A 72,089-nucleotide genomic window follows, 5' to 3' on the forward strand; every position below is an offset into this window, starting at 1 on the left:
TCTTTCATTAATTTGTAGTTGACATCTGTATCCTGCTTCTTTTGTTCAGCAGGTTAGTTTTTCACCTGTAAGTACAGCTCATTCTGTTTTTCTCGTGGGGCTTATACCCTGAGTAGTTTTCCATTTTCCAGAATACAGGGCACTAGTTAAATGCAAGGCTCAAGATGGTGTCAGTTATGCCAAGTTACAACATTCTGCACTGGTTTTAGTGCATGAATCAACTCCTTGATTCCTGGTCATCCTTTTAAAAGTCATCTTCCTCATCTACATTTTGCAGATCCTTGTATTGGGAATGCATAACCATTGATTTAATAGATTGGATTTGGCTTTGGATATAACACATCAAACAGTTTATTATGCAGGGGCCAATAGAAATGGCAAGTAGGAGGAAAATCAGGAGTCCTGCCAGAGTTAAGAGTAGGGTGGTCAGCCATGGGGTGGTGATGGACAAATTTTCATATCAACTCTGTTGATATCTTTCATTTTTCCTATCAGCTAGGTGCCTTCTGAACTGAATAAGACTGTCCCTAATAACTCCTGAATGGTTGGTGTAAAAGCAACAAGATTCACCAAGGGCTAGGCACAGACCTCCCTGTTTTAAGAATAGGAGGTCTAGACCTCACTGTTTCTGTAAGATCATCTCAGCCAGGGAGTTTAGAGGCTCCTCTAACCAAGTTCAAGTGGGTCCAGATCACATTATATTTCCTGCCTTAGTATCTGGTAATTTTGGTCTCCCACTATGAGGTCTGTGATTCCTAGTGTTGCAGAACTGGCTACTCCTAATCCCAAAAGGTCAGGAATTAGGACTGGGGCTCTCTTTTTTCTTGTGAGGTTGAGTACCTCCACATGCTACCTCTATCCTTCTCCAGAATACCAGTATACCTGGGTAAGAACATAAGTAAAGATAAAGAGTTCAGAGTTAGGTCCAGTGAAAACAGCCAGACAAGTGCAGGGGGTGAGGCCATTTGTGCAGGCAAACCAAGTTCCCAGCAGGGAGACTAAAAGTTGGTTGAAGGGGTAAGAGACATTTTGTACATACACAGTTGAATTACAATGGGGATGCAAATTGAGGAGCGCTTCAAGGGGCAATTTACAGACTGAATAAAAAGTCCAGAGCCTGAATGTTTCCCAAAGTAAGGGACTTAGGTCCCTGACCCCACCAGCATGAAGAACCAGAATCAAGGTTTGAGGTGTTTACAGTCTGGGTTCCATTGTTGGCCCCAACAATTTTGTTCTCAAAAAGTCCCACTTAAGAGGGGAGGCTCAGAATTTAAGCATAATCAACGGTCTTGGGTAATGCTGGGGGATGAGCTATTAAGTAGTTTAAATATCAGTTCCAGAGTTTGGAAGACAGGGCTTTCAGGTTGTAATTGTGCTGGGCCATGAAGAGGTCATTTGGGGACAGATGGAGAGAGAAGGAAACTCATGGTGGAGGTAACCACTTGAGTGGGAAACCCCTTTGGTGGCATGGCAAGCCCACCAAGGGAGCCTATAGGTTTTGAATGGATTGGAGTATTTTCTGGTTTTCTTTAGATTGTAAAGAGTGAACCAGGATCCCACCCAGTGATATAGAGGTGAACTCCCCAAGTTTTTCTCCATTTCAGGAAGAATCTTTTGATTGCTTAGGCCAAATAAATGTAACCCTTATGGGAGTCATACCTAGCAGACAGATAAGTGTTGTTATCTGACCAGGGGGCTACAGTTTCACAACCCCAAACAGTTTGGTGGCAGTAATAATAATGGCACAAGTTGTACCCAGAACTAGTGGAACATCCATCCACTTTAGAGATCAGGGAACAAAAGTAGAGATATTTGAGTCTAATGAGAAAAACCCAGTCAAAATCCAGGGGGCTGAGGCAAGGCCAGTGCATTTGAGGTTTGTTGTGTCAGCCCTCCCCATGATCGAACAGAGGGTGACATTAAAGAGGGACTTCCAAGGCTTCTGGTAGAGGCAGGGCTACTGCATCTGAAGTTCTAGTTGTAATCCATGTATAAGCTACAGGATGATAGTTGTTCATGGGAATGGGTGAAATAAGGAAGATTATACTCACAAACAAACTTAGGGTCCACATCTTTGGAGCTTAACCTTCAAAGGGTCAGAAGACTCTATGATAGTCCACTTAGCTGGTCCTCTGGTCCTGCAGGCTTGAAGTGGGTGTAATGAATTCAATGGTTCTTTCTGGCAACCTTGATGGCCATGGGAGTACTCAAGGTGACTGTATAGAGGCCTTCTCAGCAGGTGCCTAGGGATGTGGGCTGTCTGTCTCCTTCTGATATAAATTTAATCATCAGCTTGAGCTGTCAGGGGGTCATCAGGTCTTTCAGGAACAATTTGCTGTCCCTGGAACAAGCATTGAGTTGAGTGCAGAAATGGATGAAGAGCCTGTTAAGGGAATCAAAAAGGACACAGCTGAATAAAGTTCACCCTTGTAACCTAGTCCAGGCGCAAGTTTCTGAGGTATTCTCAGGTACGGACCCCTGCGCTCTTACCAGGTGCTCAGTTCCAATGGGTGCTGCTAGTGCCAGGGACCTCGGGTATCTGGGCCGATTTGTGCTGGAAACAACTGTAAATCCACATTACTGTTCAAGCTGCCACTTGGGTTCCTGCATCACTCTCTGGCTTCCAGCTCCGGGGTTCTCACCCTGCGGCTGCCAGGGGCAGGACCCAAACTTGCCTACTGCCATGCCAGAAAGAGTGCTTGCACCCTAGTCATATGTGTGTAGGAGACAGTGTGTATATGCACGTGTGAGAGAGTGTGCACATGTGTGTGAAAGCTAAAAAGGGTGAGATTAGCCCCCAGGGCACTCGGAGGTGAACTCCAGGCTGAGCCGGAGTTGCCGTGCTCCCAAGTGTGGAGTGTCTACACGCTGGTGGCTGCACTGATGTTGCTGTGGCCGCCGCCACCTGCTCTGAGACTGGTCATGGTGGTGCAAAAAATGTTTCTCCACTACTCAAGACCAAAAAACCTGCCCTGTCTACTGAGCATGACTGGTTTGACAGCTAGCAATTCTTTTATTGTTTCTTATATCTTCCTTTACTTGTAATACCATTTCTGTTGTAAGTTCTTTTATAGCTTCATGAAGTTGTGTGTTTATGTCAGTTGCTGCTACTTAAGAAACTTCAGGTGTATGACTTCCAATCTCTTCTGTATTTACATCTCCTGGACCTGTACTGCTTTGGTTGGAGTGCAGAGACTGCCTTTTGCTTTTTTCTCTTGTCATGTTCCTGGCTTCTTCCAGACAAGTGGGTAGTGGGGTCCCTGGCACTTCCTGTACTGGATATTATTACTCGAAAGCATGTTGGATAGGGATTTTTGTTGTTGGCTGCTTTCCCCAGTCTACTGGTGACTATTGGAGTATAAGCAGGGATGGGGCAGGCTGGCTCTCCCTTCCATGCTGATTGAACACAGAGAGTCTTCACTATGTTAGTCTTTGCAGGCAGGTGGGGTTGGTTAGGGATAGCTTTAGGGAAAACTTGGCAAGGGGTATTGGGCCATGAACAGGGGTGAGACTCAGCCCAAGAAGTTTCCACCAGTCTTCTCCACACTAGGAGTGGCTGAATGGAGCCAGCTGTATGTAGTTCTGGTTCTGGGATTATCCTGTCCATCTCTGAAATGGTGCCCAGCCAATGACCCCTTGCTGCAGGAGGACTGGCTCCTCCATACTCACTGCCACCCAGTGCAGTTCTCTGGTAAGCTGCTTCCCTCTGCCACCATGTCTACCCACTGAAGCCTGAAGCTCACCAGCCCCCAGCTTCACTGTGACTGTAAAACTCTGGGTTCCAGCAGTGCTTCTGGGACTGGCTCTGGTGGAAGTGCCATCAACATCAACTACCACTTTCTATTTAAGTTCATCTTCTTTTTCTTTCTTTTTTTTTTTTTGTTCTCTCTGTGGGCTTCAATTTTCACTTCAGTTTCTTCCTGGGTGGAGGGAACCCACTTCTTTCCTTTTTGTCTTCTCCAGAATGCTATATTCCAGCTTCTGAGCTGTTTCTCTCAGAGGGGCTATTTACTCTACTGCTAAAATACTGAAGGGCATTCTAGAGACAAAAAGAAAAAAAAAAGATCATGGTTTCAGGAACAGTGGCAGAGGGGGAACACTGAATGGGGCAGACAGTGATTAAAGGGGAAAAATAGATAGTGGAATAAAGGAGAAAAGTAGACAATGGCAGAAAAATATCATGGCAGAGATAAGGCAGAGAAGGTTGGCTATAATCACTAATATAGGTGGCCTCGATACATCAATAAAAAGAAACACAGGCAGAGTGGATCAGGAGATAGGGTCCATCAATACGCCATATATAAGAAATATAATTAACCTGAAGGAGCATTAATAGACTTAAAGTCAAAGATGAGAAAGCAATGCTCTATGTGATGGAGAATCAGAAAAAAAGTGGGGGTAGCTTGTTCATCAGTTGAAGATTGGTTAGAAAGCCATGATACTTTTATACAATGGAAAACTACTCAACTATAAAGAAAGAAAACCTTGAGGATCTTGTAGGTAAATAAATACAACTTGAGATCATGCTCAGGGGTAAAAACGTTCAAAATCACTTAGGTGAACAGCGAGTTGTCTCCCTAATTTAAAAACTAAAGGAGTTAGTGAGGTACAAAATGTACAATGCACCCTGTGAAAGTTGAAAGGGGAGGAATTTTCTAAAAAGGGAAGGCAGTGGCCATTGTTAATCTTGTATCATGATTTGAAACACATATGGTTATCACTTACTGTTTAGTTTGGTTATAGTCTGTTGCAGTTTGTCTACTTGTACTAGATTTGATGGCAGGGACAACTGTTTGAAAGATAGCAGGATATACTATGGTAACCATTTTTGATTTCCTAGTAATGTGATTTGAAGCCCTGTATTTATTTCACTGTCTTGTATTGACTGATTTTATCCAAATCTGTTTTGTTTGATAATCTCAAGTGTGAGCATTTAGGCAACTACTTGGAAGACAGTAAGATTCACTATGATACCTATTCTGGTTTGATTATTATCTTCATTTGAAGTCCTACAATGTCAACAACATTTTGTTTTATTGGCTTTGTCTGTACTGTTTTGTTCAATTTTATTATGCCTGATGATATGGGCAATTTTTTGAAGACAATAAAAGGCATTATGGTAACCAATGTTGATCACCTTGTATTTTGTTTTTAAGTCATGTACTATGTCCATCCTTTTGCTTTGACTGACTCTGTTTTGTTTTGTCTCACTTGGTTTTATTCTCTTCAAAATAAAATAACAAAAATTTGTTACCTATAATTCCAGTTCAGAGCCTACTAAACAGAAGAAAACTCTTACTTCTGTCTGATGATCTCAGGGGAAGAACTCCAAATGATACAGAGGAAAGAAATTCTCAAAATACTAGATGTCTGGTATGAGTTTATGTTCTCTAAAATTGAAGAATGGATTTTAGAAACAACAGGGGGTAAGAACAGAATAGATTTATTAAAGGAAAGAAAGCTTCTGCCTGAGAAATAGAGAGACAGAAGGTGTCCAGAGTTGTTTGTGATATTCTACTTCTGTAAAGTATGCTGATGATACTTTGATTGGAACTGCATTGAATATGTATAATCATTTTGGAATTAATGCTATTTTGTTTAATATTGTGAACATCCAAGTGTAGGGAACAATTTTTAACTTTCTGATATTTTCTTGAATTTCCTGTTTCAGTGTACTGTTGATGTCTCCATAGACATCTTTAACTTCCTTGGTGGGGCTGATTACCAGGTATTTCATTTTTATTGATGCTATTATGAATTGTATTATTTTCATTATTTCCTTCATATTGAGTTCAACATTGATGTACACAAATGCTAATGATTTTTGTATCTTTTATCGTGGTAAATTTGTGTAAGTTGGAGAATTCAAAGAGCCTTTTGGATCTTCTATGCAAGATATCATGTCATTTGAAAATAGTGCTAATTTCAGCTCTTCCTTTCCTATATGTATCAGTTTTATGTCTCTCTCAGGCCTGATTACTCTAATGATTCAAGTATAGAGCTACCTCACTTTATAAATACTTTTGTTTGCAAACAATTCGGTTCACAGAAAGAGACACATGTCAAATTTTGATTTTGCCTGTAAACTCTGTATCTGGTGACGAACACAACTTTGGACTACTCTTCCACACAAACGTGAACATGCTCATGTTTTTCAAAATGTTCTAACAAACTAAACTCGTGAACTGAGATACCATTCTACTATGTTGCATGTAAGTGACAAAAGCATACATCTTTGTTTTGTTCTTGACTTTAGGAGAATAGTATAAGTTTTTCCTCTTTTGTATGATCCTGCTAGTCATAAATAGCTTTTAACATGTTCAAGTATGGACATCCTGGAGGTTGGGTAGCTGAAAGATAGTGAGTTTGCACTCCAGGCTTCCTCCATTACATTCCAGATGGCAGTGCTGGCTAGGAGATAGTGAGTTCCTGCCATGAATGCCTTTATGACATCCCTTATCTGGGGATCAGCAGGAAGACCGCAAATTCATATTTGTATCCCTCCATCACATTCTAGAAGGTAGATTAGCTGGAAGAATGTAAGATCAACAGAAACTCCCATGAACAATACCCCAGTGAACAAATGCATACACACTTTTGGAGAGTGAAGTAATTAGTTAGTCCAGGGACATGAAAGCATTTGAAGCAGCAGTGAGGAGACAGCAGTTGGACTCTGGAGAATACAATGACAGAAGACCAATCACAGGCGCCACATTCAGAGGCTAAGATAAGCCATACTCAGAACATCTCTGGGATGTAACACAGACATTGTCACAGAATTTTAAACACCAGAAGAAGATAGATTCTTAGGATAGGAATTTTAGGTGGACAATGGCAAGATGCATAAATGGAGTGTGACCCCAGACCCCTAGCTCATCCAGGACAGACCTGGAGCTCAATGAGATAGATAAAGTTGGAAGTCAAACACTGGAACTTTCTGAAATGTTAACAACAGAAGTGAAAAAACAAGTAGAGAAAATGATCTCTCAGGTATGAAAGATATGATGCTAAAAATCAAAGATATTAGAAAGACACAAAAAAATTAGGTTAGAAATATATGAAAACATATAATGTCCAACATAGGAGAGAAATGGAGTCCCCAAAGCAGATTCAAAGATCCAGGAGATTACAACCTCCATTGAAAGTATGTACACCAGAATTGCAACTAATGATCATGAAAAGAAATATAACTCAAAAATAGCAAGAGACCATGAGGAATCAATCCAACAGCTACAAGACAAGGCAAGGAAGAATGGCATGGAATTGATTGGGGCCAATGAGAAAGCAGGAGACAGAACAAATACCATAACAATCATAAATACATATGCAATATATATATCATAAATATGATATATATAGTGATATATATGATATATCATAAATGATATATAGTGATATACATGATATATATCATAAATATATGCAACAATTATAAGTATAGAAGAACATAACTGTATAAGACAGTTAGTGGGAGGCATAAAAACTAAAATAAGCAATAATACAATTGTAATAAGAGACCTCAATTGTCACAGATAGAAAATCAACAAAGAAATACCAGATTCTGAACCAAACCTGTGCATGAATGGACTTAATAGGAAGAAGTCACACCCTGTAGCTGTGAAACAGCAACCCAGAGAGATCTGGTGAGCCCAGCACCTACCCTGAGAAGAACCCATTACCCAAGGCCCTGCTACCATTAGGGGAGCATCAGTGAACCACCAACCTGTGCCTTTCCATCACTCCAGGAACCTCAGACTGGAGCAACCCAGGTACCAATCCACTATATCCACTATATCAAGGTACTGGAAGCCAAAGCAGCTGGATGCATCAGTGAGAAGATTAAGAGAAACACAGGATTCTGTCAAGACGCAGGATCAAAATACAATCTCAGACTTCCAGACTACACAGAACAAGTTTAGGAGACATACACAGAGTAAAAATTAGAAGTCATACACCTAAAATTTCTGAAAAGATATCTACTAACATAAAGAAGCAATTTCGTTTTTATATTGTTAGGTTAATTTTACATGCCTATGTATGATGCTCTGGACAGCTATTTTGAAGATAACAAGAGGTATTATGGTAACCACTGCTACTTTCCTATGATTTTATTTTGAAGTCATGTATTACTTTTATTGTTTATGTTAGTTTAGTTTGGCTTTATTCTGTTTTGTTTTGTTTGATTATATTATATCTGATGGTATGGGCAGCTGTTTGATTATATTATATCTGATGGTATGGGCAGCTATCTTGAAGATAACAAGTTATATAATGACAGCCATTGTTGATTTTCTGTTATCTTGTTTTGAAGTCCTGTATTATTTTCATTGTTTTGTTTTGATTGGACTTATTTTGTTTGGTTTTGTTCTATTTAAAATAAAAACTTATGCAAACCTTGAATCTCTTCTATTTTATCATGAAGTGATAGATTTTGTTGAAAGTATTTTCTGTGTCTATTCATACGATTGTAGGTTTTTGACTGCTTATGTTCATGAGATGTATTACATTTTTTGAACTATTCTTGCATATTTGGAACAAAATCTAGTTAAGCATGATATTTGATGTTTTTGATAGTGGCTTCATACTTTTCAATAATATCTTGTTGAGGAGTTTTGCGTGTATATTCATCTACTGAGATTGGCCTATTTTTTTAGCTGTCTTTGTCTGGATTTGGTACTAACGTGATACTGAATTCCACAAATCAATTTGTAAATATGCCATCCCTTTTAATTTTTTGTTTGAGGGGTTTTGGTAATATAATATACTTAAATGTCTTTTAGAATTCAGCAGTGAATCCATCAGAACTTAGTCTTTTGTAGATCATTTTTGCAAATTTTGTTGCTTGTTATTAAGTTTTTTTTTTTATCAGTACTGGGGATCGAACTCACGACTTCCTGCTTACAAGGCATGTGCTTATGCCACTGAGCTAAACCCCCAGCCCCTGTTATTAAGTTTTTAAGCTTATGTATGTCTTCTATGCACCAAAGAATTTATCTATTTCTTCAAAATTTTCTAACTTGTTGAAGTGCAATTTTTCACAGTAGTTATTACTAATTTTCATTTCTTTTTGAAATTTTTTATTTTAAAGAAAATAAAAACAAGCAAAATAAAATAAAACAAATTCAGTCACAACAAGCCTGTGTAAGTGACACAGGATTGTAAAACAATACAAAATAAAAAAAAATGGTTATCATAATGCCTCTTGTTGTCATCAATATAGCTGTAGATACCTTCAGAAATAGTAAAAATAAAAAAACCAAAACCCAATAGAACCAATAACAACAAAATAATGAATGCAACAAAGGGCTTCAAAATGTGACAATAGTAAATCCAAAATGGCTAAGATAATATATCTTGCTGTCTTTGAAATCACTGGCCATTCTATTGGATATAACAAAATCAAAGAAAACAAAGCAGAATTAAACCAAACCAAACCAAACAATGAAAGTGATACCAGACTTTAACACATTAACAAGGGCCACCACCTTCAGAAGGCGATCTCTTACACATGACATATTGCATATTGTAATCTTCTAAATAGATGGTCCGACTACTGGCTTTGAGCTAAAATTCAATGAAACACTAAACATTGCAAGCATTAAATTGTACTTTACTTCAATAGGTATCATCTCAGCCTGTGTTTCTCCAGATCAGCAAGTTACTTTTGGGGGACAGGGAGACCTTGATTCTTCTCATCTCCTAGCCCACACATCAGAAGGGCCTGGCATCTGGTTCTCCTCACCAACTCACAGGAAGTGGCTGGCTTCCTGTTGTGCTCCTCATAGTCTGTGAATGACACAAACTCACATAAAGATGCTGGTATCTGGTTCTCCTCCTTGTGACCCATTCATGGCATTGACTCACAGGAAGTAGCTCTGATTTTTTAATTGATTTTTGTTAAGCTGGTATATCTCTTTGTGAAAGTGGGATGTTAAAATTCCCTATTATTATTGCTTTAATGTTTATATGATCTTTTAATTTTAGCAATTTTTATTTTATTAGGAAAGGTGCACCAATGTTTGCTGAAGATATGTTTACCAATGGCATCTCTTCTTCTTTGGTTGTTCCCTTACCTAGTATGTAGTGACCTTCTTTATCTCTTCTAATTAATTTTAGTTTAAAGTTTACCATATTTGACACTGGAATTTCTGCTTGAGTTTTTGAGGGGTGCGTGCATATTTTTAACCATTTAATTTTTAGTTTATGAATATGTTTTCAGATTAGATGAGTTTCCTGAATGCAACAGACTGTTGTATCCTGTGTTTTGATCTAGTCTGCCAATTTTTTTTTTGTCTTTTTTGTTTTTATCGGTACCAGGGATTGAACTCATGACTGCCTGCTTGCAAGGCAGGTGCTTATGCCACTGAGCTAAATCCCCAGCCCCTTTTTTTCTTAATTGGAGAGTTGAGGCTGGTATATTTAGCAATATTACTGAGAAGTTTTGAATATTTAGTATCATGGCCTTATTTATTTGTTAGTGACTCCTTTGTTTCTCCTTTCTTGACATTTTTGTTGTTGTTTACCCATCAAACTTTGAACTTTTCATTTTCTCTATGATTTTAGTTGTGTCAGTTTTATTATCCTGTTGAGACTATTCATAAGTATTTTATTGAGTGCTAGTTTTGTACCTACATATTTTTTAGCTTGCCTTTTTCATTGAAATATCTTGTTTCTCCATCTATTTTGAAGGATAGCTTTGCTTGATAAATTAATCTGGGTTGGAAGTTACTTAATCTTGGGTTTTGAAATATTTCACTCCAAGCTCTTTCAGCCTTGTTTTGGTTTGTTCTGTGGCCTCTGCTGTGATTATAAGTGTTTTCATTTATATGTGATTTTTGGTTTTCTCTGATTGCTTTTAAAATACTACTTTTTGCCCGATTCATGGTAATTTAATAAAGATATACCTTTTTTGTCTTTTTGTGTGATGTTCTATAAGCATCACTTGCATATGTTTTAAACATTTTGGTACATTTGCAATTTTTTTCTCTGATATCTATAAACATGTTAGTCTATTTTTCTTTCATGAATATTAATGTGATCATCTTTTCTGATGTCAGAGAATAGTTTGTGAAACATTCACCACTAATATAGATATATGAGTGTTCATGAAGAGAGTTTTTTTCTTGTTTGGAGATTTTTCAGTAAGCTGTTGTCTCCCCATGAAGAATTTTCAAATTTACGTGTCCAGTGCTGATATTTACTCTGATGAGGTTCATAAACAATATAGGACTCGAAGCAGCCAGCCTGATAAATTTTGGGATTTTATTAGCTGAGCTCAGCGACCTCTCATATGGACTCCTGTTTCAGAGTCAAACTCAGCGGCCCTGAATTGGAGAGTCACAAGGCATTTAAAGCAAAAAACTGCAAAGTAAGACATACTGTTTGGAACAATTTGACTAGAACCTTTCACTAATTTTGGTTGACACTTGTATCCTGATTATCCCACAACAAAAACTAGAACAATCTTATCAGTAAGGATCTGGACTGCTTGCTTCGAATTAGTGTGCAGGGGTTTTGGCTTCTCTTTGAAATAAAGAGATTCCTTGGGGGTGAGGAACATCTCTCAGCAGTCCCCCTGAGGAATGATCACCTCAAAGAGAGGCTAGAATCCTATAATCCCAAATGAGCCCCAAAATGAGGTGGCCTCATGAACAACTATATAGGAATCCACGCAGCCAAACTGATAAATTTGGAATTTAATTAGCAGAGATCAGGACCGCTTGTATATAGTCCCCCAAACCCCATTTCAGAGTCCAAACAAGTGGCACCAAACTGGAAAGTTACAGATTTTTTAAAAGAAATTCACAAAAGACATCCTGTTGGAAACAATTTTGTTTAAATCTTTCATTAATTTGTGGTTTACACCTCTTTCTGCTTCTTTTGTTAAACAAGCTAGTTTTTCTCCTGTAGGTACAGCTCATTCTGCTTTTCTCATGGGACTTATGCCCTGAGTAATTTTCCATTTTCCTGAATACAGGAAACTAGTTAAATGCAGGGCTCAAGATGGCATCAGTTATGCCAACTACAACGATGCCCAGTTGAGAAAAGGTTTATTTCAATTCATAGTTATAGAGGCTTCAATCCCTAATGATTGGCTCTAAGGCAGGATGGCATGGCAGAGGGGCATGGGAGAGGAGAAATAGTACATGGCAAGGTGAGCAGGAATCAGCAAGCAAGTCTAAACTCCTGCACTGTTGGTGGGAATATACAATAGAATATCATTATGGATATCAGTATGATTTTTAAAAACCAACTAAGAATAGAAATTCCATTTGAGGAAACTATTTCTTTTCAGAGTATCTTACCAAAAGATATAAAGGCATCATATTACAATGAAACATACATATTGATGTTTATAACAGAATAATTCATAATAGCTAAATTATGGAAGTAGTGTGAAGGTCAACCAACAGGCTGGTGGATACAGAAAAATGTGGTATATAGACAGACTGGAGTTGTACTCAGCCATAGTAAAATATAAATTTATCATTTTTAGGAAAACAGATTAATTTTGGGACTATAATCCTAAGTGAAATAAATCCGCCACAAAAGGTTAAATATTATGTAGTTTCTCTCATATGAAAAACTCAAAAGTATAAGTTAAAGGGCAAAATAAAGGAGAGATGAAAGGAAACAGGGAGATAACTTGGAGAGAAGAAGGGGATTGGGAGAGAGGTGGATAGGAAGGTGTGTAGTGGGAAAACGGAGTAAAAATGATCAAGATGTGTTTACTTCCATACCAATTCCTGAAAATTAATGTAACTGTTGTGTATTGAAAACATATACTAATAGTAAAATTTCAGCATAAAAAATCACTTCTGATTTATTCACAAAATATTTACTCCATAATATGTACAAATACTGAGACATGAGAGTTTCTCCACAAGATATGCAAGCATTATCAATTAAAAATATATGATTTTGACATCAGAGGCATGAATGTACTAAATGTCACTATTGTAAGTGAATAAGATACATTTTCATTGAGGCAAAGTAACTAATAAGTTTTAGAAGGTATATCTAATTCTGAACTTCTTACACTGGGACCACAGATGTGTTGTTTTCAATTTAAAAAAAGATTAAAATGAAAAAGGACATAACAAAACAGGTCAGAACAGAACAATTTAAGCAACATAGTGTTTCACCACAAGACAACCCAACATAACAGTAGCTACCATAATGTCTCTATCCCTGAAATATTTGAGTATACCTTCAGACACTAGAGTATCAAACATAACAAAACAGTATAAAACCATTCAAGAGAATGAAAGTATTACAGGGTATTCAGAACCAACTAACAGAAAATGAACAATGGTTATTATATTATCTCCTTGTCCATAAAAAATTCTGTTTATACTATCACATATAATAAAATCCAATAAGATACATGATAAAACCGATGGAGACAGAACAAAAGCTTGGTAGGACTTCAAAACAAGATGGTATTAAATCAGCAGTAGCTATTATAATGTTTAGTTTTCTTCAAAATATCTGTTTATACCATCACAGACAATAAAATCAAATAACTCAGAATAAAACCATTCCAACTAATGAATGAAAACATTATAAGGCTTCAAAGTCACATAATGGGGAATCATGATTACCGCATACTTATATATATTGTTAAAATTTCTTACAGTAGGGAGACTATTCCATATTTATACATGGGAGTTTGACTTATTTCACCTATGAGTATGGCCTCAAGCTGTATGTACTTATTTATAAATATCTTAATGTGATCGTTCTTTATAGCTGAGTAGTACTCCATTGTATAAAAATACCATATCTTTTTTATCCATTCCTCAGTTGATGAACAGGTAGGTTGTTTCTAAGATTTGGCTATTACAAATTGTGCTTCTATAAACATGAATGCACATATATCTCTGGGATATGATGTTTTCAGTTCTTCTGGAATATGCCTAGAAGTGGAATGGCTGCAACAAATGGGACTTCCAATCCCAGCTTTTTGAGAAATCTCCAGACTGACCTCCACAGTAGTTGCACCACTCTACACTCCCACAAACAGTGTAGGAGACTTCCTTTTTTCTCATAGCCACTCCAGCATTTGTTGTTGATAATCTTCTTGATCCTAGCCATTCCTTCTGGAGATGGAATCTCAGTGTGGTTTTAATTTGCGTTTCTCTAATGAGTAAAGATGATGGACAGTTTTCATGTATTTATTTGCCATTTGTATTTTTTCATCTGAGAACTATGCATTCATCTCAGATGTCCATTTTTGGATTGAATCTTTGAATTTTGGGGGTATGATTTTTTAAAATTCTTTATATGTTTTAGACAGAAGTTATTTGTCTGAGGGATAGTTCACTAAGATATTTTCCCAGTTTGTGGGTTTTCTTTTCACTATGCTGGAAATTTCTTCTGATTTGCAGAAACTTTTAAATAAGATACCAGTTATTGATTCTGGGATGTGTTTTCCATGTGGTTTGATTCCTGTTGATGAATTCTCTACCTACCCCTATGTCTTCAAGGTTTTAACCAATTTCTCATCCAATAGATTTAACGTTTCTGTTTTAATATTCAGATCTTTGATCCATTTAGATTTTAGTTTAGTATATGGTGATAGGCATGGGTCTAGTTTTAGTTTTTGGCAAATGAAGAGTCAGCTTTTCCAACACCATTTATTAAAGAGACTGTTGTTCTTCCAGTGAACATGTTTGCCTCCTTTACCAAAGATAAGGTGGTTGAGTGTGTTTGTAGTTGTGGTTGTATCTTTTAATCTATTCCATGATCTTCTGCTAGGTTTTTATCCCAGTACTATGTTGATTTTACTACAGTTGCTTTGTAGTATAACTTCAAGTCAGAGATTGTGATGTCTCCTGCATTGCCTTTGTTTCTTAGAACTGTCTTTGCTATTCTGGGTCTCTTCTGGTTCCAGATGAATTTTAGAAGTGATTTATCTAGATCTTTGAGGTATGTTGGTGTTATTTTTATTGGGATTGCATTGAATCTGTATAGCAGTTTTGGGAAAATGGCCATTTTCATAATGTTTATTCTTCCTATCGATGAGCAAGGGATGTCTTTCCATTTTCATAAATCCTCTTCAATTTCTTTTTTCAGTGTATTAAAATTTGCCCTATATAGAGCTTTCACTTCTTTCATGAGAATAATTCCTATGTATTTCTCTCTCTCTCTTTTTTTTTTTTTTTTTTTTGGTTGCTAGTGTGAGGGGTGTGGCTTCTCTTGTTTCTCGCTCAGTGATTTTATTGTTAGTATATAGGACAGTTATTGATTTTTGAGTATTGATTTTGTATCCAGCTACATTGCTGAATTTATTTATTATATCTAGGAGTCTTTCAATGGAGTTTTGGGAGTCTTCTATGTAGAGTATCATGTCATCTGCAAATAATGATAATTTACCTTCTTCTTTTCCTATCTTTGCCCTTTAATTTATCTCTCTTGTCTAATTGCTCTGGCTAGTATTTCCAGTACTAAATTAAATAAGAGCAGTAATAAGGGACATCATTGTCTTGTGCCTGCTTTTAAGGTAAAGGCCTTCAATTTTTGGCCATTTAGTATGATACTGGCTGTTGGTTTGTCATAGATGACCTTTATCATATTAAAGTTAAGACTATTCCAATTTTCTGTAAGGTTCTTATCATTAATGAATGTTGGGCCTTTTCAAAAGATTTTTCTGTAACTATACAAATGATGATGTGATACTTACTTTTGGCTTTATTGATACGGTGGGTTATATTTATTGATTTACTTATGTTGAACCATGCCTGCATGTCTGGAATGAATCCCACTTGGTCATGGTGTATAATCTTCTTAATGATTTGCTGCATTCTGTTTGCCAATATTTTATTGAGGACTTTTGCATCTATGGTCATTAGGGAGATTGGCCTGTAGTTCTCTTTTTTAGTTGGGTCTTTCTCAGGTTTTGGTACTATAGTAATATTTGCTTCCATGAATGACTTAAGGAGGATTGCTTCCCTTTCAATTTCATTGAGGATTGTGAGGAGTGTTGGCATTAAGACTTATTTGTATTTCTTGTAGAATTCCACAATGAATCCGTCTGGGCCTAGGCTCTTCTTTGTAGGTAAGGATTTAATTACATTTTCAATTTCATTAATAGAAATTAGGTTATGCAAGAGTTTTACATCTTCTTGAACTAGCTTTAGTACTTCATATGTTTCTACGAATCTTTCTATATCTTCTGTGTTATCCAACTATGAAAGTAGAGGTTTTCGAAATAGGTGTTGATGATCTTGTGTATTTCTACAGTCTGTAGATATTTCACCTTTTTCATTCCTTATTGCATGAATTTGAGCCTTTTCCTTTTTAAAAAAAAGGTTGGTTAGGGGCTTATCAATTTTATTTATTCTTTCAAGGAACCAACTCTTTGATTCATTGATTCTTTGATTGTTTTCTTGGTCTCTATTGCATTAATTTCTGCTCTGATTTATATAATTTCCTCCCTTCTTCTGTTTTGGGCTTGACTTGCTCTTCTTTTTCTAGATGTTTGAGGTATATCATTAGGTTACTTGTTTGTATTCATTCTGTTTTCCTGATGTGGGAACTCAGTGCAATAACTTTTCTTCTGAGGACAGCTTTCATAGCATCCCACAGATTCCGGTAAGTTGTATTTGTGTTTTCGTTTGCTTGTAGGTGTTCTTTAATTTCTTCTTTAATTTTCCCGGTGACCCACTGATTGCTTGGGTGTATTATTCAATTTCCATGTGTTTGTGAGATTTTTGCAGTTTCTTTTATCATTAATTTCTATTTTCATAGCGCTGTGATCCAATAACCTGCATGGGACAATTTCAATGCTTTTGCATTTATTTAAATATGTTTTGTGGGCTAGAATGTGGTCTATTTTAGAGAATGTCTCATGTACTGCTGAGAACCATGTTTATTTTGATCTTGTTGAATGGAACACTGTATATGTCTATCAAGTCCATTTGTTCACAGGTGTGATTCATTTCTGTCATTCCTTTGCCAATTTTCTGTCTGATTGATCTGTCCCTTGGTGTCAATAGTGTGTTAAGATCTCTTGTTATAATTGTGTTATTGCTAATTTGGTTTTTCATTTCTATTAATACTTGGTTTATATAACTGGGTGCTCTGGAATTTGGTGCATATATATTTAAGATTCTCTCTTCCTCTTGAAGTTTCCCCTAACCAGTATGTAATGACCTTCTTTATCTCTTCTGATCGTTATGGTTTGAAGTTCACATTATCTGCAAACAGAAAAGCTACCCCACTTTTTTGAGGGTTTCCTATTGCATGAAGTATTGTTTTCCATCCTTTGACTTTCAGTCTGTGAGTATCCTTTTGGGTTAGATGGGTTTCCTGTAGAGAGCATATGGTTGGATGTTGTTTGTTGATCCATTCTTCCAGTCTGTTTCTTTTAACTGGTACATGGAGACCATTTACATTAATGTTTATAACTGTTATACATTGGTTTATTGTTGACATGTTATCTTTCTTCTGTTGCATCTTTTTGTTCTGTTTAATTATCTGCTTTGCTTAGTGGTTTTTTCCTAAGTATATTTAAACTGTCTTTTAGTATTCTTTGCAGTTTTGCCATGGTGATTATGAAGTTCTTAAGCTGTTCTTTGTTGTGGAAGTATCTTATTTCTCCATCAATTTTGAAAGACAGTTTTGCAGGGTACATCAGTCTAGGTTGGAAATCATTTTCCTTTAGGATCTGAAATACTTTATTCCATGCTCTTCTTGACTTTATTATTTGTGCTGAGAAGCCTGCTGTAATTCTGATAGGTTTCCTTTATAGGTGATCTGTCTTTTCTCTCTGACAGCTTTTAATAGTCTATTCTTGTGTTGGATTTCTGGGATGGTGATTATTATATGTCTGGGTGTAGTTTTATTTGGTTATGACTATTTGGAGTTTTGTATGCTTCACTGATCTGTATGTCAGTTTCCATTCTCTTGTTTGGGAAATTTTCAGCTATTACTTCTCTAAATATCCTCTTGACATCCTTTATGTTGTCTCCTTCTTTTTCATTTATCCCTATCAATCTTATGTTTTTCTTTGCATCATCTTGCAGCTGTTGAACTGTTATTTCCTGATTCCTTGTTATTTTTAAAAGGTCTTTCCTTTTCTGTTCACTGCAATCTTGTCTTTGAGGTGTGAAATTCTACCTTTACTTCTGTTGAAACAGTGTTGACAACTTTTAAGGGAATTTTTGATTTATTATATATCTTTTTGAATCTGCTTCATATATTCTGTTTGTTTCTTATATTGTTCATCCAGGGATTCTATCTTTTTATTTTGTTCCTCTAAATTTTTAACTGTGTCTTCTTTAGATATGTTTAGCATCTCTTTCAGTTCTTTTATCATTTCTTCTTTTACCTGGGTGATTATTTCTAGTTTGAATTTCTTTAAAGCTTCCCAAAGTTGCTTCTTTATTTCAGTTCCTATTATTTCAGGTATTTCAGTAGTTTGGCATATATTTTTTTCTATGTACATACCTGCTAAGGTTGCGCTGGATGTTTGAGATTGTATTTTGGTTTTCATTCTGTCCTTTTCCTACTTTCCATGTTTCATATGTTATTCCAAGGCTTCCCCCCTGGGCCTTTTGGAATTCCTCTTCTATGCTCTCAGCTCCTGGGACTCTGACTGCCCAGTTTCCCTGATTTAGAGAGGGTCACTGGGGGTGGGGCAGGCAGGCCCAAGACCTGAGGAGCCAGTCCAGTGTAGCAGGAAGCTGTGACGTTCCTTGGCCGGTGGGTGGGGCCAATGATCTTAAACTCCTGGGGCTCAGGATGCTGTGGGGACACCCACTTCTGTTTTGTCCAGTTTCCAGTATTGAGGGTGCAGGCCGGCTCATGATCCCTGGAGCTGGCCAAGCTTGGCAGGAAGCTGGGAAGTTGGTGCAGTCATGCCCAGGACTTGGGAAGCTGATTGAGTACAGCAGGAAGCCAGGAAGTTCCCTGACAGGAGGGGGCGATGATCCCAAACTCTGTGGGCTTGGGATGGTGTGGGGACACTCACCTCGGGCCACCCAGTCTTGTAAACTGAGATCCACAGATGTTTTAAGAAATATTTTGCAGCTATGACAGTCATCAAAGTAAACATGACAGTGTAACAGTGAGTGAAAACTGCTTGCTTTGATTTTATTCTACTATAAGGAAAGAATGTTTGGAAATATTTACATAATTATTGTAATGTAGGAAGATCACTGTGAGTTTGAGGCCAGCTTGGGCTAAAAAGTGAGTTCAACACCAGCCTGAACTGCATAGTGAAACACTTAAAAAAAAATCAAATATCCAAATCAAACAATCAGTTGTATCCAATTTCTGCAGCATAAAGTCTTAAACCCAAACTTTGTCTAAATATTGGAGGCTGTTCTTTCGCATCACAATGTTAAAATTTGTTATTTTATCAGGGTTTAAATAAGAGATTTTAGGAAACATAATTTAGATGTGTATTCATGTCATTTAGTCTTTGTATAGTACCTATTTTCAATAAATGATTTGTATTACATATCTAGCACTATTTTATGTAAATGTGCATATTCATATGTATATCTATTTAGCTGTGTTCATATTTATCAAAAATCAAAAATATGTAGAAATGTGAGTGTGAAAATAAGTGGCTACAGCTTCTTGTTATCAATTCTTTATTCATTGTTTATATTTTAATGTATCTTATCTAAGAAAGAATGCAATATTTAACTTTCTATGGCATTTTTTTTTGGTACTGGGAATTAAACTCACAACCTCACACTTGCCAGGCAGGTGCTTATACTGTGTCTGTGGCATTTCATATATCTCAGTTTTTTAAGATAAAAATGACATAATTTTACTCTTCATGACTGAATAATACTCCATCACATAATTCCCAGAGGCATGCTACCACTATTTTGATTAGGATTGCAATGTCTTTATCACAATTTAGTTCTTCTTACCCAATAGCAATATGTTTCCTTTTTTGGACAACTTTTTGATCTCTTTTTTTCAGAGCAAAATCATTGCAATGTAAATATTTTTGGCTTCCTATTTTAGACTGATTGCTAAGTATTTTATTTTTTGATGTTATTATGAAAGGTGAGGTTTCCTAATTTCTCTCAGTGAGTTTGTTGCTTGAATACAGGAATGCTATTGATTTTTGAGTGTTGACATTGTATCTAGCTATGTGACTGAATTTGATTATGAAATTTAGAAGTCCTCTAGTGGAACTTTTGTGGTCTTTTATGTAGAGTATCATGTCATCTGCAAGTAATAATTTAACTTCTTTTCTTCTCTTTATTCTTTTTATTTTTTTTTCTTTTGTCTAATTGCTCTGGTTAACATTTCCAGAATTACATTGAATAGTAGTGGTGATAGTGGACATCCTTGAATTGTTTCTGATTTTGGAGTAAATGGTTTCAAGTTTAATCATTTAATATGATGCTATTGGTTTGTCACAGATGGTCATTGTGGACACATACATTTTATTCATTTATCTATTGAAAGACATCTATGCTGTTTATAGTGTTTAGCAATTATAAACTGTACTGATTTAAACATAAGAAAGAATATATCACTATAATATGTTGTCCTTAATTTGAGGGGTAGGAATATATTCAGAAGTAGAGCTGCATTATATATTATTTTTAGTTTTAGTTTGTGAGGAATCCCTATACTGATTTCAACAGTGACTGTACTAGTTTACATCCCCAATGAAAATGCAGGAGTACTCCTTTACCCTGCATCCTCAGCAACATTTATTGTGCTTTTCATTCTTGATAGACATTTTTTTAAAAAAAAAAATCAAAACAAAAAGAGGATAGAAATGATACAGAATTTTAGCTGGGTATGGCCACTCAGCCTGTAATCCCAGCACTCAGGAGGCTGAGGCAGGAGATCATTGTGAGTCTGAGGCCAGCTGAGCTACAAAGTGAGCCCAGGGCCTGTCCAAACTGCATAAAGAGACCCTGTCTCAAAAAGAAACAAAGAAAAAGAACAAAAATGATACAGAATTTCAAAACAGAAAAAAAAAGTAGGAAATTAACACTAGTTAATATGTAGCATGTTGTTATCTCAGAACTAGTTGTTCAGATTACAAACTAGATACAAAAATGAGCAAACAATGACAGCATAAATTGTTCTTTTTGATGAACTAAGAGATTAGTAGTACAGTCATTTATCTAGCGTTCATATACATACATAAATTTTGACTGGAATAAGAGAACTTTAATGATGTTTTGATTTTCATTCCTCTGTATCTAAAGGTGCTGAATATTTTTTCATGCAAATTCAGACCACTTATACATCCTTTAAAATTGTGTATTAGGTTCATCTTCCCTTTTCTGATTAGGTCAAAATTTTGAGAGGCTCATTTTAAAAAATTCTTTATATAGACAATCCTCTATCAGAAAAGTACCTTGCAAAATTTTTTTCTAGTTCTGGGAGTTGTATTTTCACTCTGATGTTTGTTTTCTTTGCTGTATAGAAGTTTTTTAATTTAATGTAATCCTATTAGTTAATTCTTTACATTTTTCTTGGGCTATCAAAATTCCATTTAGGAAGTTTTGCCTGTGGTTATGCCTTCAAGTGAGTCCTTTATGTTACCTTTCAGTATTTTTGAAGTTTCCATTTTTTGTTTTTCTAACTATGAGGTATAGTCAAAACACATGGTAAATGCTTAAGTTAAAAATAAACTAAAAGATGCATTGCAATTAATACACCCAAAACATTCACTTCAAACACACTAAGACCAGTATCCTTGCTACTTTGAGAACTCAGCTTTGTAAACCTTGTTTCATGAGTGTCTTTATGAACTGTGTTAAAAAAATAATACGTTAACACTGGTGCCAAGTGCCATCCAATGGAAAAACAGGCTGGTAAAAACATTACTCTGTATTTTAATCTTCCTTATTTACATGATCTAGCACTTTACAGAAGTGACTTCTAGCACTTCCATAAAGACAAAAGGATGATTAAAGACAATATTTATTTTATTCAGGACAATAAAGGCAGCTGCAGTGGCACAGCTAAAGACACTTACAAAAGAAGGAATGCAGAATTGCTTCAGAAAGTAACATGAACACTGGGATGTGTGTTCAAAGTGAGGGTATTTTGAGGGTGACAATGCCTTTCACTATAATATTTTTAAATTAATATTTAATTTAACATTTAATTTAATTAATAATCCTAAAGGACTGAGGATATAGCTCAGCAGTATAGGACCTGCATGGCAAGTTTAAGGTCCTGAGTTTGATTCTGAGTCCTCTCCCCAAAACACAAATAAAAAAAAAAGCAAAACTAAAACCAAAACCACACAAATTAAACGTTCACTGTATTCACTGTATGTTTCAATGACATTTTGTAGGTCTTTTTCTATTTTGATTTGGTTTTGGTATAGAGTAAGTTGGGGATCTACTTTCACTGCTCTGCATGTGGACAACTAGCTCCCCCAGAACTGTTTGTTAGTGATTGCCTTTTCCTCAACATATATTTGTGACCCCCTTTATCAAAAATCAAATAGCTATAGCCAGGTGGAGCACGCCTGTAATTCTAGCACTCTGGAAGCTGTGCAGAAGGATTTCTGTGAATTTGAGGCCAGCCTGGCTAAGCAGTCAGACCCTCACAAAAACAAAACAAACAATGCTGTAAGGCTGTGAGTTTATTTCTGTTATAAGCTACTGGTCTACATGTTTGCTCTTGTATAAGTAACATGTTCTTGTTAATGATTTTGCAGTACAAATTGAAATCTGATGTTGTGATGACTCCAGCATTATAATTTTTTGTTCAGTATTTTATTGTGTCTTTTCTGACATGTGAATTTTGCAATTGATGTTTCCAGATCTTTAAATAATATTGCTATTTTAATAATGACTGCATTTAATCTATAGGCCATTTTTGGTAGTATTTTTAAGAGTATTAATCCTACAAATCCAAGAACAATATATATCTATTTTGTAATGCCCCATTCCAACTCTTTCTTTGGAGTTCTGTAACTTGATTACCAGGGTCTTCTTTTTCCTTGCATCGGTCAATTCTTAGGCTTTTAAAAAGCTATTGTGAATTGAATTATTTTCTATTTTATTCATCCATTCATTACTGATGAATAGGAACAATATTTGTGATTTTTTTTATTCTTTCATTTTGTTGAATTTATCAAATTTCTTATTTTTCTGGTGGAGTTTTTTGGGTGGAGAATCATCTACAAAAAGAATCATCATCTGCAGATAGGGACAATTTGATTTCTTCCTTTCCTAGTCATATTCCTTTATTATTCTTTCTTTTACCTGATTGCTCTGGCTAAAGTTTAAATACTACATTAAAGAGACTATAAGGGAACACTCCTGTCTAGTTTCTGACTTTAGAGAAAATGCTTTGTTTTTCATTGTTCATTATGATATAGGCTATAGGCTTTTATACAGCTTTTTTTTTATCAGTTTAGTATAGGATTGTTCTACATCTATTTTCCTGGGACTTTTTACCAGTATCATGAATGGATGTTGAATTTTGTCAAAGGCTTTTTCTCAGTGCATTGAGATGATCACATGAATTTTATCCTTTATTCTATATATGTGGAGTATTAAATTTTTTTGAGGGACACATGTTGAGACATTCTTGCATCCCTAGGATGAAACCCACTTGATTATGGTGACTTTTAAAAATTATTTATTTTTTAAGTTTTTCCCTTAATTAAAATAAACATAAGAAGAGAGTAATGAGAACTGAGGAGTAATAAAATCCAAAATGTATAAATTTTGTTATAAAAAAGAGAGGGAGGGGAAAAAAAAAGAGCTCTAACGGATATAACAACAAGTGTGTTTAGGGATGTTAAATAGCTGACTATATTAATGTTTTTGGATCATTGAACACAGCTGTTTGCAGTCTCTCCGTTTGAATGTCTACTTTATATTCTTTGATACTGTGATTTGAGCAACTATTTCCAAGATGATATTATGTAATCTATTAACAGGTGATTTCTTACTGTTATGTTTTTTTTTGTAGTTATGTATTATGTGTAACCTTACACTGCTTTGTTCTGTTTTGTGTTTTTCTCTTTTTCCTCTTAAATAAAAAAAAAATTATTTATTTTTGCAAAGGTCTTTTTGAGGATTCATGTATCTATGTTCATCAAGGATATGGGTCTGTAGTTTCTCTTTTTGTTAACTTATGTTCTTATCATGGTATGCTGGCTTTCAAGACTTACTTGGAAGTGTGCTTTCCCTTTCAATTACATAGAAAATCCTGAAAAGCATTGGTATCATTTCTTCTCTTCAGGTCTGGAAAAATTTAATAGTAAATACACAAGGTCCTGGACTTTTCTTATTTGGTAGAGTGTTCATCATTTCCTATTTTATTACTTGTTACTGATCTGTTTAGGTATTTTTCTAAATCTTCTTGGTTCAATTTTGGCATGTTACATATGTCTCATCAATTTGGGTAAGTCTAAAAATACTCATCTTTTATATTTTTCAATTTATTGAAATGTTTTTAAAATGGTGTAATAATCCATCTTGTGATTGTCACCTTATTTCTAATTTTATTAATGATCTTTCCTCTCTTCCTCCTTCCCTCTCTTCATCTTCCTCTTTTTATAGTCTCAATAAAGCTTTATCAATCCTGTTTCTCTTTTCAAAAAAGCAACTTTGACTCAAATTTCTTTAGTCCTAATATCATATTAATTTCTGTTCTGATCTTTTTTTCTATTTGGATCAATTGAATTCTTGTTTTTCTGACTTTGAGATGCACACATTACTTTTTCTAATTTAAGCACTTATTTCTATAAAATTTCGTGTAATTGTTTATAATAGATTCTGATTGTTGTTTCCATCATCATATGAATCTAGTTTTAAATTTTTCCTGATCCTTGACTCACTGACCTTCCAAGAGGGTATTATTCAATCTTGACATATACATATAATTTCTCTTGCTGTTGGTTTCTAGTTTCATTTTATTACAATGTGCTGAATTTTAATTCTTTTATGTTTAGTAAGATTTGCCTTATGGATTAAAATGTTCTATTTGGAAAAAAGTTTTGAGTGGCTGAAAAGTATTTGTATTTTGCTATTGATAAAATGCTCTGTAAATAAGCTAAATCCATTTGTTGTATGGTGTAATTAACTCTACTGTATAGTGATTTTTAAAAGTTGACTTTTTGTAAGAATGACATTTTAATCACTTATGATCAGATCAGTATCTCTATGTAATGCAATGTAATATAATATAATGTAATGTTTATTTTATGGAATTGGGCTGGGTGTGGTGATACTGAGCTGGGTTTGGATTTGGATTTTTACCAATACGTTAGTAATACGTAGCAATTTTGTTGGTCCTGAAAGTCTTAGCTTGAAGTCAACTTTTGTCAGACAAAGTATGTCTATTCCTGCATGCCTTGGGACTCCACATGCTCACCACATCATTTCCCATCATTTTACTTTCAGTTATATATGTCTTCTCAGATGAGACGTGTTTTTTGTTGGGAACGTAAAAGTAGCTCTTGCATTTTGTTCAATTTGCCAGCCTGTGACTTTTATTTGGAGAATTAACATCATTTACATTTATTATTGTTGAAAGTTATGCACTATCTCCTGTCATGCTTCTTTCCAATGTTTAACTTACTTTTCACTTCACTATTCTTGCAGTGAGGTTCATTCATCTACTCTTAGACACTATTGTCTTCATTTTCTTACATATGTTTTTCATAAATTAGTGTACCATTATATAAGGTCTTTATTTGTCTGTGTTCAATTCTGGAGGACAGCTTTGAATGAAATAGTAATCTGGACTAGCAACTTTGTTTCAAATTTCAAATTTCTCGCTCCTAATCTTCCTGATCTTTCAGGTTTCCATTGAAACTTATGGTGTTATTCAGATGGTTTTGCTTTTGTAAATAATGTGGTGCATCTCTGTAAGTTTTTAATATTCTTTGGTCTGAGATCCTGGCATCTTGAGTATTATTTGTCATGAAGATTTCTTTTCTGGTGATGTTTATTCAGGTTCTAAGAGCTTCTTTTTTCTGTGTACTGTTTCCAATGTTAGGGGAATTTTCTGCAGTAATGAGTGAACAATGTTTTATACTACATGGATAATCTTAACTGATCTAATTTTGCATGATGATTGTTTTAGCTTATCTATCTTCAAGAGCTGATATACTTTCTTCTGAATGATCTTGTCTACTGCTAAGACTTTTGTTTGAATCTGTGCAATTCACAATGGCTAAGCTCTGGAAACAACCTAGATGTCCAACAACAGATGAATTGGCAAATAAAATGTCATAGACATACAAATGGAGTATTACTCATGCATAAAAAGAAAACAAACTCATGTGCAGGAAAACAGAAGTTGAGACCATAATACTAAGTAAAGTAAGTCAGATATAGAAACTTACATTGTTTCTTTTATATGAGAATACCAATATAAATACACAAAATTGACAAGGCAGGAAATAAGAAGGCAGAATTTTGGAGATGAAAAAAGACCTAAGGGGGAGGAGAAGGTAAGAGAGGTGTAAATGGATCAAAAATGATCAAGATATGTTGTAAGTATGTTATCAATTTTCCCACATCAACAGCACCATTTTACATTATAAACATAAACCAATAAATAAAAAGGTGCCAGGAGGGGGAAGATCAGAAGTATGGAAGGAGAGAAATTTTCAGTTGAATTTTTTTACTTACTGAGAGTTTTCTTTTCAGAATTTGTTTCATAACTTTTCATCGTCTCTCCTTTACTTGATCATTTAAATATTCAGTTTTAAAAACTGTCTGAGATTTTATTCACTTCAGTATCTGTGGAATCATCTTTTGGAAATACATTATTTTTGGAAGGATCTATTTGCCTTGTTTTCTCATGAGTCTTGTGCTTTGGTTTTGGAGTCTGCAAATCAGTTGATAGAAACCTCTGTCACTATTTTGGAGGTGTTTTATAAGTAACTTTCTCCTTGTGACGTGCCCTCAGATTTGTGTGTGATTCAGCAAAAAGGCTCCAAGTAAACCTATTCAAAACACTACACATGAATCCTATACTTCATTGTAAGGAAAAAACAACTTCCAGTAATGTTCCAATCAATCAATCAATCAATCATTATCAACATGCAATTGAAAGCTTTCTTTAAAATTTCTTGATAGTCTTTCAATAACCTAGGTGTGGTGGATTAACTAATTATCAACTTATAATACCCAGCTGGACATCAGTGTGGTTCTGGGTGTCAAAAGGCTACCTGAGCATTGTTGCCAACAACCTAAAAAGGAAACCTGGAGGGGAGGATGGTGTGCTGTTGATTCTGTGAAGTTTGTCACACTGGTCGTCCTGATACGAATTCAGCTGTTCTCAGAAAAGCTCAAAATCCTTACTCTGAGGATGGCTGTGCTTCTTTTTCGGGTAATTCTTATCCTCCCTGGCTCCAGTGTAGCCCCCTCAGCCTGCTGGCACGTATTTTTCACCCTACTTGCACGGACTTTGTAGCTTCCACCACTGATCTTTGGGCCTTCCCAGTGCAGATCCGTGATAGACTTCCATGAGGCCTTGTTTGGGCTCTAGACTTTCAGCTGGATTCAGAGGACATTGGCTATAGGCTCTACATCTTCAGCAGAACTCATGCAGAACACTGCTGTGGGATCCAGGTTCTCAAGTGGATTCTTTGCGTAGTAGCAAGTAGGTGAATCTTTTGCATTTGACTCTTTGGGTGAAATTATAAAATAAACCTATAAATTATATGTCCTGCATTGTCTTTTCCTTTAAAAACCCTGGTCACAACACAAGAAAAACAAAAGAATTAATAATGGCTAGGTTAATAAACAGAGGAAGAAAAGAAGAAAAACTATGTAAAAAGAAAAGATTAAACACAAGAAAAAAATATGATTTGATAGTACTTCTACACTAAGAAAGGAAAATGAAGACCTGAGAGGCAATATGCAGGATGGAAAGAAGAAAATACAAATGGATACTGAGGAAAACTAAAATAGTATACAAGCAAAATCAAAAATTAACACTTAAGTTCCATATACACACATGCTTCATCTATACACTTTAAAAAAGAAAGGGAAAAAATTTTAATGACATCTACATACAAGAGGACAGGGAGAAGAGATTTCACAGTAAGTGAGGAGAAGAAAAGAAAGAAGAGATGCAGAAATATAAATGTAAAGAAGAGACATGTAGAAAGTGAATCCAACTAAAGATGACAAAAGATCTGATTTAGAAAATTCTACAATTCTTGTGGGAAAACAGAATATGATAAAATGTATTATATTCCAATTAGTGTGGCAAAGGAATTGAGGATAGCAGTGTATAATTTGATCCCAACGTCTAAGAAGTTGAACAATATCCCAACTGTTACACTATTTTAAAGGCTAAAAAAAAAAAAAAGATAAAGTAGAAATATTTTTCTTTAATTTCTATGTCAAACAGAAAGTAGAATAGAAAAAGGAGACCATTTATGAGTCTACTAGTAATCTATTCCAGCACTATTCATTGCACTGAGGATAGAAGTTGGTCATATTTGGAGTATTCTAAAACCAGAACCCACCAATTTTTATCAGGAAGTAGGATATTAGAAAGGAAACAAGTATGACAAATTTTGGGCAGAGTAACTGGTGCAATGAAATTGTTGTTAGTTAAAATGCAAATAATGGTAGATAAAGGGAGTTTAGAGAAAGAGCATTATTTTCTTTTGGATAAGTTTGAGATATTTATTGAGACATCTAACGAATTTAAAAAGGCAGCTTGCTGTACAAATGTGGAATCTAAGAGACATATTTGAAAAAAAAAAACTGCAACTTGTCAACATAGCATTTAAAGCCATGAAACTGACGAGGTCATAAAACTGAGTAGAAAGCGGAGGGAAATGAAAGCTCTGAGGAGAATAAGCTGAATTAAGGAGAAGTTTGGTTTTATGAAACCAAAAGCATATCAAAGAATAAAGGACAACTGGCTGGTGTTTATCAAAACAAAAAGAAACAAAATAAAACATCAGTGTGTTTTATAAAATGTGCTAAATGCAAATAATGAAAACGTGTTAAAGGAAAATAACCTTTATTGGGTAAAACAAAAAAATGCATAGTCCTACATTTGACAGTGTTCCTGAGAAACATAAATGCACAGTCCTACACTTGAAGTGGTTTGGAGAAATACAAATCATATTCTGGGGTCAAACCGGTGAAGCTGGCATCAATATTAGAAGAGATGAAAGTTTACTCAAAGGAATAAACTGTTGACTTTAGAAGTGCGAAACAAAATAGCATAATTAGGAAGCTTATTCTGATAACATATATACATATAAATATATATATGGAGGAATACTTTTGAAGTTCAGAAAGGATACACTTTAAAATCTTAAGTGATAAATTTTCAATGATGGGAATGTGCTACTTTAAGTTTTAGTATTTGCTATATTTTCTAATTTTCTGTAATACACATATATGACTTCTGTAATATTTATACATTTATGAAAGAAAGTATTGATTTGTGAAATCATGTTTCACTGAAAAATCATGAAGCTTGATAACTAACCTAGGGATAGAGGATAGAGTAACATGGCAATCACTGGTGACCTTGACAAGATGTGCTGCAGTGAAATTGGGGAAACAAAATGACTGAATAACTTGGCAGTGCCTTACATGTTAAACATAAAGAGTTACAGTGTGACTGAATAATTAAATTCCTTGGAATATACCCAGAAGAATTGAAAACATGTTCACACTGAAATTTATACATTAAAATTCACCAAAATATTTTAAGTACCCCAAAATGGAAACAACCCAAATGTCTGTAAGAGATGAACAAATAAAATGTCGTACAACTGGCCCACTTACTTGTTAGTTCCATAGCCAATATTGTATCAAAAATTTTGTAAAATAAATACATCTGCACTGAATACACTGTTTCCTTGTTATTATTTTCCATACAGTATAATTATCTATGCATAGTTTATACAGTATTAGGTATTATAAGTGATGAATGAATTATTAAGTTACACAGCAGGAACATATGCAAGTACTTATGTAAGTAACATATGCAAATACTATGCCATCTTATATAAGGTAATTGAACATCCATGTATTTTGGTAAACTTGGGGTAACCAATCTCCACAGACACTGAGGGATGACTGTATCAGTACAATGGAATATTATTTGGCAATAAATAATGAAATACCAATATATGCCACAACGTAACATACCTTGAAAATATTAACTACAAAAAAAAGTTACACAAGTAAATATATAATTTCATGTATACAAAATGTTCACAACACGTAATTCTATCTAAATACTGTGTTGCTTAGATGGAGAAGTGAGGAGTAAGGTGACTGCTTAATGGACATGAGCTTTGAGGATGTTGAAAATGTTCTGAAGTTAAGTATGGATAGAGGTACACCTTTGCATAAAATCACTTTACAAGGGTGAGTTTCACAGTATGTGAATATTTCCATAAAACTGGTACTAAAAAGAATCTAATTGATCGATTTGTTTCACTCTTGTTCAGTATCTTCTGCTTTACCATTTTTATTGCCATTGTATAATTCTTTTTAAATGTGTCATTTCCAGAACTTGTTCACCATTTTAATTACTTTATTCTCTTCCTCATTCTTAATCCCTATGTCCACACTAGTCTCATAACCTCTTCCAAATCAAAGATTAGCCTGACAGAAAAATGTATGATTCTATTAAAAAAAGTATACAGAGGTTAATAAGTAATAATGTAACAAGTGTTCAGATCTACTTTTCATACTATTTAACATGTACACATATGCAAAAAAAGGGAAAGAAGGAGAATGAACTGCTGCCCAGTAACATATCACTTTAAGACAATAATATATCAAACATTCAAACAGCCTGAATTCTAAATACTGTTTTGGATTTACAAAGTAACTTTGCAGAGTTATAAAATAACTATCTTTCACTCTTTAGAAATATCTCAAAATTCAAATAATGCTATTATAATACATTTTCTTTCATGAAATTAAAAGAAATGAACAATGGTGAAAAGAAGACACCATCATTTTATGGGAGACCAAAAGTACGTACACAAACTCAATCGTAAAGTTATATTTATGGCTCATTTCTTCTCTTGAGTTGCAAACTTTCAACAGTATATAGTAGCTTTATTGGAGCAACACATGAACAATTTAGCTAAAGATACAGTAACAAAAACCCTGTACAAATACCTAAACAAATACTTTAACTTACAGTTAAGACTGTAGAAAAATAAAACGTTTTTCCTTTCAAAACAGGTATCTAAACACAATGGTTCTGGTACCCTATGTGTTTTATTCACATGTCATGTGAATCAAATTTTTCTGTATTCCTTAAATTTTAAAATCAACTGATGAAAAAAAAAAAGTCTTACATTCAAAAACACTTTCAGAATGCATCTATAATCAACTTACAGGAGTCCTTCATAGTTTTGTTTTCCATGGTGTCCAAAATACCAAATGGAAAACTCCAAGAAATAATTCGTAAATTGTATGTCAATTCTGAGCAGTGCAATGCAATTTTATACTGTCCTGCTCAAAACATAAATCATTCCTTTGCCGTGTGGCCACACTGGTATTTAAGTAGCAGTCTTAGGTATGGGAGTGGGTATCAAGAACTGCAAGGTTCAATATTATCTTCAGTTTCAGAAAACCACTGGGATCATGGAATATAATATGTGGGAGTACTGTATTAATAAAAAAAGGTCTGTTTTTAAAAGTTATTTCATTGAAGTCTTTAAATATAGGACATTTTGTTATTTTTGTTGCATTTTCTTACGCATTTCTTCAAGAGCTGCTTCTTTCTCTCTCAGTACCTGTTTAAGTCTTCTTATTTTTTCATCTCGGATGGTTTCTTCCAATTCTGGTGGTGTTGCTGGGAAAATATCTTCAGTATAGTTTTTACTAAAGGAATAACTTTGTTCGAAAATTACATTTGAATTCGATGCAACTTTCTCCTGTTGTCCTTGGGAATAGTGTTTTATATTGGTTCTCTTTTCTTCTCCGGTTTTGCTGGGGCTTGGGAGAATGTTATATTGAGGTATATCTGAAGTTGGTAAAATGTTGTTAAGTGATTCAGAAGTGACATTTGCTTCCCCATTTATGACTGTATTAAAAGCACTCTCTGTTTTTCTCTTCTTTGTGTGATCCATCTTCTTAGTGGTTTTTGCTTTTCTTTTCTTACCACAACTCTATTGCAATGTGGAATAAGATTTAAAAAAGTTATTGCCATATATTTATATATAATATACTGTACTCTTAAATTTAACAAAGTTTGTACATACACATATTTAGCTATCAAGAAGAACTCAATGAAATCTCCTGAAGATAAACTATAGCATGAAAGAAACAGCTCTCACTGTGCAGTACCATGAGGTGGTACCTAATCACAGTCTCTGAGAACAATCTGCTTATTTCACTGTTTAATTTGACTGCTTAAGTCACATGTTACAAACCATACTGACCTTCTACCAAAATATAACAGTACTTGTGAAATACTTGAGAAATAAAACTGATTTTTTTCTCTTTTTCTTTGCAGTGGGTACATGTGGAAGTTTTTCAACGGGAAAAACTAAAGTTTGGAATACTAAATCATAATGACACATTCATTCATAAATATAGTAACAGCAGGTAAAGTTATTGAGATACTTCTTTCCATTACTAATGGTGATATAAGTTGCTTAAAATGGCTGAACAAATATTGCAATTTTCCAGGTTATATTTACTACTATTTTTGAATTATTTCCTTTATGTAAAGTCTCCAAAGTAGGATTAGGATAAGTAGTTAAAATATTATAGCTACTTTTTAATACAATGGAAAGAAAAAACAGTAGATGAACAATAATTTAAAATCTTAAATGGGGAGGCCCTCTTATCTGTGCATATATTGTTCTTTTAAACACAGTTTTGGTACAAGTATTTGTAAACTTGGTAACAATCATCATTAACACTAACCTCACAAGACTGAAAAGCAAATCAAGAAAATTATTACATTTATCTTTGCACTAGCTACAAAGGACACATTAAAACCTGTTATTACCTGTTTGTTTTTCTCTTCCTTCACCACAAACTCTGTCTTCCTGTATGTACCATCCGTCACCAAACTGCTAAGGTAATCAAAACCTTTTCCGCAGTCCAAATGGTCAGGAATTCGAGTAAGACAAACTCTCACATCTTTAGTGAGACCAAATATCTTTCTAAATTCAGTATCACTCTTCAAATACAACGCCTTATTAGTGCTTTCTTCAGACTCTTTCACATCCTTGCTTTCTTGAGTATGGTTCTCTAGCACTGATGCCATCTTATTCTGTATCTGGAATTAAGAAAAGAAAAGACAGACAATGCTGCTAATTACTAAAGTTATTTTTCACACTGACAACAAAGTGACTATTCAGTCTTCCATAAGAACACATGATGCTTTAAAGGTTTCTTTACTTTTACTTTACCACCCACATTGAAAACCTGAATTTAAGTGAATACAAATTAAAACATTCTTCTACAATCTCTCATTTAATTTGTTGTACAAAAAGAGTAACAGGCAGTCCATTTTCAAGCAACCAAAATGAGAATAGAATAGACACTAATGGCTAGTTAATAATAATCTACATTGCACTATTTAGATACTAGTTTCCTGGAAAAGTCATATGTCTTTTATCAATATTGTACTTATCAGAATTTACCTCCTTATGTCTCTGGAGCTCAATAAATTCTGTCCTGAAGGGGTGAAACAATAATATTACTAAGTAAACTTCTACATAAGGAAAATGTGGGTATAAGTATTTAGTAAGCATACAAACACACATAAATTCAGAACAGGAAGGTACTATGCATGTTGCTAGTGGATATGTTTAGTGGGATGAATAATTAGATTTTAAAAAGGAAAAAAATTGCCTACAAAAATTTAACAAAAGCAACAAAATGTATTCAAAGACGCTGATAAAAAAAATCCTATTTTCACTAATGACTAGAACGATTTTCTCTCCATCCAGGCTAAAAGGTATCGCTAACCATCTCCCCACTCTACATTAGTGTCTAAAAAAATAATGTCTCCTCACCAACATCACACAAAAAATAGAAAACAAAACCTCAGCCCACCTATATGCATGGTGATCTCCTTCCATACTAAAAGTAGGCCACTAAATATATACATGTATGTGTATATATATACATATATATGTGTATGTATGTATGCATACACAATTTTACTAAGTATTTGAAGTTATATTATCCTTCCCCAACTCTCTTATCCTTGTTCTGTGATTTTTGCTTAATTTTGTATTAAAGATATGCAGGCAAAATGATTTAAGAAAAAGATACTGCTTAGACTCTAAATTGTACTCAAGCATTTACTAAGATGAATGCTTTTACTTAATTATGTGTGTGATGATTAGGGGAGGAGGAAGACAGGTATCATAGACAAGTTTGAGAATTAAAAAAGGAAAAATTTCTATATAGATATATAAGAATATCCTGACATGGAAAAATTACCTTTGGTTCTTGGTCTCTGAAAACACACTGTTGTGAAGTAACAGCTGTTGCATCAATAGAGGAATTTATTTTCTCTATGCTCTGGATGATATTTCTTTTTCTTGGGGCACTCTGTTCTGTACTAAATCCATCTGGAAACAGTGGTTTTGTGAATAGAGTCTTACTCTGTTTTGGGTAGTTACTAGGTTGGTTCATATTATTTGGGTCTGTGGTAGAAAGAGATGGTTTCTCCACTTTTTTATTCTTCTCTGAACTTACATTGACCATGGAAGAAATCTGAGTATTTGAAAGTGATTTTCTCTCCATCTGGGAAGATTTACTTTTAGCTAAAACAATATTTACAACCTCTTTGGATATTTCTGTGACTGGACTTGAACTCACTATCTGTGATGTGTCTTTTCTTAGTGAAGCATCAACAGAAATAGAATTCTGGTCAGTTTGTGATGGCAGAGTATCCACTCCCTTTTTAGCCAACAGATAGACCTTCCCCTTAAACATAACCAATGCATTATCTCTTAAAGGCATATTTATAGATTGTGTCCCACTAAGTGACATACTAATAGTATTATCTCCCAAACTTTTCCCATCTACAAAACTTTTTAAAATTTTTGATGCCACATTATTTGAAGATTTAACAGGAACAAGAGATGGAGTACAAGGTTGTAGATGTTCTTGAAAAATCCATTTCACTGGAGTAGCTTGAGAATGCTGACCACCTTTTAATTGTGTCTCTGTAGCAACTTTTGCTCGAATTTGTGTGGTATTGAGTATCATTGGTTTTGGTATTTCTCTAACAGGTTTTGGGTAAATATTTTGACAGTTCTTGGTAACTACACTTTTTACTGTATTTACAGGAGCTACATAAATAACTGTTGGTATTTGGGAGGCCTCAACTGTTCCTGAGGTACTGTTGGTTGCAGCTGTAAGTATCTTTTGCTGAACTGAAGGAGGCAATGATGATGCAGGTATAGACTTCACTTCAGCATGGGCTGGAATCTGTAAATGATGCCCAGAAGGCAAAACTGGAGATTTCACAGTCATTGGAAGACTTGAGGGATTGAATACAATGTAAGATGAATCACTTTGTGTTGAGGGAGGAACAGCATATGGTTTCATGGTGGGTCCATCAAGTTTCACACCATGACTCTTAACTTTAGAAAATGAAGAAACAAAATTTTCAGTTCCCAGAGAAGTAACTCTACCTTTTTCTGCTGTATCTACTGTTCTTGTAAGAAAATAGCTTGAAGAATTGGCTGGCTGTAAAATGGGCAATTGAACTGACGTACTTGTGGAGGAGCTGGAAATCTGATTCTGAAAAGTAACTTGCACTGGTTTTCCTGTATTCCCTCTCAAAGCATCAGATATGACTGGAGATTGAACTAGTGGAACAAGATTTCCAGAAGAATTAGGAATTGGAAGTAACTGCAGAAGATTTTTTCCATCCGAGCCAATCGTCTGAACTACTTGGTACATGCAGCCTGAAACACTTAAAAGAACATTTTGAGTAAATAAATACAGCATACTCATGGTATACACATTTTATTTTGAAATTAGTATTTGCAAATATTATCTTAAATATTAAACGAATACGATTTCCTATTTTCAATGTCAAAGTGAAATATTGCAAACCAAATTTACTGAAGAAGAAATATAGTCAACTCAGGTTGAGACCTCTTCACAAAATTACACAATGAATATGAGATAGCAGTATTTATTATTTTGCTCTGTATAATATAATGGTACTAGAATAGACTCATTCCTTCTCCTTAAATTCTTTTTTCTTGTTTTTCTTTTACTGTTACTATGCAGTAATTTCACCTCTAATTATTTGATTTCTCTATTTTTAACTTCCAACTCTGTTATATCTTCTTCACACTGACAATGACTCACAAGTTCTTATTATCACTTTATTTTCCTTAAGACATCTTACGATGACATCTAGTTTGCCACATTTTTGTACTGTAGACTTAACAGTTACTCATACAAGACAACTTTCTGAGTATTGCTTATTGTTTCAGCACATTTAAGGTTTAGTGTTAAATAAGTTTTAAATACAGCAATTATTTAGTTTATCATCAATTACCTATCAGTTCATACAAGTTTACATACAATCAACACCATGGGAATTTTATGTATAATAAATACCATGGTAATTTTAGCTGAATAGTTTTTATAAAGATGACCAGAATGGACACCAGTATTTTTTGAACATAGCTAATTTTGATGCCCATGCTTATGAGTTGTTTCTTAAAACAGATTGTCATACTTCAAGAAAAGCCAACATATACTAATCCATTTGTATAATCAATGACTACAGGATTGCCTGAATATAAACATCTCAAAATATTTATACTAAAACAATCTTGCAGTTTCTGGAAAATACGTAGATCTTAAGGGACTTTAGGATTTATCATGTTTAGATAACCCCCACACATCATTTTTCATAGATTTCAAGTATCAACATAAATAATACTTTCTAAGAGATAATTCTCTGGCTAACTTAACTATCTTTGTCATTCCTTTACAATTAACCTATAATATACCAGTTAATTTGCTTCATGAGTTGTATCACAAGTTGTCACTATCAACCAGCGTTACCTACATACTTCCTTACATGCTAAATTCTTGCAACACAAACGCACAGTACATGGTTCACAAACAAATTATTGTCTTAGATGAGATGACAAAGACCAAATAAAGAAAAAACATAAAGACAAAGGTTAATTAAGACTCTTCAAAGTGGAATGGTGTGTTTTCTAACTATTAAATGTATTTTTAAAAATCTCAGTCATTAATAGCAAAATATTATATTGCCTTTTAGCAAACTAAATTTCTAAATGCAAAGAAAAGCCTAAATTCTTACTTCCAGTGCTTGAAGCAGCAAAGTCACTCTTTCATCTCCTGACTCCTGGCAAAACCAAACCAAACCAAATCAAACCAGCACACACACACACACACACCAAACAGATAAGAATTTATTCAACATTAATTCATTAAATGAAAATATACTGAGTGTTATGGTTCAGGCATCAAGCTAGATCAGAGGAAACAGGTATTAAAACTATAGCGGGTAGGCCAAATTTTGGTCTACTCTGTTATTGTGCAACCTACAAACCAAGAATGGCTGTTGTATTTTAAATGAACAAAAAAAGTCAAAATGACATTTTGTGACATGAAAACTATATCTGATTCAAATTTCAGAATCTATAAACTTAAACACTTAGTCACACTCATTTTCCAAAAAAATATTTTGTATATAGGTGCTTTTGAGCTACAACAGTAGGGTTGAAAAGTCACTGCAGATATGATTCTCAAAGCCCAATATATTTACAATCTGGCCCTTTACAGAAAATGTTTGCTACATCTTCAACTACACTCAACCTGTATTTCCTAAAAATTACTGAGTGCATAGAAATGTATAAGTGATTAACAATAAGTGAGATAAATGATGCATTTGATGTAGTACAAATATACTTGCTTCTTTTCTTGTCCTTTCTCCAAGGCCGTCAGCTGTCTTTGCTAATTCATCCTACTTGAAGAACAAAATTCTTCCTATTCTGTACTCCTTACTAATTTCTTCTACATAAATAAATTAAATAAATGATCATAAGTGGTCGTTTAATTCATTTAATTAAATGATCACTTATGTATCAATAATTTCATTATTTTTATGCATACTTTGAGATTCAGACTTATGTATCTAAATGTCCCCCGTAATACTTCCTATAAGAATCTTATGTATCTGCTTACCCAAATCCCCAAATTCTTGAACTTCTCATCTATAATAGGTGCCTGAGTCAGAGCCTGTATATTCTTCCTCAAACCCTATGTCCAATCTATCAAAAACTCTTATTCATATTACTGCTTGAGTTTCTCTTGTATTTGCCTCTAGTCCAGGCAAATATCATTTCTGACTTCATAATTAATCTTTTTACTTTCAGTCATATGTATCTCCTTTCTTTTTGGTTCATTTAGCACACTAAAATTGGTCCTTCCCTACTTAAAACATTTCAGTGAGTGTCCTTTATATTTAAAATGACAGAAGGAAAACCATTGCTCCTAGTCCAACAGAAGCCAATGGGAAAATGGGTTTTAAGAAAACTGAGCAATTCCACTAATAGTTTGTGAGATGCCAAGTGGGATGATTAAAATGTACACCAGGAATAATGGTATGGGAATCATTCCTGGCTTTAGTAAGAGTAGATTAGTGGGGAAAGAAGTATCTGGGGAGTACATATAAACATAGCAAGTGGTTAACTTTTAAGAACTTATACTATAAAGAGTAAAAGTAGGGCAAGTACAGTAACTACAGGAGAAAAAGGATCAAAGGAATCTTTCTTATTTTATTTTATTTTCAGTTTTTTGAGACAGGGTCTCACTATATGTTTTAAGCAGGCCTTGAACTCAATCTGTAGCCTCAACTGGCCTCACACTAAAGAGTGATCTTCCTGTCTAAGATTTCCAAGTGCTAGAGTTATAGGCATGTGCCAACATGCCCAATGGTCTTTTTAAAAAGACAAGATGAACCAATATGTAAATAAACACTCATGTAAGCCAGTCAAGAGAGAGAAACTGTTATTTAAGGAGCAAAAGAGATGATCAGCAAAAATGAGAAAAAAATAGGAAAGGAGAAACAAAATATAGGTGGAAGGACTGAATCTTAACGAAAGCTGAAGAAGTATCTCCTTCCACTGGGATTGGTTAGATGCATTTGCAAGTAAGCTTATAGCTCTTAATGACCTTTATTTTTCATATGAAAAGGATATGATATCATTTACCAAGAATAAGAGCAAACATACGGAGAGGTTCAATGTGAACTGAACATCTTAAACCCTCTTTATGAGAGTAAGATGGCCCCGGAAAATATTAAGAATTACCAGTGATAGTGAAACAGGTGGTGATTATAAATTTATAGGATCACCAATCTATGCTGTTATGAGATTTTCCTTCTTTCACTAGACATAAGGTAAGAAATCATACTGCAGAGTTCACCCAGAATTTGACAGCTTCAGGATCGTGCAATAAAAATTAGAAAAGAGAAACAGACATTAAGATTTCAGTAAGAACTATTGAAATAATGAAACAGAACCTAAACTAAATAAGAAGGAAATGAGAATAAAATGCTACAATGCAAAGATTAAAGGATTATTGAACAGGTAAGTTAAAGTACAGTACACAGTGAGGGCTGAAGATGTACTTCAGTAGTAGAGCATGTGCTTAGTATGTGAAAGGCTTTGGCTCAAAACCCCAGAACCTCGCGCCCCACCATCACAAATAGGGTTAATGTTTAACAAGAAAGCTTGAAACCTAGGAACTAGCATTTAGAAATCAGGATGCCTGAATCTATAATTTTGTAGGCTCAGAAATTTCATCTACTAACAAGGAGTACAAAAGTGGATGGCTGCAACAGAATGAAAAATAAGATCACTGGAGAAAGATCTTTGTACTGAAAAAAGACTAGATAACAAAAAGATTATTCATATAGATGTCTACATCCCATAAACTTAAGAAAAATGATTGCGAGTCACATGCCAAGTTCAGTGATAGGAAGTCCATGGATAGTGTTAACAAACCACAATTAAAAATTCAATAAAAAAAGAACCACTCATAATCCAGAAGTTGTCTTGAAGCCAATCTTTTGCAGTCTATTTTCTTTCCTATGATGTACCAAAACCTGTATTTCAGATTATATCCTTACAGTCAAATTTCACTTTATCTCCATTCCTACATGGTCTCAGTTGCAATCAACATTGCTGGCTAATTAACTCTTCCATCTGGAATTTTTTTTCCTGTCCATGGTTTCCATTATGTTAGTTTCTTCTCACTCTTATAATGTTCCTTTTCTTATTCATTTTCTGCATTTTAACTATTCACATGACTACTGTCTAAAGTATTTTTTGATCCTGTTTTTCTCCTTCAAGATATTCCTCCTTAGTGATGAAAACAATTTTTGTGATTTCAGCTATTTTCTTTTAGTAGCACCTTTGCAGTAAGGGCTCCTATAAGTACACACTTTTACTGTTCCCAATATTGATCAGTATTGTTCAATGTATTGTTGATGCCTTACCAAACATTTTCATTTAATATTTTACTTTAAATTCAACAAATTGAAATTATTCTATATGAAAAACTAGTGCTATACCTTACCACCCATCTACGTGGTAAACTATTTTCCAGATGATATAGATTGTAAATCACCTAGTCATCTCTGACTTATATTTGCCATCCTTTTTACTCACTTCTGATTCATTCATAACACCCTATATATGCTTACAAATGGCATAGTCAAGAAATGTAGACTGAATGGATCACCAAATCTATTCTTTTTAACAGATTTTATCCATCTTTTCACCATTGTGACATTCATCATCTAAATTAGCCCTCATTACTTTGTATCTAGCACTTTTTAATCTCACCCCTGTATTTTGTTCTGATATTTAGCCCCTCACATTGCAACTACTATGTGTCTCTGGCACACTAATATTGTTTTAATCCTATTGCTTTCTTGCTCAGTGTTTCAGTATTCTTCAGTAGTCAATTTAGTTTGAAGAGAAAACTACAAACAGTAGGTAGCCCCAACCAACCTTTAAAACAGTATCATCTACTACTTCTTTACATGAAATCTCTGCTCTAACCAGAAAGACTTTTGCTATTCTGGAGTATGCCATGCTCATTACTTAAGTATTCTTTATAATTTATTTTCCTCCAACAACATGAAATGAAGTTCAAATTCCGTCTTCTAAAAGTAGTATCTGCTAGTCACTCAAACTCATTTTCTTTCAATTTTGTAATTTCTAAAACATTCCCTTAAGTCCTGCTAATGCTAGAATTTTATAATGCCATATTATTGCTTTTCATCTGCTATATGTATTTTAAGAAATGAATTAATATTGTTTTCCTTAGTAACATTAAAACTCCTTAAGGGGAGAGAATATATCAGTGATTTTGCTATTGTTTTCAAATACCAAGCCTAATAAACCATCAAAGAATATTACTTAAAAATGGTATGGTTCTTTCCAATCACCATCTCAAGTAAACTATTATACATTTCTTTGGTTGTATATCTCCTTTAGTATTATTATGAATTTCACTTATCAGTAAAATATGCCTAACAAATCAGAAGTTTCAAAAAGCAGAATTCATTCTTTTAAATTACTTAAACCCATTATGCTGTGTGTAAAGGCATTTTTTAAATACCTTGTATTTAAACAAATCACACAAATTGCTGATACTTCACAAACTACATCAGATACTCTCTGTATTACACCCATGAAATTTTTCTGACTACTGCATACATTTTCATATCACTGGATTACCTCTTTTTTTTTCTCCCATTTTCCCTCCAAAAAGAGAAGCATTGTTTCTTCCAAGTCAATAGAGGTTTATATAATTAACATAATTCATTAATTTCATAAAGATAGGTTATTCTATCTGTATCTATATCCTTTACATCTAATACAGCAACTAATGTTTACAGACATGAATGTTAACTGAATTGAGTCCTACAAGCTATAAAAAAATTCATAGTTTCATGGCAACAAAACAGAATGAGATCTAAGCATTAATACTGCAATGCAGAATGTTACAGAGAAAAATGATATACCAGGGTGAAATTTATACTCTTTCAATCAATATACTTTTTTTCCGACCTAGAAAACATTGCCATTTAAAAGATGAACTAAAATTTTACAAAGATTTTATTTTCTTAAATATATTCTGCTGGTTAATATCAGAACTAAAACTAGAATCAAATTCTGTACCCTACCCTCTAGTTCGAACATTTAAAAAGAATCATCAACATGTAACTACCAACCAGCTGCTACTTGAACTGAGACACTGAATAGAAGGACAACTATGAGCAATGAAGAAGGGAAAGGGAAGAGAAGAAAAGGAGGATAATGGGAGTAAAAATAATGAAATTATATCATATGTCAAATGAATAACAATATGCCAAAATGAAACCCATTATTCTATGTAACTAACATACAAGGGATCTCAATTGGCCCATGTAATATGTTTATCTTATTTTCTCCTGTCAACTCTTCCACAAAACACAAATATAAAGATAATAAAATATGCACAACTAAGCATACTCAACTAGTGATGACATGTTTTTCTAACCAAACCAATCTTCCTGCTGAGGATAGTAATTTCAGCTGGACTTTCGAAAACAAAAGGTTAAGGGCATATAGATACCAACTGCTAACATGACATCCCAATTCCTATTATTTGAAAATAATCATAGGCTTTGGTTATATTTCTAAGCTAATAATTCAAAAATATCTATTTTCAGGTCTGACTGTGCAAGTTTCAGATTCAAATTTCTTTCTGATTGCTTTCTTAATGTGCAGTATTCCTCATTTCAGTTAATGAACTAATTTCGACCCTGAAAAATAGCACTGTAATTGATCCCTCTTTCTTCATAACAATTTGCTAACAAGGTCTATTTTCCATTCTTTTTATTTGACTCCAATACTTATTCCACATCAGCCTGTTCCGGCTCCCCAAATCTCTGAGAAGGCACCTCAAATAGAATAATTACTCATAAACTGAACCTCCAAATCTATACTACCACCAATTATCTAAAATACACACCTGTGTCAATTTTCAAAATCCTTTGAATAATCTCCAATAGATGAAGTCTAATATTTTTATCAAGGGAAAACAAACCCTTAAGTGCTACCTGCTTATTCTGCTCATGGTACAAAATCAAGCAAATGCCAATTGTTAGTAACGAACCACAATGTTGGCTTCATTCACTAATTCCTTCTAATTGGGCAGGTTAATTCTGAAGCCAAGTAAAGCACACCTGAGATTCTTCTTACAGCTTCCTTCCTCTTTATCCTCTCTTGCACAAAGATATAAAACATATTACATCAGAACTCCTGAGTTCCCACAGCATTATAAATTTTCTCATTGACATAGCTGGCATTCTATTCTTCACTTCCCTATTTAGTACAATCTATCATACATGTATATACGTAGATACTCAATGTCAATGCAAACGTAAATAAAAAGGTACTATCACAAATTCTACATTTTTCCTTTGCACTGACAAGGTTAAAATTGTATTTTACATTTTATGCTTATATGAATTGGATACTCCAAGCAATAAACATTCTATTATCATATTAAGGAAAACTCTTTTAGGAGCAGTTACTCAATAAAAATTCAAGTATCTATAGAAAATAAAGTTATACATCATATTATGAAGAAAAACAATTCAGAACTACAAAAGGCGATCAGAAGAGAAAATTAAATTTCCAATAAAAAGAGGTAATATTATTTACATACTTATATTTGAATGTCATACATATTATTACTAATAAAACAGACTAGAATTATTCAATAAATAAAGTATCAACTTCAGAAAGACATCTGATAAATGTTCAAACTATACGATGTAAATATTCAGTGATGCAAGAAATAAATGCATGCAAACATAATGAAGACAATTCATAAACTGGTGTGCTAATGAACTTGAAGAGTTTATGAACATTACCAAAACATAATTCAACTTGTAATGTTTTTTCAAAAATCCAAAAACAGCAAAGGATTAGAAACTTGGTAAAACTGTTCTAGTACACAATACTTTTTAAAATTTCTGGTATTGAAAAGGAATTCAGTCCTAAAATGATTTGCCTGTAAGTTATGATAAATCAGATGTCACTAAATAGGCAGATATCAGAAGACAGAGAAATTAAACATTAAAGGCTAATTCTACTTCACACCTATATATAGGGTACCATCTCTGCCTCATCCAACCTTCCAAAAATTTTAAAAAAACAACATATACACAGAAAAACTTGCTCTTTTTATGGCTTTGAAGACAAATAGTTGTTTCTGGGCAACTCTTCAATGTTTTAGCTCACCACTGTTAGTGACATTTCCTTTCATAATATTGTTCACGCTTTTAAAGAATCACCATTACATCAGACACAGCAGGAAACACTTGTAGTCTCAGGCATTAAGGACGCTGAGGCTAGAAATCACTTGAGCACAGGAGTTTGAGGTCAGGACTGGGCAATACCTTTTTTTCATACTGGGAATGGAACTCAGGATCTTGGGCTTGTTGGGCAGGTGCTATGCCACTGAGCTATATCCCTAGCCCAGACTGGGCAACACTATGAGACCAGGTACTTAAAAAAAAATTATTTCATCATAGTTTTGTTTTATTTTTGTACTGGGAATAGAACTCCGGACCTTGTGTTTGCCAGGCAGGCACTTGTGCTACTAAGCTGTATAGACGACTCTTCTTCATAGGTTCTGCACCTACTTGCAATTAAAAGAAACCAGTGTCCTGAGCTATAATATGTAGAGAATTAATCATGAGCCCTGAGCTATAATTTGCACAGATTTAAAGTTGCATTTTTATATGTAACAGCTAAATCTTAAACAGCACTGTACTTTTTTTTTCCTGCACTAAGTAATTCTCATTTTATACTCTTTCAATTCTTAAAATATGTAAATATTGGACACTGTGACATTTTGTCTCATAAATACAAATGGGCACAAAAGTGGAATAACTGCCTGATTTTCTTCAAATATGAATCTCTTTCATAACTTTTGTCAAGTTTTAATTTCCATGTTCTGTTCTTGATTTTCTTTCTGCAGGCCTATTTGCTACTCTTTTTCTCACCAAATATAATATACCCACACACCATAGGACGTACTTTTTAAAACTTTCTGCCTATACAGTCGTTCCCATTTCATCGTAATATAAGCTTTTAAAAATACTGTTTTCTAGATTTACAAGTGTCTGTAAATACTTGAATCTCACATTAAACATTGTTCCTCCATACAGACGATAGTCTCATTATACGAGCTTCAAATACACTATCTGAAATGTATGATTTTACATGTGAAATATTTCCTCTTCATACAAAGCTATTATCTGAAATCCTAAAATACTGAATTTCCTTGCTCTAAAGCAACTTCTGTTCAACGTTACATCCTCTCTCTATTAAAATACGATTATTTTCACTCATGGTCCAGCGCCCCCCCGTCCCACCCCACCCCCGGGACGAATTTGCTATTCCTGCCGACTGCGCGTGTCCTGCCTACCTGAGAGAATTTTCCAGAATGTTTTGCTCACACAAGAGCGTCGGCCATGTTGGTTTCTCTCTCCAGTGGAGCTCTACTGTCTGCCTTTGAAACTTGAGCCACTTAGTCCTGCAGAGCCAGGACAATGGCAAAAGGCATCAGGTTCTAAGGAGATTCACTTGCCCGGCAGAAAGCGCTCTCTGAGCTCCGGTTCAGCAAACACAAGTGCTCCGCACTTAAGTGACGCACTCCGGAGGGACTGAAGCCTTTCAATTTCAGACCTCAGAGAAACCCGAGGACCGGAGTCCAGCTGACAGACGGCGAGAGGCGGGTGCGTGGATATTCAAAAACAGTACTTACCAAGGCGAGGCGTTGCCTGAATTTTCCTCTGCGGGTTTCAGGAAGACCCTCTGAGGGTTACTGGACATTTTAAGAGTGGCGGGGGACAGTACATCTAGGAACGTGGGTAGTACACAGCTAGAATTCTCTCGGGGGAGAGAACCAGAGCGAGAGAATATCGGGCTGCAGCTGCCAGCAACTACGGAGTGCTGGGGCGGGCTTTCCTGAAGGGCGTATCCCCAGCCTCTGAAGAGAGGCGGCGCACTTCCGAAAGGCCGGAAGATTTGTGGAACAGACGCCGCCCTCCAAACTCTAGGGGTGCCTAGAATCGGTCCAAATCTCCGCCCCACAGAGCTACGCGACTGCTCCGCAGCCATCACTGGCGGACGCGGAGAGGTCTGGTTTTCTGGCACCGCCTCCATCAGAGCCGGCTCCATTTAGAAGACTGCGTTGGGCTCCGCCCATCGACGCCGCCAGCCAAGAGCAAAACTTTGCTGGTGGCTTCTGCCTTCGTCACGTCCGGCTCCCAAGGTGAATGGCTTGCTAACGCTCCGCCCTTATGATGCAATCCAATCACAAATCAAGTTTGTTGTTTCTTCTTCCGGATCAAGGAACTAATCATACAATTAGAGTCCCTTGATATCTATGCAAAGAAACTGCTTCCGGGGTCATTGGAAAAGTTTCTGCTTTTAAGCTCGCTTGCCTAAATTTTTCTCGCCTGCCAATGTTACAAAGACATCAGTGGGCTTTTTGAAGTCGTCCTGAGTTCCTGATGTGAGAGATTTTAGACGCTTCCTGTGGCTCGCAATTTATTGTTCCCAGTTAAAAAGAAGTGTCTTTTTTTCCCTTTTTACCTAGACTTTGCTTCTACACCCACTACACCTTCCTTCTCTACTGTGGTCATGCTTTGGTCAAATTATAAGTGTCATATAGGTGATTCATTCATTCACTCCGAGTTTTGTTTCCTATAAAAAGTTATTTTTATTACTCATGTATGAAGCCAATTGAAGGGTTATTTTAGTCTTCTTAAAACATTACTACTCATTCCCCTAACTTCTTAATGAGGTAGTACCAATTGAGGAATTCTTCTGTCCAACTATATTTGACTTTAACTACTGTTCACTGTATTAAAGGTTACTTCAATTACAAAGCACTTTATAACTATTGATTATCTTCAAGCTTCCATCTCCAACACCAAAGAAAGGACAGGGTGGTGAGCCCTTAATATTTAATTCTGTTCATCCTCCAGTCTCCAAAAGCAAACTTACTTGAAAGAATCACCCATTCTTGCTTATTAAATTTTATTCCTTACTGTTTATTATTATTATTATTTTTCAATCTGGCTTCTTAAATCCATAACCACTCTCAATAAATAAGACTCAGTATCACAATTTGAGTTACCTGAGAAGGAAACTCTTAGGATGGACTTTGGTTTGCAGCAAGCTTATTAAAGACCAGTTTCTGTGAAGGGAAGGAGAGAAGGCAAAATTTGGCAAGCATGAAATTAGAATGTGCTTCCTAGTTTAAACAAAGACATTAGCCTCACAGAAATCTAAAGTCAGAATGAAAATTCAAAGTTCATTCCAGGAGGGTGATTGAAGGAGGCTTTATACCCCATAATAATCAATTACCGCATTCAGGCTGTGATGCAAAAAGGCTTATGCACTCAGAGAGGAGAAAAATGCCATATTCAAAGAGCCTGAGCGCTGAGAATGTCTGCTGGTAGCATGTGTGGCACAGGGGCAATGAGCTTTTCATTCCTAGGAGAGTCCTGAGTTGTACATTAGGAAATCGACTGTGCTCGCTATCTGACTCAAGCAACTGCTTATTACAGTGGATGCCATTTATGATATTCAGTTATAATATTTCCAAAGCAACACTATTAATTATTTGATCTCTTGATAAGATTGGAAATATGCTTTCCTGGTTTTACCCTTACCTTTTTTCTACTTGTCTTTAGTGTCTTTGGATGTTTCATCCCTCTTTTTCTGCATAAGGGAATTTTAAAAATCTTGATCATTGATCCTATGTTTTCTTTTTTTTCAAACTGTCCTGTCTACCTGGGTGACTTCACCCATGACTGGTTTGTATTGTTTTTATGTATTGTTATATTACCAAACACACATATAATATATACTAGAAATTGTTCTAAGTTATTTCCAAATATTAACACATTTACTTATAATAACTAGTAAAACATTACACACAGATAAATAAATGACCTACAGGCAATAAAAATAGCTTTTCAGAAGTTATGAAGTTTCTAAATAATGGAGCACATTTCCAAATCTAGGTGGTCTTTCTGATGATGTTATGTATTTTACCATTATTATGCTACCATTTAACTCATAAATTTATATCCCCAATTCTTACTTCCTTTCTGAGAGGCACTGGATTTCCAAATGCATTGTTGAGATCTTTGAAATTTTAAAAGCTTCTTCTAATGAAAACATGTTCAAAATAATACATGACTTTCTCCTCCCCACAAAATAATTTTCAATTTGCAGTGTTCTATCTCCTGGAAGAAAGATGTTTGTCATGCTTGTCCTAATCCTAATCCCTGCAACTCACGCAGAGATCTGAGGTCTGATAGCATTCTTTATTGACAAGCATGAGCAGGGTATATCTTGATTTGGTAACTGACCCAAAGCTGAAGACCCTAAAAGAAAATAATGCAGCCAAATTACAAAGAATTTTCTTTATTTATATATTTTTATGATCTTTTTTGTTTGTTTTATGCTTTATGTTTTGGGTTGGTGTGTTATTATTGTTTCTTTTTTTATTTTTTCCTTTTTTATTCTCTAATGTTTTGAGGTTTGGGGAATTTTCCTTTCTTATTTTTTCTTGTGTCTTAGCTCTTTTTCTTACCTTTTTTTCCTTCTCCCTTTTGAATTTTCTACTTTAATGTTTTCATATTTTGATACTACATAATTCATTTCTTCCTTTTAAAAATCTACTTCTTGGTAGTTTTTCTTGTAGCTTTAGCTAATTTATAAATATCTTTCTATTTCTCAATAGGATCCTTTGCACTTCTTCTCTCTACCCTTTTCATATCATAGAGTTTAAAATATCAGAATTTCTTCTTGCATTCCCCAATTACCAAGCTCTATATTTAATAGTATAATTAGTATTTTGATAGTTGGCTCTGTAAAATTAGTGTTGAATTCGTTTAGTAGAAATATAAATGCTATTTTTAATATATATTAGCAATAAGTCTATACCTATACAGTCTTAATATTTATATCATAATTATGGAGTTCATCAGTAGTATTAAGACTGTTAAATAACAGGTTTTTATAGCATATTAATGTCCAATTTGTCTTGAGTAAAATAGTGCAGCTGATTCACTTGATATTAACAGGTTTGTGTAACTGTCTGTATTTCTTTGTAAACAAACATACATTTCTGACATTACCAATACAAGAGTTCATTTGGATAACTTGTTTGTTGACCTAACTACATTGGATTCTCTCAAATTAATATACAGATTGTTGCATCTTGGGGCTATTATGAAATATTATAGCTCTTAAAGCCCAAAATGAATCACAGAAAAGCAGCTAAAGAAATTTCTATACTAAGCAATGAAGTTTAGACTATAAGCATACACAAGCCTCAGTGAAAAACAAAGCAGACACTAGAAACATGAGAAAACAAGGCAACAAAATGCTTTCCAAAGCCCCAGGCACCACCAAAGTTACTCCAAGGAGTGCTGAGGAACAGATTAATAGCATCAATAAAAATGCAAACCACATATGGTGACTCAAAGCCTATAATGCCAGTATTCAGGAGACTGGAGCAGGAGGATTGTAGCACCTTAATGGCCAGACTGAGTTACGTAGGGAGATCAAGGCCAGTCTGAACTATATAGTTAGATGCTATCTCAAAAATTAAAAACAATAAAAGAAAAATGAAATATTTAATAATCAATCTAACAGCAAAGTAAAAGAAACTGTATGTTGAAAACTACAGTACACACAAAAAGAAAATTTAAGAGGATACTAGAACATGGAAACATATTAATTTGGCCTTGGATAGGCAGAAGCAAAATAGCAAAAATGATTGTCTTTCCAAAACTGTTATATAGATTTAATCTGGTCTCAAACAAGATACCAATTGTAAAATTCATTTGGAACCACAAGAGACACAGAATAGCAAAAACTATTCTGGACAGCAAAAGCAAGGCATTGGGCATTACAATCCCCAACTTGAAATTATACTACAAAGCTACCATGTTAAAAAAAAATACAGCATGGTATTGGGGAATAAAACAGACACGAGGATCAATGGAGCAGAACAAAGAAGTGCAGAAATAACTCCAAAGACACTTGGCCTCCTTATCTTTGACAAAGAGGTCAAACACCTTCACAGGAGGAAAGACAGCCTCTTCAATAAATGGTGCTGGGAACACTGGCTTTCCACATGCCAAACATTAAACCTAGATCCATATCCCTCACTGTCCCCTAAATGAAAATTGAAATGGATTCCAGATCTAAATATTAAAACAGAAACACACAATCTGTTGGGAAAAAGGTAAAATCCTTGAAGAAACAGATGTAGTCTAACACTTTATGAACAAAATGTTGGTTGCACAGCAAATATAAGAATCAACAACTTGGATCTCATTTTAATAAAATCAAAGCAAATAAAAATAAAAGCAAAAGAAACACCCTGCAGAGTAAAGAAACAACCCACAGAATGGAAAGAGGTTTTCATCAGCTATTCCTTAGACAAAAGGCCAATATCTAGAAGGTATAAATAAAAAAATCAGGTCCATAAATTTAAAGATTCAGTCCAAAAATGGGTGTTGGAAATTAATAGATACTTCTCAGGTAAAGAGACAGAAACTATTAATAAACATATGAAAAAATCACCACTGAGATTCCATCTTACTGTAAAAACAATGATAAGCCAATGAAACAATGCCAAAGCTGTGGGGAAAAAGAACCCTTTTCAATTCTTGATAGGAGTGTAAATTGGCAAAATCAATATGGAAATCAATCTAGAGATTCCTCAAAAAATAAAAGTAGGTGTTCCATTTGACTCAGTTATTTTGCTTCTAGATATCTTCCTGAAAGAGTTAAATGCATCACACCACAACATTATACATACATCCATGTATCTAGTAGTACAAATTGTGATAGTTGTGTCTTGGAAATAGCACAGATGCCCATCAATGAATGAATGGATAAAGATAATGTGTTTTTTATGTACACTAGTCTATTTTTATGTTCTAGTCTGCCATAAAGAAGGATAAACTTCAGACACGTTTAGGTAGATGGATGTACCCTGAAATGAAATGAAATAAGAAAGGCAATATCACAATATCTTTCTTATGCAAGAAGCCAAATAGGGTTAAAATGTATGATAGACATTGAGAAGAAGAAAATGTCCTAATGGAAAGGATAACAATAGAGAAGAGAAAGGAGGCAGAAAAGAAAGGGAAAAGGAAAAAGGGCTGAAAGAAGGATTGAAGGGAAGAGAGAGGAATAGGGGAAAGAGAAGTATCAAGATATATTACATGTAGCCACAAATTCCATATGATCAATGTGATCATTCTGTAAACCAACAATTCACCAATAAAATGAGTATTAAAATAATAAAGCAGGTCATGAAAACAAATGTGAAAAATAAAAAGAAATGCTGGACAAATTTACCAAAAAAATACATCATACTGAAAGTATAGGCAACAGAACAAACCAATGAGAAGGCAGAACTTCACAACTAGAAGACAATAATGTTTTTACAGATCAACCACTCTAACACAACTTGAATACAACAAAATACAGAACGTGGTTACCAGACTGGGAAGAATCTAAATGACCCGCTTCTTCCCCCTACATCAATGAGACCTGGCTACCAGCCTGGGAAGAATCCAAGTGACTGGCTTCCTCTCTCACCCACATCATGAGGAGCAGGCAGCCAGTGGAAATGCCAGGGACATAGTGAAGTCATGACTTGGGTACCCCAATAGACAGGCCAGACTAGTGTGGAAAACTGAAGCAACAGTAACAATATGAGCCAAGAGGTGGTAAACTGGTCAACCAACTTTGTGCTTGGAGACAAAGATACAAGGATAGAAGTAAATGGATAGAGTCAGTCTGTTTGTCCTTTCTTTCTGCTTCTTTTCTTTTTTCTTATATTTTATCTTTTTACATTTTATAAATATCTTAGTTATTTTTAATTGTTGTTGAGACAAAATACTGGATGCCAAAGTTAAGGAAGGAAAGGTTTATTTCTTACAGTTCTTGGGGGTTTCAGTCCATACTTAATTGGTTCCATGGCAATGTGGCATGGCATGGCAGGACAGCCCTTCATGGTTGCTGCAAACTACAAAAGTGAAAGCAAGAGTCAGACACACCTCCTTCCTTCCATCACATCATATTATCACTCCGCCCTTAGCTGGGTGGAACACTCACACCACCAATCCAAGTGCTAGACAATGAATCAATCACAAGTGCTAGATTTGGCTGTGTCTATGACTGCATGAGGCTTGGAGGAGAGCCATAGAAACACAAACCACAACATTTCACCCTTGGCCACCCAAAGACTCATGTACATTCTTTGTAGAAAAGACATTTAGCCTGTCCCCAAGAGTTGCCACAGTCCTAACAGTTTTAACATTGCTGAAAAGTCCAAGTCCCAAGTCTTCTCTGAGATCTATGCCAAACTCTTAACTGTAAGCCTCTGTACAAATGAAACAAAGTTAAACAATTCCAAAATGCAAAAACATAAGGTAAACATCACCATTCCAAAAGTTACAAACGGGAATATCAAGGATTGGAACCAAAACAAGTCTAAATACCAGCAGTACCAGCAGGGCAAATATTAAGTCCTGGAGTTTCATGTTTAGCATCTGAGACAATCTGGTTGCAAGCTGCAAAAGACTTGAGTGAGCCCATCTTCATGCCACTTTCAAGGGTTTTAATTCCCATAACTTCTCTCTTAGGCTCATTCTGCTCTATTCTTGCAGCTTTCTTTGGAATATCTACATTCCTGGTTTTTCCAAGTTTCTGGGATCTCACCTCTGACTTCACCCTTACATCTTTACATATTGCCTTCTCAGGGGCACACTGCTTGGCCTCCCAGGCCTTTTGCAATTGTGGTGGAAGCTGCCTTACTCTCATAACTTGTGCATTTTCCTTGTTCATAAAACCAGCACCACATGGATGATGCCAAAGTTCACTGTCAGCTGGAACAGTAGCCAGATTTTTCTCTCTCTTGGCTGTAGGAGTTGAGTGCCTGGATTTTTGAGCTCTCTGAATCTGATTATGAGGAAAAGTTTCTCTATGCTGCTGCTATTCTGGAACCTGGTGTGGGTGCCCCTGTTTTGCAACCTCTTATGACCTCTGTCACCACTTTAGAATGTGATGCCCTGCAGCTTTCTCCTCTGAGCAATGTCTTTCACTTTTGGCTTGAGGCTGCAAAGGTGAAGACCTGCTGCTTCCTGGGATGGCCCCAGGTCATCTTTTTTATTTCTCTGTTCCTTCTCAGCAGTTGACGTTTCAGTTCTGTCTTTATAGTTCATAGCTTTACTGGAGTTTTCTTTATGGCCAAACTCATAACCTTTTAAATTACCCTGATGGGCTCTTTGCTCGTGACTCACAATGTAAAAAAGCTAAAGACCTCCAACAATAGCCATACCACTGATTTGATATTTTATTGCCTTGAAATTTCCTTTTCCAGATTTAATCACTCCATCATTCTTTTTTTTCAAACTTTTAAAAAATTTTATTTAAAAGGAAAAAAAGAAAAAACAAAACAAACAAGACAAAACAGTGTAAGGGTACAAGTAATATAGGACTACAAAAAAAACAGTAAGAAATCACCAGTTAATAGATTACACATTCTCATCTTAGGAACAGTTGCTCAAGTCACAGGATCAAATCATACAGAGTGGACATTCAAACAGTGAGACTGCAAACAGTTGTGTTCAATGATCCAACAAAAACTCCGTAATATGGTCATCTACCCTAACACACCTAAAGACACTTGCAGTTGTATCCTTTAGAGCATTTTTCCCCTCTTTTTTTACAACAAAATTTACACATTTTGGGTTTTATTACTCCCATAGTTCTTATTACATTTTGGGAAGAAAATAAAACCAAATATGACAAAACAAAGCTGTCAGTCAAAACCATGGATAGACATAGTACATTATGTAAAAACAGAGTACAAGGTTATCAACAATGGTTACCATAATGCCACTTGCTTCCTTAAAAAGAATTGCCTATATTATTAGGTATAATTAAGTTGAACAAAACAGTAAAGAACAAGATCAATAAAACCTAAACATTGTAAACCTTACAGGACTTCAAAAGAAGATAATAGTCAAACCAGAATGGGCATCATAGTGAATCTTATTGCCTTAAAAGTAGTTGCCTATACTCTCAAACTTCATACTATCAAACAGAGAGGAACAGAGTCTAATCAGTTAAAACAAGATAATGGGAATAATACAGGAATTCAAATCAAGTTAATATGAAATCAAAAATGTTGCTATAATATATCCTATAATTTATTTTTCCCCTTAACTAATAAAAAATAATAAATAAATAAATAATTTTTAATGAATAAGGGAGAGATTGAGATAAAACAGGACATAGCAACATAACAATACAGGTCAAAGCATGACAATTTCAGCAACCTAGTGCTTCACCACCAAATAACCTGACTTACAGTAGTGTCTTTTTCCTTTAAATATTTGAATATAACTTCGTATACTATACCATCAGACATATCAAGACAATGTGAAACCATTCAAGTGGATGAAAGCATTACAGGGTATTTAGAACCAGCTAATAGAAAATGAGCAATGGTTTCTATATTATCTCTTTGCCTATAAAAACTTTTGTTTATACTATCACCTATAATAAAATCCAGTAAGATACAACATGATAAAACCAATGGAGACAGAAGAGCAACAGTTTGGTAGGGCTTAAAAACAAGATGATATTAAATCAGCACTAGCTATTATGGTGTCTTGTTTTCTTCAAATAGCTGATCATTTTATCAAAGGCAATAATATCAAGCAGCCCAGAATAAAGCCTTTCCAATTCATGAGTGAAAGCTTTACAAGACTTCAAGGCCACATAATGGGGAATAATGATTAACACATACTTTTATATATTTGAATCCTTTCTTATACTAGGGAAACTATTCGGTATTCACACATGTGAGTTTGATTTATTTCACTTATGAGTATGGCCTCAAGATGCACCCATTTATTTATAAATATCTCAATGTGATCCTTCTTTATAACTGAGTAGTACTCCATTGTATAAAAACACCACAAATTTTTTTATCCATTCCTCAGTTGATGGACACTTGGGTTGTTTCCAAGATCTGGATATTAAAAATTGTGCTGCTATAAACATAGAAGCGCATATATCACTGTGGTATGATGCTTTCAGGTCTTCTGGGAATATGCCTAGAAGTGGAATAGCTGGAACAAATGTGACTTTCAATCCCAGGTTTTGAGAAATCTCCAGACTGACCTCCACAATGGTTGTATCAGTCTACACTACACCCAAAAGTGCAGGGGAGTTCCTTTTTCCCCACAGCCTCTCCAGCATTTATTGTTGTTGGTTTTCTTGATACTGTCCATTCTTTCAGGAGTGAGATGGAATCTCAATGTGGTTTTAATTTGCCTTTCCCTAATGGCTAATGAGGATGCACATTTTTTCATGTATTATTTGTCATTTGTATTTCTTCATCTGAGAAGTGTGTATTCATTTCAGATGCCCATTTTTTGGATAGGATCTTTGAATTTTGGGGGTCTGAGTTTTTTTTTTAATTCTTTATATGTTTTAGACAAAAGTCCCTTGTCTGAGTGAGAGTTCACTAAGATCTTTTCCCAGTTTGTGGGTATTTGTTTCAGCATGCTGGAGATTTTTTTTTAAACATGCAGAAGCTTTTTAATAAGTGGTGGTCCCAGTTATTGATGCTGGGAAGTATTTCCCGTGCGGTTTGAGTCCTTTTAATGAATTCTCTACCTATCCCTATGTCTTCAAGGTTTCTACCCAATTTGTCTTCCAATAGACTTAGTGTTTCTGTTTTAATATTCAGATATTTGATCCATTTAGATTTTAATTTAGTACATGGTGATAGGCATGGGTCTAGTTTTAGTTTTCAGCAAATGGAGAGCCAGTTTTTCCAACACTATTTATAAAAGAGAGTGTCATTCTTCCAGTGAACATGTTTGGCTCCTTTATCAAAAATAAGGTGGTTGAGTGTGTTTGTAGTTGTGGTTGTATCTTCTAATCTATTCCACTGATCTTTGGCTCTGTTTTGATTCCAGTACCATGTTGATTTTACTACGGTTGCTTTGTAGTATAACTTCAAGTCAGGGATTGTGATGCCTCTTGCCTTGCACTTGTTGCTTAGAACTGTCTTTGCTATTCTAGGTCTCTTCTCACTCCAGATGAATTTTAGGAGTGATTTCTGCAGATCTGTAAGTTATGTTGATGGTATTTTTACTGGGACTGCATTGAATCTGTATAAGAGTTTTGGGAGAATGACCATTTTCACAATGTTTATTCTTCCTATCCATGAGCAAGAGATGTCTTTCCATTTTCTGAGATCATCTGCAATTTCTTTTTTCAGTGTATCATAATTTTCCTTGTATAGGTCTTTCACTTCTTTCATAAGAGTAATTCCTAAATATTTCATTTTTTTGGTTGCTAGTGTGAAGAGTATGGCTTCTCATATATCTCTGTGATTTTGTTCTTAGTGTATAGGAATGCTATTGATTTCTGAGTATTTATTTTGTATCCAGCTACATTAATGAATTTATTTATTATATCTAAGAGTCTCTCATTGGAGTTTAGGGGGTCTTCTATGTAGAGTGTCATGTCATCTGCAAACAATGATAATTTAACTTCTTCTTTTCCTATCTTTACCCCTTTTATTTCTCTCTCTTGTCTAATTGCTCTGGCTAGTATTTCCAGTAGTATATTAAATAGGAGTGGTGATAAAGGACATCCTTGTCTTGTGCCTGATTTTAAAGTAAAGGCCTTCAATTTTTGGCCATTTAGTATGATATTGGCTGTTGGATTGCCATAGATCGCCTTTATTATATTGAGGTAAAGACCATCTATTCCAATTTTCTGTAAAGTTCTTTTTTTTTTTTTTTTTTTGGCTTTTTCATTTTTATCGGTACCAGGGATCAAGCTAACGACTGCTTACTTTCAAGGCAGGCGCTTATGCCATTGAGCTAAATCTCCAGCCCCTTCCATAAAGTTCTTATCATGAATGAATGTTGGACCTTATTGAAAGCTTTTTCTGCATCTATAGAAATGATCCTGTGATTCTTATTTTTGGCTTTATTGATATGGTGGATTACATTTATTGATTTACATATGTTGAACCATCCCTGCATGCCTGGGATGAGTCCCACTTGGTCATGGTGTATAATCTTCTTGATGATTTGCTGCATGCTATTTGCCAATATTTTATTGAGGATTTTTGTATCTGTATTCATTAGGGATATCGGTCTATATTTCTCTTTTTTAGTGGGCCTTTCTCATGTTTTGGTATAAGAGTAATATTTGCTTCCAGGAATAATTTAGGAAGGATTACTTCCCTTTCAATTTCATTGAATAGTTTGAGGAGTGTCAGCATTAGGTCTTCTTTGTATTTCTTGTAGAATTTTGCAGTGATTCTGTCTGGGCCTGGGATCTTTTTTGTACATAAGGACTTAATTACATTTTCAATTTCATTAATAGAGATTGGGTTATTCAGCAGTTTTACACCTTCTTGGTCTAGCTTTGGTACTTCATATGTTTCTAGGAATCTGTCTATTTCTTCTGTGTTATCAAACCTTTGAGAGTAGAGGTTTTTGAAATAGGTGTTCATGATCTTCTGTGTTTCTATAGAATCTGTAGTGATTTCCCCTTTTTCATTTATTATTGCATGAATTTGAGCTTTTTCTTTCCCTTTTTTAAGTAAGGTTGGCTAGGGGCTTATCAATTTTATTTATTCTTTCAAAGAACCAACTCTTTGATTTGTTGATTCTTTGGACTGTTTTCTTAGTCTCTATTGCATTGATTTCTGCTCTGATTTTTATAATTTCCTCTCTTTTTTGGCTTTGGGCTTGACTTGCTTTTCTTTTTCTAGCTTTTTGAGGTGTAGCATCACGTTATTTATTTGTATTCGTTCTGTTTTCCTGATGTGGGAACTCAGTGCAATAAATTTTCGTCTGAGGACGTCTTTCATTGCATCCCACAGATCCCAGTAAGGTGTATCTGTTTTTCATTTTCTTGTAGGTATTATTTAATTTCTTCTTTAATTTCCCTTGACCCACTGATTATTCAAGAGTGTGTTATTCAGTTTCCATGTCTTTGTGGGATTTTTGGAGTATATTTTATCATTAATTTCTAATTTCAAAGCACTATGATCTGATAACATGCAAGGGATGATTTCAACTCTTTTGCATTTATTTAAATGTGTTCTGTGAGCTAATATATGATCTATTTTAGAGAATGACCCATGTACTGCTGAGAAGAATGTGTATTCTGATGTTGTTAGGTGGAACACTCTGTATATGTCTATCAAGTCCATTTGTTCACAGGTGTGATTCAGTTCTGTTATTTCTTTGCTGATTTTCTGTCTGGTTGATCTGTCTCTTGGTGTCAATGGCATGTTAAAGTCTCCTGTTACAATTGTGTTACTGATAATTTGATTTTTTATTTCTGTTAATAGTTGTTTTATATAACTGGGTGCTCTGGAATTTGGTGCATATATATTTAAGATAGTTATCTCTTCTTCTTGGAGTTTTCCCCTAACGAGTATGTAGTGACCTTCTTTGCCTTTTCTGATCATTGTTGGTTTAAAGTTCACATTGTCTGCAAACAGAATGGCTACTCCTGCTTTTTTTTTTTTTTTTTTGATTCCTATGGCATGAAGTATTTTTTTGCATCCTTTGACTTTCAGTCTGTGAGTATCCTTTTGGGTTAGGTGGGTTTCCTGTAAACAGCATATGGTTGGATTTTTGTTTCTTGATCCATTTTGCCAGTCTGTTTCTTTTAACTGGTGCATTGAGACCATTTACATTAAGGGTTATAACTGTTATATGTTGGTTTATTGTTGACATGTTATCTTTCTGCTGTTGCATTTTTATCTTTCTGCTCTGTTTATCTGCTTTGCTTAGTGGCTTTTCCTTTGTGTATCTAAATTGTCTTTCAATATTTTTTTCAGGGTTGGCTTGGTGATCATGAAGTTCTTCAGCTGTGCTTTGTCATGGAAGTATCTTATTTCACTATTGATTTTGAGTGATAGTTTTGCAGGGTACATCAGTCTAGGTTGGAAATCATTTTCCTTTAGGATCTGAAATACTTCACTCCATGCTCTTCTTAACTTTTTTGTTTGTGCTGAGAAGTCTGCTGTGATTCTAGTAGGTTTTCCTTTATAAGTGATCTGTCTTTTCTCTCTGACAGCTTTTAACAATCTATTCTTGTGTTGGATTTCTGGGATGGTGATTATTATATGTCTGGGTGTAGTTTTATTTTGGTTATGACTATTTGGAGTTTTATAGGCTTCACTGAACCTGATGTAGGTTTCTGATCTCATGCTTGGAAAACTTTCATCTATTACTTCTCTAAATATCCTCTTGATGCCCTTTATGTTGTCCCCTTCTTTTTCATTAATCCCTATCAATCGTATGTTGTTTTTCTTTGAATCATCTTGCAGCTGTTGAATTGTTATTACCTGACTCTTTGTTATTTTTAAAAGATCTTTCCTTTCATGTTCACTAGCTGCAATCCTGTCTTCAAGGTCTGCAATTCTATGTTCACTTTCATTAAGGCAGTTTTTACAGCTTTCAGTGGAGTTTTTGATTTCCTGTATATCTCTGTGCATCTGCTTTGTGTATTCTGTTTGTTTCTTATATTGCTCATATAGGGATTCTATCTTTTTTTTAGTTCCTCCAACTTTTTAACTGTGTTTTCTTTAGATATGTTCAGCATCTCTTTCATTTCTTCTTTTATCTGGGAGATTATTTTGAGTTTGAATTCCTTTAAATCTTCCTGGAGTTGCTTGTTTATTTCAGTAGCTATTATGTCCAATATTTGAGGTGTATGGCATATATTTTCTTCTCTATACATTGTTCCTAGGGTTTCTTGGTAATTTGAGATTGTAATTTGGTCTTTCTTTTTGTCATTTGCCTATATTTCTGTGTTTGAAGTGTTATTCGAAAGCTTCCTCAGTGTCTGTTGGAAATCCACTTTTATGTTTGCAGCTCCTGGAACTCTGGCACCCAGTTCTCCCAGGTCACTGGGTCTCTGGAACCTGTGTTGCTTGCCTGCTTGCTTTGAACTCCACAGGCCCAAACAAGCTGGTCTCTGGGGACAGTGGGTGCCCGCCTGCTTGCTTAGCACTCCACAGTTCTCCAAGCGCAGCTGGAATGGGATGGCAGATGTAGGTGCCTCTGACCTGCCTAGCTCGTTCACCACACCCAGAAGGCTCGATGGTCCCGAACAAGCTGGGATTGTGGGAAGTGCATGAGGCCTCTGGAACTGGTGATGCCCACCTTCCCACTCAGAAATCCACCCATCATCCTTAATGTCAGTCTCAGGCAGTCTCTGGACATGAACAAAATGCAGACAAACTTTCTACCAAGCCATAACATGCATCATGTGGCATTCAACATCCAATGCAATCTTTCTTCCCAGCAGAAACCTCCCAAGCCTGGTCTTCACTGGCAGACTTTTTATCTGCCTTCTGTTCTTCTAAACTCTGACCAGAATCTCCTCTTAAGCTGTTTCAGCTCTATGCGTTCAGGTGACATCTCATAACCTTTCCAAACTCTGCCAACAATTTATTTCCAAAGGCTCTCAAACCATGTCATCAAGTATAGTCACAGCAACAACCCCACTCCTTGTATCAAAATCTGTCTTAGTTATGTTTTATTCATTGTTGAGACAAAATAACTGATGCCCAAAGTTGGAGAAGGAAAGATTTGTTTCTTACAGTTTTGAGGGGTTTCAATCCATACTCAATTGGCTCCAAAGCAGCATGACATAGTGTGGCAGCCCTTTATGGCCACAATGAACTGCCAAAGTGAAAGCAAAAGAGCAAGATATAACGTACTGTTGTTATATCATGTCACCACTCCACCCCTAAGCAAGTGGAATGCTCACATCACCAATTCAAGCACTACACAATGAACCAATCATAAATGCTAGATATGGTCACATCTATAATTGAATGAAGCTTGGGGCAGAGCCACAGGAACACATACAACAGCTGAAAAGAGCTCAAGCAACAGAAAACCAATCCCATCCCACAAGCCCAGAGACCATGTTCAGATAATTCCTTGCTTACTTCTTCGTTATTTATCTTTGGCCCACTTTGCTAGCTTTCCAAAGTTTTCACAATCATCCTTTGCCTTCCAATCTTGGTTCTATTATGTTTTCAGTTACCCAATATCCTTTTTAAATATTCCCACCACAACATAAAACCACTAACCTTGGGGGAAACATTTTATATGCATTCTCCCAATTTACAATTGAGTTGTTTATACAGCTATATATTTTGCCCCTAGATTTGAAATTATAAACTTGACAATTACTACAGTTTGTCAGTTTCAAAATTGTACTTCATGCAATAGTTATTGGTATTTATACTACTTTAGCTAGGACATTATATCTGTTATATCAGTTGTGTTTTTTAAGAATATTGTGAGGTTCTGGGGTAAAAACCTCAACACAACCCCCAACACCAAAGGTCTGGGGACTGAGTCAAACAGTTATCAACATAGAATGCTTAATTAATTGGGAATATGGTGTCTTGGGGCAGAAATAAACCAAAAAACTGCTGAACACAAAGTTCATCCCTGAAGAACAGATTTTTTTCTTGGAGAAGCTCTGATAGAAGTGATATGACTACAAAGATCTTACAAAATCTTACAAAGATCAATACAGAAGACAAAATAAAAATATTTGAAAGAGAAAATTACAAGAGGCCAAAGCAAATATTATGTTGGACCTGTAGATCACCCGGAGTAAGTACAGGACATATCAAGAGAGAAGAAATGGAAGACACATCTGAAAATTCTAAAATGTTGACAACCACATAAATAAACAAACCATGAGACTTTAGAGGAAATCAGACCAAAAGTAATCTCTCGGATAAAAAAAATGATAATCATAATGAAGGAATTGCTCAGCAAATCTATAGTAGACATAGGTAAAAATAATGGAGGCACATAGGAAAATGAGGGAAAAGAATGACCAATAGAGGAAAAAATAGAATGTATGAAACCAATTCAAACAGATATACAGGAAATTAAAAATCCATTTAAATATAAAAAAACTGTTTGAATCAAACTGAAGACAGATTTTCAGACCTTGAATACAGGATTGAGGCTAGTGATCAAGAAAAGGAAAGAACTCATAAAAATAAGAAGTGATCAGGAAATAACATTTGAAAATGAATTTGAAAGGTGATGCAAATAGAGGCCCCACACAGCAACCCTGAGTATCCCAGAGCCACCTGAGCTTCACACAGAGAGCCAAAATCCTGTGCAGCAATTTCCATCCAGTGATCTCCATCCAGCTGTGCAGGTTCAGCACATTGATCAGAGTCTGGTAGTGCTCTGTCCAGTGTACCTCATCACTGGAAGTCATACAAGAAGGTCCTTCTGGATGTAGATGGGCCCTGACAAGTGGCCCCAAGTGGCCTAGGCCAACCTGTGAACTTGTCATGAGCCGCAAGCCTGTATAGCAATCTCCATCCAGCTCTGCAGCGTCAGTGCATTGCTCAGAGCCTGGTAAGGCCCAGACTAGTGATGCTATTATAGGAAGACATTCAGAAAGGTTCCATTAGGTTTAGTTAGGCCCTTCCCAATGACCCTGATTGATCTTGAGCTGCCTGTGCTACTTGTCATGAGCTGAAAGCCCATGCAGTGATCTCCATCCATCTGTGCAGCATTGGCACATGGCTCAGAGCCTGCTAGGGCCCTTCCCACATTCCTATCACCAGAGGACCTTCAGGAAGGTCCCTTGGGTCTAATTGGGCCCTGCCTAATGACCCCAAGTGTCCCAGAGCTTCAAGAACACTTTGTTGTGAGCAGAAAGCCTGAACAGCCATCTCCATCCAGCCATCCAGCCTTGCCACGTTGCTTACAGCCTAGTAGGGCTTCATCTAGGTCCCCAGTCATGGAAGGACATTTGAGAAGGTCCCTCCAGGCCTTACTGAGCCCCATCTAAAAACATCTAGTGGCCCTGAGCTGGATGCACTCTATGTCACAAGTGGAAAGGCCATGCAGAAATCTCAATCAAGTGTTCAGTCTCCACAGTTCTCTGTGAACTTGGTAGGCCCCACTCAACATCCAAAACCACTGGAGGACCATCAGGTAGGTCACATCAGGCCATGTTGAGGCCCAGGGAGTAACTCAGAGTGGCTGGGAGCTGCCTAGTTAGGCCTGACTAATGATCTCCACTCAACTGGAAAAACTGCCTGCAGTGCAGACAGATATTCTCAACCCAAAAAAACAACTGAAACCTTACATTCAGCTTCTCTAGGGGAAAATAGGAAAATGACAAAACAAAGGAGCAAAATGTAATCTCAAACTTCCAGCACATCCCAAACAAGCATAGGAGACATAGACAGAAAAGAAAATGTAAGCCATACATCTGAAACTTCTAAAATGATAGCAACTAAAGTAAATAAACAAGTCCAAGAAGCTGTCAAGGAACTCAGATCGGAAATAATCTGCCAGGTAAAAGAGGAAATGATAAACATAATAAAAGAAATACTGAACACATCTAAAGAGGACATAGTTAACAATATTGAGAAACACTGCAAAAAGATGGAAACCTTTAGTACACAATATAAGAAAGAAACTGAATGCATGAAACAGATTCAAAGAGATACCAAGAAATCAAAAATTGCAGTAAGGACTGGGGATTTAGCTCAATGGTGTAAGTGCTTTCCTGGTAAGTGCAAGGTCATGAGTTCAATCCCCAGTACAAAAAAAAATATTCCATAAAAAGTTGGCAAAACCACCTCAATGACAGTGAACATAGACTTTCCGGCCTCAAAAACAAGATTGCAGAGAGTGAACAGGAAAGCAAGAAATTTTTAAAATAACAAGGAATCAGGAAATAACGATTTAACCTTTGCAAGATGATGTAAAGAAAAAACAATGTAGAATTGCAGGGAGCCTTTAAGAACATCTCTTCCAGAGCTCAAGTTCCCACCCAGAGCCCAGCCACACTGGGCTGCCCTTGGCAGGTTTCAGGCCTTCCTAGGACAGGCCCAGTGACCTCCCAAACCAGGAAACAGCTGGCTGGGGTAAGTCCACATGCCATCTGGAGCACCAGGGAGCCTTTAAGAACATCTCTTCTGGAACTCAAGGACCCGCCCAGAGCCCAGCCACACTGGGCTGCCCTTGGCAGGTCTCAACCCTGCCTAGGACATGCCTAGTGAAATCCCAAACTGGGAAACCACGGGCTGGGGTAAGTCCTCATGCCATCTGGAGCCCCAGGGAGACTTTAAGAACATCTCTCCAGAGCTAAAGGACCTGCCCAGAGCCCAGCCACACTAGGCTGTGCTTGGCAGGTTTCAGGCCTGCCCAGGACATGCGCAGTAACCTCCAAACTGTGAAGCTCAGCTGGTAGCTGGAGTGAATCCGGGCCATCCCGAGCCCTGGGGAGACTTTAAGATAATCTCTTCTGGAGCTCAAGGACCTACCCAGAGCCCAGGCATACTAGATTAGCATTGGGAGATTTTGTGGACCAACTATATTACGCCCAGTGATCTTCTTGAATTACAGGATTTGAGAGTAGGTGAAGTGAGTTCCAGGGCATTGGTCTTAGCCTGTGGAGAGCTTCAACCCATCATTCAAAGTGGTTAGGTGCCTGCCCAGCTACCTGAAACACTGAAGGTGGGACGGAAGGGCCTGACGACCTAACTGGACCAGGCTCAGCAACTTCACATAATCAAGTGAATTCACTAATCAAGGCGATTCTGCAAAATACATGAGGGATCAATCTACTTTTTATGGAATGAGAAGGACTATGTGCAGCCCTAAGGGAAGAATTTTGTTCTTATGCAAGCAGATCCATTATCATAATAAAAGCATTAGATTAATTTCAATAGGGAACCCAGGTTTGGGATAAGGCCTACCAAAATTAACTCAGGCTGGTATGAGCAGAAAACCCATTGGAATCTAGGACTGACTTCATTACTTATGGGACTTGCAGGTCTGATAATAGTCATAATTCTAGTTCTTACTTTTGGGCCTCACTTAATGAACTGAGTAAAAGACAGGATCAAAGCTAGTATAAATCAGGTACAAATGATGTTATTAACTGAAACAGATACATAAAAGCCCAATTATAAACCATCGCCATATGAAAGATTATACATGTTCTAGAAAGAAAACTGTCTTCAAGGAAGGAAATGTAAATGCAATTGAGACTCCATCTTGTTTCATAGACTCCAGTGTGGTTTGTAGTTACACTTTGTCCCTAATTTCTGAGAATCTCCATCAATAGTAACCATAAAACCATAAAAAGAATTGTGAATCATTTTAGCACACAACTTATTTGGGGAGGTGAATTCCTGCATATCATCCTGAGCACACAGAGAGCTTAAGATCATTGCTCCCAGTGATCAAAGACCCACTCAGGTTCTAGCCACACGAGACTAGGCTCTGTAGGTTTGGGCCTGCCTAGGCCATGAACAGTGACTTTCTTTCAATCCAGGGAACTGGGCTGCCAGAGGGGGTGAGTTCCTGCACACCACCAGGGGCCCTGGGAGAGTTTAAAATCACCACTCCGAGTGGTCAAGGACCCTCAAAGCTTCCAGCCACACTAGACTAGGTTTGGAGGTTTTGTGGCCTGACTAGATTATGCACAGGGACCTTCTTCAAATAGAGTTGAGGGCATGTTAAGTGAATTCCAGTGCATTGGTTCTTGCGCAGGGAGAGTGCTGGACCATAATCCACAGTGGTTAGCTGCAGATCCAGCTTCCTGGAACACTGGAGGTAGCACTGGAGGTCCTGTGGGCCTGACTGGACCATGCTCAGCAGCCTCCCAGGGCACAGGAGACAATTTCCAACATGCCTAGGGGAAGCCATGAAACAACACTTGAAACACAGAAGTATAGGAAAATGACAAAATGAAAGACCAAAATGCAACGTCAAACCTCCAGCCCATCCTAAGACAGCCTAGGAGCCATCTATACAGAAGAAACTATATGTCATACACTTGAAATTCCCAAAATAATAGCAACTGAAATAAAGAAGCAATTACAGGAAGATTTAAAGGAATACAAAGTAGAAAAAATACACCAGGTAAAAGAAAAAATGGTAAAACTAATGAAAGACATGCTGAACACACTTAAAGAAGACACAGTAAAAAATTAGAGGAACAAAACAAAAAAAAAATCCCTGGATGAACAATATAAGAAACAAACAGAATACATGGACCAGATTCAAAGAAATATCCTGGAAATAAAAAACCCCATTGAAAGATGTCAAAACAACCTCAATTAAAATGATGATAGAATTTCAGACCTTGAGGACAAGATTGCAGCTGGTGAACAAGGAAGGAAAGATCTTTTAAAAATAACAAGGAACCAGGAAATAACAATTTAACAGCCGCAAGACAATGCAAAGAAAAGCAACATAAGATTGATATGGATAAATGAAAAAGAAGGGGATAATATAAATGCTATCAAGAGGCTATTTAGAGAAGTAACAGCTGAATATTTCCCTAATATAAGAATGGAAGCTGACATATGGATTAGGGAAGCAAATAGCCATACCAAAATAAAACTACCCCCAGACATATAATAATCATCATCCCAGAAATCCAACACAAGAATAGAATATTAAAAGCTGTTAGAAAGAAAAGACAGATCACATATAAAGGAAAACCTATGAAAAACACAGCAGATTTCTCAACACAAACAATGAAGACAAAAAGAGTATGGAGTGAAATATTACAGATCTTAAAGGAAAATGACTTCCAACCCATAATGATGTACCCTGAAATACTGTACCCCAAAATCAATGGAGAAATAACGTACTTCCATGAAAAATAACAGCTGAAGAACTTCATGATCAACAAGCCAACCCTGCAAAGAACACTGAAAGACAGTCTAGATACACATAGGGAAAAACTACTAAGCAAGACAAATAATTAAACAGAATGGAAACATAAAAATACGACAGCAGAAAGATAAGATGTCAGCAATACATCAATATATAATAGTTATAACCATTAATGTAAGTAGTCTCATTCACCAATTTAAAGAAACAGACTGGCAGAATGGATCAAGAAACAACACCCTGTATGCTGTCTACCAGAAAACCACCTGACACAAAAAGAAACTCATATACTGAAAGTGAAAGCATGGAAAACAATACTTCATGCAGTAGAAACACAAAAAACGTGGGGGTAGCTATTCTTCTGCAGAAAATGTGAACTTCAAACCAAGAATGATCTAAAGAGATAAAGAAGGCCAGTATATACTAGTTAGGGGAAAACTTCAAGAGGAAGAGATAGCAATGTTAAATATACATGCACCAATTTCCAGAGCAACCAGTTATATAAACCAAGTATCAATAGAAATGAAAAAATTGAATGAACAATAACACAATTATAACAACAGGAGACCCCAACACACTATTGACACCAAGGGACAGATCAACCAGACAGAAAATAAGCAAAGACCTAACAGAACTGAATCACACATGTGAATAAATGGATTTGATATACGTATACAGAGTGTTCCAACCAATAACTTCAGAATATACATTCTTCTCAGAAGTTTATGGGACATCTCTAAAATAGAGCATATACTAGCCCACAGCATAGGTTTAAATAAATGCAAAAGAATGAAGTTATCCCATGCATGTTATCAGATCATAGCACCATGAAACTAGAAATTAATGATAAAAGAAATTGCAAAAGCCCCACAAAACATGGAAAGTGAATAACACCATCCCGAGAAATCAGTGGGTCACAGGGGAAATTAAAGAAGAAATTAAACAATAGCTGCAAGCAAACAAAAATGCAAATAAAACATCAGAATCTGTGTGATGCAAGGAAAGCAGTCTTCAGAGGAAAATTTATTGTGCTGAGTTCCCATGTCAGGAAGACAGAAGGAATACAAACAAATAACATTTATTTGTACACCTCAAACATCTAGGTAAAGAGGAGCAAGTCAAGCCCAGAGCCAAAAAAGGGAGGAAATTATAAAAATCAGAGCAGAAATTAATGCAACAAAGATTAAGAAAACATTCCAAAGAATCAATGAATCAAAGAGTTGCTTCTTTCAAAGAATAAAATTCATTATCCCCTAGTCAACCTCATTTTAAAAAAGGAAAGATAACACTCAAATTCATACAACAAGGAATGAAAAAGGTGAAATTACTACAGACTCTGTGGAAATACAGAAGATTATCAACACCTATGTCAAAAACCTCTACTCTCATAGGTTCCATAACACAGAAGAAATGGACAGATTCCTAGAAACATATGAACTACCAAAGCTTGGTCAAGAGATGTAAAACTGATGAAAAACCCAATCTCTATTAATGAAATTGAAAATGTAATTAAGTCCTTACCCAAAAAGAAGAACCGAGGTTGAGACAGATTCGCTGCAGAATGCTACAAGAAACACAAAGAAGATTTAATGCTGACACTCCTCAAACTCTTCCATGAAATTGAAAGGGAAGCAATTCTTCCTAAGTCATTCCTGGCAGCAAGCATTACTCTAGTACCAAAACCTGAGAAAGACCCAACTAAAAAAGATAACTACTGGCCAATCTCCCTACTAATGAATACAGATGCCAAAATCTTCAGTAAAATATTGGCAAACAGGATGCAGCAAATCATCAAGAAGATTATACAGCATGTCCAAGTGGGATTCATCCCAGACATGCAGGGATAGTTCAACATATGTGAATGAATAAATATCCATCATATAAATAAAACTAAAAGTAAGAATCACATGATCATTTCTATAGATGCAGAAAAAGCTTTTGATAAGGTCCTACACTCATTTATAAGAAGAACTTTACAGAAAATTGGAATAGACGATCTTTACCTCAATATGATAATGGTCATCTATGACAAACCAACAGCCAGCATCATATTAAATGGCCAAAAACTGAATGCCTTTACCTTAAAATCAGGCACAAGATAAGGACATCCCTTATGACTGCTCCTATTCAACATAGTACTGGAAATACTAGTCAGAGCAATTAGAAAGAGAAATAAAAAGGGTAAAGATAAGAAGAGAAAAAGTTAAATTATCATTATTTGCAGATGGCATGATACTTAGAAGACACCCAACTGAAACTCTCCTAGATATAATAAATAAATTCAGCAGTGTAGCTGGATACAACATCAATACTGAAAAATCAATAGTATTCCTATACACTAAGAACAAAATCACTGAGAGACAAATAAGTGAAGACACACCCTTCACACTACCATCCAAAAAACATGAAGTACTTAGCAATTAATCTGACAAAAGTTGTACAAGATCAGTACAGGAAACATTATAATGCCATGAAAAAGAAATCAGAGAGCATCTCAGAAAATGGAAAGACATCCCTCATTTATGGATAGGAAGAATATATATTGTGAAAATTACCATTCTCCCAAAACTGTTATACAGAGTCAATGAAATTCGAAGGAAAATACCATCAACATACCTCATAGATCTAGAGAAATCACTCCAAAAGTTCATATGGAACCAGAAGAGACTTAGAATAGCAAAGACAATTCTAACAAGCAAATGCAAGGCAGGAGGCATCACAATCCCTGACTTGCAGTTACACTACAAAGCAACTCTAATAAAATCTCTATGGTACTGGAATAAAAACAGATCTAAAGATCAATGGAATAGATTAGAAGATACAACCACAACTACAAACACACTCAACCATCTTATCTTTGATAAAGGGGCCAAACATGTTCACTGGAAGAATGACAGTCTCTTTAATAAATGGTGCTGGAAAATCTGACTCTCCATATGCTGAAAACTAAAACTAGACCCATGCCTATCACCATGTACTAAACTAAAATATAAATGGATCAAAGATCTGAATATTAAAACAGAAATGCTAAATCCTTTGGAAGACAAATTGGGAAAAAATCTTGAAGACATAAGGGTAGGTAGAGAATTCATGAACAGGAATCAAACTGCACGGGAAATATTTCCCAGAATCAGTAACTGGGATCACCTCTTATTAAAAAGTTACTGCATGTCAAAAGAAATCTCCAGCATAGTGAAAAGAAAACCCACAAGCTGGGAAAAAAAGTCTTAGTGAACTGTCCCTCAGACAAATGTCTTTTGTCTAAAACATAAAGAAGTTAAAAAATCAGACCCCCAAAATTTAAAGTCCCAATCCAAAAATGGGCAAGTGAGATGAATGCACAGTTCTCCGATGAAGAAATACAAATGGCAAATAAATACATGAAAAAATGTTCATCATCATTACTCATTAGAGAAATGCAAATTAAAATCACATTGAGATTCCATCTCACTCCAGAATGAATGGCCAGAATCAAGAAAACTACCAACAACAAATGCTGGAGTGTCTGTGGGGAAACTGGAACCCTCCTGCACTGTTGGTGGGAGTGTAGACTGGTACAACCACTGTGGAGGTCTGTCTGGAGATTTCTCAAAAAGCTGGGATTGCAAGCCCCATTTGATTCAGCTATTCCACTTCTTGGCATATTCCCAGAAGAACTGAAAACATCATGCCACAGTGATATGTGTGCAACCGTGTTTATAGCAGAAGAATTTGTAATAGCCAGATCTTAGAAACAACCTAAGTGTCCAACAACTGAGGAATGGATAAAAAATTATGGTATTTTTATACAGTAAAGTACTACTCAGCCTCTAAGTATTATCATATTGGATATTTATAAATAAATGGGCGCAGCTTGAAACCATACTCACAAGCAAAATACATCAAACTCACATGTACAAATACCGTATAGTCTCCCTACTGTAATAAATGGTAAACATACATAAAAGTTTATGGTAATCATGATTTTCCATTACACTGAAGCCTTATAATGTTTCTATTCATTAGTTGGAATGATTTTATCCTGGTTTGATTTTATTATCTGTGATGGTATGAACTGCTATTTTAAATAAAACAAGATATTATAATAGCCAGTTCTGATTTAATATCATGTTGATTTGAAGTCCTCCCACAATTTTGTTCTTCTTTTTCCATTGTTTCTATCATGTTGTACTGGATTGGATTGGATTATGTGTGGTAGTATAGACAAAATGTTTATGGACAATGAGATAATATAGTAACCATTGTTTATTTTCTGTTATTTGGTTCTGAATATCCTGTAATACTTTCATTCTCTTTAATGGTTTTATACTATTTTGTTATGCTTGATACTATTGCATATGAAGGTATGCTCACCTACTTCAAGGAAAGAGACATTATAGTAGCTACTGTTATATCAGGTTGTCTTGTGGTGAAATACTGTTTTGCTTAAATTGTTCTGTTCTGATCTGCTTTGTTATGTCCTCTTTTATGTTAATCTCTTTAAAATAAAAAGATTAAAAATTATAACATTTAACTGCACCCCAGTTGGTTAATTTCTAGATGTTCAAGAAGATCCTATAACATGGCTGTTGAGACTATATGGTAAGGTTGCCATAGTAACTGAAGAATTTGCAAATCCCAAGAAAGATGATCAGGTTGCCATGGTTACTGAAGAGGTTTGAAACTTCTGGATAACAAAAATCAGGGTGAATGTGTATTATGATGGAGTACTGATCTTATCATCAGCTTGCTGGGGAGTTATCGCAGAGGCATAAGCACCTGCCTAGCAAGCACAAGCTCATGAGCTCAATCCCCAGCACAACAACAACAACAACAACAACAACAAAATGTATCACCCATCCAGCTGAATAAAACTTACTTGTTTATTGATTCTCAACCTTCCATGGATATTTTCCTGCTAATTTTGCTGCAGCACTAGGACTTTGATATTAATTACTTGATTATTTATTTGGAATTGCTCTATTCCACTATTGTAGGCACTTACAACTATAAATGTTCTTTGAACTACTTTTGTTGTGTGTCGCAGATTTGGTATGCTCTGATTCTGTTTGATTTCTGAAAATTTTTTATCCCTTTCTTGATTTCTCTTGTGACACATTGATTATTTGTGTGTATTATTTAATATCCACATTTGCATAGTTTCTGTTAGCCTTAACATCTTATTTTATTCTTCTGCAGTCTGATGTTATGCAGTGGATTATTTTAATTCCTTTGTATATATTTAAGAATGCTTTATGACCTAGAATATGATCCATTGCAGAAAATTT

The 72,089-nt window shown here is 35.4% G+C and overlaps 1 protein-coding gene across 4 annotated transcripts; it reads right to left on the reverse strand.

Moving 5' to 3' along the window:
- Nucleotides 1–28,942: 28,942 nt before the first annotated feature.
- Lrif1 (ligand dependent nuclear receptor interacting factor 1) lies at nucleotides 28,943–46,228 on the reverse strand. Of its 4 annotated transcripts, XM_063255620.1 has the most exons (4): nucleotides 45,789–46,228; nucleotides 34,386–35,871; nucleotides 32,938–33,210; nucleotides 28,943–32,089 (listed from the first exon to the last, which is right to left on the reverse strand). In XM_063255620.1, exons 1-4 carry the CDS (start codon nucleotides 46,202–46,204, stop codon nucleotides 31,655–31,657), a joined length of 2,610 nt encoding a protein of 869 aa, XP_063111690.1. In that variant the 5' UTR covers nucleotides 46,205–46,228; the 3' UTR covers nucleotides 28,943–31,654. The 4 variants fall into 4 exon arrangements, with proteins under 4 accessions (XP_063111690.1, XP_063111691.1, XP_063111694.1 ...); XM_063255621.1 differs by lacking the exon at nucleotides 34,386–35,871 and having other exon boundaries at nucleotides 45,789–45,948; XM_063255624.1 differs by lacking the exon at nucleotides 45,789–46,228 and having other exon boundaries at nucleotides 35,672–35,806.
- Nucleotides 46,229–72,089: the final 25,861 nt, after the last annotated feature.

Source organism: Cavia porcellus, unplaced genomic scaffold, assembly GCF_034190915.1.
Source record: "Cavia porcellus strain 051 isolate PalLab524CR breed Dunkin Hartley unplaced genomic scaffold, mCavPor4.1 scaffold_1, whole genome shotgun sequence".
Classification (NCBI taxonomy): domain Eukaryota; kingdom Metazoa; phylum Chordata; class Mammalia; order Rodentia; family Caviidae; genus Cavia; species Cavia porcellus.

Bases quoted from the DNA above. Each gene is read 5' to 3' on its own strand.
- Lrif1 (XM_063255620.1), bottom strand. From the start codon at position 46,204: ATGGAGCCGGCTCTGATGGAGGCGGTGCCAGAAAACCAGACCTCTCCG. The intron at 33,211-34,385 runs GTAATTTTTCCA...TCTTAATTCCAG, and splicing joins TCAGAGACCAAGAACCAAAG to ATACAGAATAAGATGGCATC. The intron at 32,090-32,937 runs GTAATAACAGGT...ACATTGCAATAG, and splicing joins AGGAAGAGAAAAACAAACAG to AGTTGTGGTAAGAAAAGAAA.